A 64,839-nucleotide genomic window follows, 5' to 3' on the forward strand; every position below is an offset into this window, starting at 1 on the left:
TGCCTTACGCGTTCCTTATTGGTAACAGGAGATTTTATAGTAATTGAAGAGTCTGATTCAAATGTAATATTTTCAGACGAAAAGTGTTTTCCACAGTTGTCACATTGCCTTGGTGAATTCATCTATACTTCCATTACCATATATTCGTGTAGACTGCATTCTAAATTCGGTCTGGTTTTAAGTTTTTCCTGTTGCCGATGTTGAAATTTACTTCTATCTGCAACTGTGTTTCACTTTCTGTTACTTCTCAACTGACCTGGAATTTCAATTTGCAAAAAGCAAATTTTTATTGTCTGGCAAACTATAATACAAGTAACAATATAGTTAAAGGGAAAGAATATTAGGCAAACCAACATGTAACACGTTTAATACGCTATAAGTCAAAAGTTACTTATGCGTTTATTAAACATATGAAATTAATCTATGTATTCAAGTATCAGTTCAATACATGATTCAAGTATCATTAACCTTGTAAAACCTAAATGGTACTAACATACATATAAACGTAAGTGTCGAAGACTGTCAAAATGTAGGTACAATCCAAAATAATTACAATTATCTTGAAAATTAAATAAACAATAACAATGCTACATCAGTACGCATGTTTAAAACGATATTCTAAACACGATCCAATTCATTTTCCTATTAAACAAAGAAGGCAGCAAACGTGAATTATTATACAACAAATCACTGTTCTGACGTCACAATCATTACGTCATGGCGTCAAACGTCATAGAGGCGCGTGGAAAAGAACCAGATTGAAAACGGGCAAATATTTAATGAATGTCGTCAAGGATGTACTAAAAAAATCCTTGGTAACGTGTTAGAATCGAAATAATATATCTCATTTAGTGATTTGTTCTTGAATAAATCATTGTTTATCGTTCAGATGCGTATTATCATATCACTCGGGCTGCGCCCTCGTGATATAATTCCTTCGCATCTGAACTCCAAACAATGATTTATTCAACGACAAATCACTGGATGAGATATATTATTTCTTAAATAAGACTAAGGAATGAACGACGAGAACATGTGTACTGACAACAATGATTTGACAGTTTGTACATTATTCGTATTTTGATACTTTAGCAACCATCTGTTTGGTAAAGGACGATCACTTGTAGACAGTTGTATACGATGTTCCATCTTTATTAATTAGGTTAAAAAGATAATACATACAAATATCGTCCTCGCGAGCTTCACATTGTACTTCCATTTCCGATATTTTCCCAGTATCCTCGTTTGGGGTTTGGTCGTTTAGAACTTCACACCTTTGTTGTTTAATAGACTGAAAGTCATTAAATACAAGTAGTTTTCATAATAGCCCGAGTTTCTAACATACAAACATAATCTTCATTCATTAACTGAATATTAAAGTCCATACTCCAAGTAATTGTTATCCAAAGAAAGGTTCTTTTCACCCCTTCCTATACGACGGCGGGTGTGTTAATGCTAGGGATAAAATTATAGATTTAATTAGTCAGAATTGACACCGTTCAGCTTGTAAATGGCTTACATTCTTGCTTTCTTTAACGTCCCTTACCCTTAACGCTGAAGTTTATGATTGAATCCATACACAGCACTTAAATAACAGGACAATATATATATTTGTATATGAATATGAAATAGATACTATTTAAACCAATTATCCCATTTATACCATATTCTTTCCTTCAAACATAACCACTGACCTGACAATTTTGTTCTTGCCATGAAACTCCTGCCGCATCACTGTTTCCTGTAATCTCAGCTGTACACTGCGCAGTGAAACTTTCTGACTGCAAAGCTGGCCCACGTGATTGATCATGTATGCTATAGTTACCATGATGTTGCGTCCAGAGAAGCTTTTTACTCTTGTCCGCAGTGTTCATTCCTCAGCCTTTAATGTAAATCAAGATCTTTGAATAAAGAAACTTCGTTTACAGTAACAGGAATCAATTCAAAAACGTGAAAACATCAATTCAATGCAAAACTTTTTCTTTTATTTTTTCTGTGTAACTAGAATATCAGTACTCGGTAGAACTACCTTAAACAAAGCATCAATGGCATTCATACTTCAGATCGTTATGTAAAATATAGCCTTACGGTTTGGTTTTTCGGCGAACGCCGTCTAAATTGGTTTTCGTTACCTTTGCCACGTGACTTCAGTTTGCAAATCAAACTACTTGATAACGCATTATAGATAATTTATCAAAATGGAAGATTTATGTAACACTCTGCCTGATTGGACGAGAGTGTCAATTTCTTTCACTCTGTTGATTGTGCTACGCCGAGTGAAATGTAGACAAAGCGTTTATCCTAAACGACGCTGTTCACAGTTTTAAAGCTAACTTTGGCTCAGTATATTTAGCAACAATATTGATATATCTCAAAATGATAAGTAAGTTTAATAAATATGATAAAAACCTGTTCAAATACAATCATATATCAAATTAAAGAAAGAGCTGAATACGGTCTGCGTATCACATGAATAAGGGTGTGATAAGAGTCTTTTATGTAGAGAAGTGCTTTTTAAAAGATTTTCCTTGTTACAATTGTCGTCTGTATATGAAAAGGTTTCTTGCTTTTGTGACTTATTCAGATTGCATATTAAAATGAGTACTTGTTTGCTTTGATATATTTGTTATAAATTATTTAACTGATTTATTATATATGAATATTTTTCTTTAGTATGGTATGCAAATATTGAACTCAGTTGAAATCTTTTTTATTATATATATGCTATATAATGACTGAATCTCATTACACTGAAATGAAGGTACGCTGCATACAGTTTATACGCTGCATACAGTTTATCTATGTGATATGACTACGGTCGAACTTTGCTTATGAAACAAAAATATTGAAATAATTACAATTGTATGTTTTGCTTGACCTTCACTTTTTTTTTTATAGGAGTGACGTTATTGTCCAAAGATTCATGAATAGCGAATATGCATTTGTTAAAGCGGGATCAGTTGGCCTATTTTAGAAATAAATAAAAATAAATAAATAAAAAAATCCTTTAATTGATTTTTTCTCATGTATTCTAATCAAACTTGATTTGTAGCATCTTTATTAGGCCCGCAAGCAACTTTGTTTAGCTGGGACATTTGACCCCTTTTAGGGGCTGCTAGAGCTAAAACTAGAAATGCCTTTATACAGCGTCTCATGAACAGCTTGGTGGATCTTTGTCATACTTGGTCTGGAGCATCATTATAAGGTCCTCTTCCAAATTTATTTATATAGGAACTTGGGCCCTATTAGGGACCACTATAGCTAAAAGTAGATATGCCTTTCTTCGCATTAACCACTAAAATGTAATGGATTTTTATCAAACTCGATGTGTAACAATATCGTAAGGTCTCCTGCTATTTTGTTACAAATGGGGATAGGGACCAAATTAGCTAAAAATATAAACACGTTTAATGACCTCTTCTCATGAACCGCTTCATGAATCTTCATCAAACTACTGCTGTCATTATTCGTCTAAGGATAAACGAAACAAAATTGCAACCCTACGAAACCTTTGCGAAAAATTAAAAGAGAACCATTTAAATTGTTAAAGTGCAGTGTTTAGTTTTGCAATTTGAAAAATGTTAGATGAAAGATGAATGTTAGATGAAAAATTCATAAACTTCTTTCCTTATTACAATTCGCCGACCATCATTTTTAAAGATATTTCTTGTTATTTATATATTTATACACGAGCATTTTTGTGTTTTACATGCCATGCCTTTTTGTTTCCATTACGTGTGTTAGAGATTCACCTGGAGGGGATTACTGTTATTTACACTGTCCCGTGTCTTTGGAGAATTGTGGGGGTTAGAGTGACGTTGGGTGCGCACCATAAACCGGTTTAACCATAAACACCCCAGTGGTGTTTTTGTCACTGACATTTAACGGGCGGGGCCAAAATGATTTGTCGAATTTCTGACTTAAGTATGATTTCAGGAATTATTTTTCATAATTACATGCCGAAATAAAAAAAATGGATGGAAGAAGACCGAAAATGCGTTTGCTTAGCAAATAAGCCCATCCAGCTTAATTGTTTGTCGTTTGTCCGAACAATACTGTATAATTCGTATTTGTAAAGGTAATGAAATACCTCACCATATGCTTTGCATATTTGCATTGGGCTGTTACTAAAACGCTATGCCGGCTCGGTAAAAATCATATCAAACACAGAAATGATGCACTGAGTCCCTATGCAACACACGTAATAAATTCGATAACTATTTATTTGAAGAAATACAACTCTTGAAACAATTCACTAAAAAAATAATATGATATGAAAATCTCGTAGAAACACAACCAATGAAGGAATAAATATTATGCGTTTATTGACACTTGAGGCTTGTTTGTTTGTTTGTTTTTGGTTTAACGCCGTTTTTCAACAGTATCTCAGTCATGTAACGGCGGGCAGTTAACCTAACCAGTGTTCCTGGATTCTGTACCAGTACAAACCTGTTCTCAGCAAGTAACTGCCAACTTCCCCACATGAATCAGAGGTGGAGGACTAGTGATTTCAGACACAATGTCGTTTATCAAATAGTCCCGGAGAACATACGTTGCGCCCGAGGATCGAACTCACGACCCCGTGATCCGTAGACCAACGCTCTACCTACTGAGCTAAGCGGGCAGGCTATTTGAGGCTTCGGATAAATGATGTAATATTAATCAAAAGAAGGAAATATCGAGGCGACAGCATCTATTATATAAACAAGAGGACCATGATGGTCCTGAATCGCTCACCTGTTCCCACATGACCCAGTTTTGAGTATGACGTCTTTTTTTCTATTATTTGATATAATGACCTAGTTTTTGAGCTCATGTGACCCAGTTTTGAATTTGATCTAGATATCATCAAGATAAAAATTCTGACCAATTTTCATGAAGATCCATTGAAAAATATGGCCTCTACAGAGGTCACAAGGTTTTTCTATTATTTGACCTATTGACCTAGTTTTCAAAGGTGCGTGACCCTGTTTTGAACTTGACCTAGATATCATCAAGGTGAACATTCTCACTAATTTTCATGAAGATCTCATGAAAAATATGGCCTCTAGAGAGGTCACAAGGTTTTTCTATTTTTATACCTACTGGCCTAGTTTTTGACCGCATGTGACCCAGTTTCAAAACTGACCTAGATACCATCAAGGTGAACATTCAGACCAATTTTCATGAAGATCTATTGAAAAATATGACCTCTAGAGAGGTCAAAAGGTTTTTCTAATTTTAGACCTACTGACCTAGTTTTTGACCGCAGCTGACCAAGTTTCAAAATTAACCTATATATCATCAAGATGAACAGTCAGACCAACTTTCATACATATCCCATGAAAAATATGGCCTCAAGAGAGGTCACAAGGTTTTTTCATTATTTGACCTACTGACCTACTTTTTAAAGTCACGTGACCCAGTTTCGAATTTGACCTAGATATCATCAGGATGAACATTCTGACCAATTTTTATGAAGATCCATTCAAAAGTATGGCCTCTAAAGAGGTCACAAGGTTTTTCTATTTTTAAACCTACTGACCTAGTTTTTGATCGCACGTGACCCAGTTTCAAACTTGACCTAGATATCATCAAGGTGAACATTCAGACCAACTTTCATACAGATCCCATGAAAAAATTGGCCTTTAGAGAGGTCACAAGGTTTTTCTATTATTTGACCTACTGACCTAGTTTTTGATGGCACGTGACCTAGATTCGAACCTGACCTAGATATCATCAAGGTGAACATTCTGACCAATTTTCATGAAGATCTTGTAAAATATATAGCCTCTAGAGAGGTCACAAGGTTTTTCTATTTTTAGACCTACTGACCTAGTTTTTGACCGCACGTAACCCATTTTCGAACCTGACCTAGATATCATCAAGGTGAACATTCTGACCAATTTTCATAAAGACCCCATGAAAAATTTGACCTCTAGAGTGGTCACAAGGTTTTTCTATTATTTGACCTACTGACCTAGTTTTTAACGGCACGTAACCCAGTTTCAAAATTGACCTAGATATCATCAAGGTGAACATTCTGACCAATTTTCATGAAGATCTTGAGGAATATATGGCCTCTAGAGAGGTCACAAGGTTTTTGTATTTTTAGACCTACTGACCTAGTTTTTGACCGCACGTAACCCAGTTTCGAACTTGACCTAGATATCATCAAGGTAAACATTCTGACCAATTTTCATAAAGATCCGATGAAAAATGTGACCTCTAGAGTGGTCACAAGCAAAAGTTTACGCACGGACGCACGGACGACGGACGCTGCGCGATCACAAAAGCTCACCTTGTCACTTTGTGACAGGTGAGCTAAAAAAACATTGCAGTATCCAACATTTATGTATTTATTAGTACGCAAAAATATGAATAGTTCGCAAAAATGTAACTCATGTTTATGACTCCATTTCATTTGATGTTTTGCAACGGATGAGAGAAAAACTTAAAAGGAGCTGCTCGTTAATCAGACATGCTGTCGATGATGGCCCTGTCGTAGGCAAATTGGAATGTATTATGTATGCTGTGGCCAAGAACTACTGATATAAAATTGACAGACAATGCTTTTTTGAATAGAGTGGAAACAGCTTTCATTCTGGAGTTTACTGTTACCTTGACTAGTCTATTTACTGACCGCAGGCAATTATCAATCAAGTGTATGCCAAAGAGATCTTTAGTTGTTGAGCGTCTTAATCTCGAGGTCACTATCAACTTGACCTTTGACCTACCGAACCTCAAAAGAATAGAGTACAAGTACTGTTCACAGGCAATCATCCTATGATGTCTGACCAATATGAGACTAATCATTCTATAATAGTTATTGGTTGGAAACCAAATACAGGCTTTTCAGCCAGCAATTACAAACAAGAGGACCATGATGGTCCTGAATCGCTCACCTCTTCCCACATGACCCAGTTTTGAGTATGATGTCGTTTTTTCTATTATTTGACATAGTGACCTAGTTTTTGAGCTCATGTGACCCAGTTTTGAACTTGACCTAGATATTATCAAGATAAAAATTCTGACCAATTTTCATGAAGATCCATTGAAAAATATGGTCTCTAGAGAGGTCACAAGGTTTTTCTTTTATTTGACCTATTGACCTAGTTTTCGAAGGTACATGACCCTGTTTTGAATTTTACCTAGATATCATCAAGGTGAACATTCTCACTAATTTTCATGTAGATCTCATGAAAAATATGGCCTCTAGAGAGGTCCCAAGGTTTTGATATTTTTATAACTACTGGCCTAGTTTTTGACCGAACGTGACCCACTTTCGAAACTGACCTAGATATCATCAAGATGAACATTCAGATCAATTTTCATGAAGATCCATTGAAAAATATGGCCTCTAGAGAGGTCAAAAGATTTTTCTAATTTTAGACCTACTGACCTAGTTTTTGACCGCAGTTGACCCAGTTTCAAACTTGATCTAGATATCATCAAGATGAACATTCAAACCAATTTTCATACAGATCCCATGAAAAGTATGGCCTCTAGAGAGGTCACAAGGTTTTTTTATTATTTGACCTACTGACCTAGTGTTTTAAGGCACGTAACCCAGTTTCGGACTTGACCTAGATATCATCAAGGTGAACATTCTGACCAATTTTCATGAAGATCCATTCAAGGGTATGTCCTCTAGAGAGGTCACAAGGTTTTTCTATTTCAAGACCTAGTTTTTGATCGCAGTTGACCCAGTTTCAAACTTGACCTAGATATCATCAACATTTAGACCAACTTTCATACAGATCCCATGAAAAATATGGCCTCTAGAGAGGTCACAACGTTTTTTCATTAATTGACCTACTGACCTACTTTTTGACGGCACGTGACCAACTTTCGAATCTGACCTAGATATCATCATGATGAACATTCTGACCAATTTTTATGGAGATCCATTCACAAGTATGGCCTTTAGAGAGGTCACAAGGTTTTTCTATTTTTAGACCTACTGACCTAGTTTTTGACCGCACATGACCCTGTTTCGAACCTTACCTAGATATCATCAAGATGAACATTCTGATCAACTTTCATACAGATCCCATGAAAAATATGGCCTTTAGAGAGGTCACAAGGTTTTTCTATTATTTGACCTACTGACCTTGGTTTTTGATGGCATATGACCCAGTTTCGAACTTGACCTAGATATCATCAAGATGAACATTCAGACTAACTTTCATACAGATCCCGTGAAAAATATGGCCTCTAGAGAGGTCACAATGTTTTTCTATTATTTGACCTACTGACCTAGTTTTTAATGGCACGTGACCCACTTTCGAACTTTACCTAGATATCATCAAGGTGAACATTCTGACCAATTTTCATGAAGATCCATTGAAATATATGGCCTCTAGAGAGGTCACAAGGTTTTTCTATTTTTAGACCTACTGACCTAGTTTTTGACCGCACGTGACCCAGTTTCGAACTTGACCTAGATATCATCAAGATGAATATTCAGACCAACTTTCCTACAGATCCCATGAAAAAATGGCCTTTAGAGAGGTCACAATGTTTTTCTATTATTTGACCTACTGACCTAGTTTTTGAAGGCACGTAACCCAGTTTCGGACTTGACCTAGATATCATCAAGGTGAACGTTCTGACCAATTTTCATGAAGATCTTGTGAAATATATGGCCTCTAGAGAGGTCACAAGGTTTTTCTATTTTTAGACCTACTGACCTAGTTTTTGATGGCACGTGACCCAGTTTCGAACTTGTCCTAGATATCATCAAGATGAACATTCTGACCAACTTTCATAAAGATCCCATGAAAAATGTGACCTCTAAAGTGGTCACAAGCAAAAGTTTACGGACGCACGGACGACGGACGACGGACGACGGACGCCGCACGATCACAAAAGCTCACCTTGTCACTTTGTGACAGGTGAGCTAAAAAGTAGGAGAAAAGTAGGAAAAAAATCGGAAATTTGACGAAAAATAGGTGTTTATGTAAGCAACAAAAATGAGCTTTTGGGATAAAAAAGGGCTTCTACACTGGAATCCAATGACATTTTACTGTTCACAATTGAATGCACTAAAGACGCACCTACTGAATCAAAACTACTTTCATAAACCACAGATATGACAGTATATACTTTTTTGAACATCGACAAAAACACTCCAAGGTGTTAGTTTACATTCATTTGGGGAAGGAAGAAAATTTTATTTCTGGGGGTTCAAAAAATGCGATTTACAACGTCTGATATGAAAAAAGTAGGAGTAATTGGAGGTTTTATAGAAAAGTAGGAAAATATAAGAGCACTTTCAAAAAAGTAGGAAGAAGTAGAAACGCTGGAAAGCCTGCAAATAGTGTACAGACCAACGAACAAACAGACCGACAATGAGCAAAACAATATGATTACCTTGTAGGGTCATAGTAAGAATTAAGTAGAAATGCGTTCTGAAATGAGTTTGTCTTCTGTCTCGGATTGAATTGGGAATCAGCCAGTATTTCAAACATAAGGATAGCGTTTTATGAAGGAAACTTACAGATCTTTTCATTAAATTTTAAGTCGAAACCATGAAAATTGGGTTCGAAATTATCTTACTATTAAAAAAAATGAGTGCTCACACTTACATGTTTCGTTCTAAATTAAGAATGTTATAATATCTAAGTTTTTTTAAATTTTTTAAATTTTACTGTTGTCCGAAGCAACTCGTATGAGTTTGGAAATGAAAATAAGGGTTCATCAAAGTATGAATCAATCAGATTGTCTTAAGCAATGTTTTTACATATAACCCGTATTAAATTCGCCCAAATTTTATAACGCTGTACTACTATGTTTTCATCGAGTGTGAAAAATCTAAGAACTCACAATGCATTAACATAAAAGATTCATTATTATTTGTCATGTACCTTCCGGCTGGAAATACAGCCGCCGTTTTGACTAGCCGCCGTGATTTGACTTGAAATTCTTTACAATACACTTTCGATTTAAATGCCTTTTTAAAATATCCAGAATTTTCCAGTGATATTAAAAATGAGTCTTTTAATATCTGACATCGGCAAATTCCTAATATTTTAAAGAAGCATTAAATTCGAAAGCTGTGAGTAATTTGGCGATAATTTCAAATAGGAGAAATAATGGTCTGTGGGCCAAGGCCAAAAAAAAATGAAAGTCGTAACCCAGAAATAACGGTCATATGCTACACGGAAGTTAATGCTTTCAAACATTAAATTTAGATATAAAAGGAAGATATTTGCTTTCAAACAATACTACGACATTTAAGTACCAGCTTTAATGATGGACGAAACTCCCCTGAGCGTCCCCGCCATTGGTACCGAGATGGAATGAAGCGAAACTTTATCATATAAAATGAATAAATGGACTCGTGTGCCAGTTGCACAATAAAAATTTAGGTGAAAAGAAAACCCCCGGAATCAAATTCCACTAACATTCTATGAATGGAACCCTAGTATCAAGTTAAAAAGTCATCAGAGAAAACGAATTAAAAAGTAATCATTTTGTGAGACATGTGCAACCTTTACCTGCTTGGAAAGTTATATACTTCCTTGTATCTGTTTCGAAAACGAAAGTAAAATTTTTTAAAAACACTTATTTGTCAGTTATCGTGTTCCCTGTTTATCTCGACATTTCTTTTTAAATGCAGTTAAAAAATTAACTTTATCTCATGTCAAAAACATTATTATTGGCCATAGTTCGAAGATATCAATTACCACTTCCGTGTAGAAAATCTGAGACGAAAGCGTACGTAGTTTAAAAATTAAGAGACATTACTATCAATAACTTACCGGAATGATATCATCGCGTCAAATGTAGCCTTTAAATTGAACCCAACTGTTGTTTAAATATACCGAGTGGCTTAAAGTAGTATTAATAGTATAGTGCATATCTGCAGTATTTCAAACCGAAAGTAGCTTTGTTTTGTTCTGGTTTTGATAAAACCCGTTTATGTTTACCGGAATACACGGTTCACATATTTGCGTAATTTTATCGAAAATATGTGTTGTATCTTGACCATAAGTTAACAAGTTAAAGCATAACAAAAGTTCCTTCTAGGGCACATCTATATAAATATATAATGATCATCTTGTAAAATTTTGGTTGTAATGTCTGTTTTAAATATGTGGAACCCTAGGATAGGACGCAATGACAAGACCATTATTGACATTCCGTATCACCCTTTTAAGCGCTCCGGGGGAGGGGTGATACATTTTGCACCAAGGGGGCGTTTATTTCTGCACCAAAATACAAAAAGAAAACACTAAAATTTTGAAAAAGGTCTATGTTGTTTTCTATTTCCTGAAAAATGTCAAGTCCGCTATTTCGACAGTATGTAAGTTGTTAAATCCAACAACAAAGTAAATCTGTTACCACTTTCAGTTGAGTTAATACGGCAAATAAGAAACACTGGCTGTACACATTGACCCGATTTAGACTCAGTCCAAAAATGTCAATGTGTTACTGGTAAAGTGTTTTGAGAAGTTTATAGAGATGATAGCAGACTATGACAGTAGGGGACATTAAAAGTGAATAGTGGACATTTTCCGGAACTTGTTTTTTAACTAATATGTAAAATAGATATTTCACGGAAGTGTTTGATTTTAATCAGTTCCTTTTTGCCTGACTTCTTCACCCCTTCAAAGCTGTTAATTCATTTTTGTGCTAGATATATGGTGGGATCCTAATGTACTAGTGATTTGATGCGCTGACAGGTTACGACCTCGCAAACAACAAACTTACTGGTCATTGATCAAGTAATGCACGGCTGTAATTTAGTAGTATCTGTCCTAAATCTCGTGAATGTGACATCCGGGCATTCGATTCGTGAATTTGTTGCACTTAGGTAGCAGATGGCGGTTTTTTCTAGTACTTCGGACTTCCGAGCGATGTGGCCAAGTCAGATGGCTTCCGATATCTTACGAGATGCAGACCTGAAAAAAAAAAGATACCGGTTTACATCTTACTTGAAGAAGAAATAAAATACATAGTAAACTTCATACAAAGCATAGATTTTTAAATCCACAACCCGCCTGAAAGATAATTTCAGCCCGCGAAAATACATGACATTTCAGCCCAAATTAGCCATATCTCCAACTGGCCTTAAAATGTTAGGGGAAATGATAGAGCCAAATGGCCACTTGCATTCTGTACTCAGTTTCAAGTATTACTTGCAGAGCTGGACAAAAATACCTGTCTACCGATAATTTTTTCACTATTTTCAACTGTGTGAGGCCTATATGACATTTGACAGTTCACGAGACGCTCAATGCTGATAGTGGTATATATGCATTTCAAGCAGTTATATGATAATGATGCCATCAAGCTTACATTCGCATCTGCCAGAATTTCTGCAACATACCATTCTTAAACTTGTTAATCACAAACTCACATCAACAAATATTTCAAACATCAAAACAGCCTTCACTTCAAGGTTTTATCTCTAATGACAGATTTTGACCCTGGCCAATTCGAATCTGCGGCTGGAAACTACCAACTGCTACCTTAAGGACCAAGACATGCATCTCCATGGACTGTCTGGCACCTGATTCTAAGAAAATGATCTATGACAAATAAAATCTTACCAATATTTAAACAATGCTTTGTTCTTCTTGCAAACTGCACATGTCCAAACAATGTCTACAATATTGTGGATTTGGCCCCATTTTACACACACATTTCTTACTGCATCTATCTTTCTGACATTAAAAAAAGACTTACCTACTATTACATGATGGCCATAAATGTACTGTATTAGCATTGTGCACAGCCCTGCATACTTGAGGAACAGAATTAAAAGCAGCACAGCTTACTTACCCAAGACTAACTGTACTTCAAGTCCGCAAGCTCAGGAAAAGCCGCCCCTGTTTACAAGTACTTTTTCATATTACCTTACATACAGTAAGTATAAAATAGCTTTAAATAAATATTTTACAATGCACTTTTGTTGTTGTTGTTGTTGTTGCCAAACTTACCTATTTTAACGAATTCGAGCAATCTCCCAGTACATCTCCGAGAAACCATATCTTCTCTTAATTAAAAACAAATATCTGCAAATGTTACCTCACTCCAGGACCTTAAATGCACCCAAGATGTATCCACTCTCTACACTTTTCTTCTGTGGTCATGTCCTGACACCGATAAAGCCACAATAGAAATTTGTAAGAACTAAAATCATACCTGCCACTCGAGAAATATCTTCGAAAGAAATATCACCACAAAATCCAGTTCCTAGCCTTGTGAAACAGCCATGTATTTACAAAATGCCAAAAAGTTGCACATATACTTCCTTTAAATAGTCCTTCTTCCTTTAAATTTGATATAAACTACAAAAGAAACGTGTTTCCCGCTAGAAATTTTAAGAAAACCCTACACTACAAACAAAAATAAGATTTACTTACCCGGTAAAATCAGAGTTACCTCCCCTTAACTTCTACCATATCAAACAACATCTGTCTATGTTATGAATCCATTCAGCTCGGATTTTTAAATAACACATACTGGAGAGCTTGAACAACACAAAAGAAAGCACGAAATAGTACTTACAAAAATTGACAAATGTCTTAAGGTAGCAGATGGCGGTTTTTTCTAGTACTTCGGACTTCCGAGCGATGTGGCCAAGTCAGACGGCTTCCGATATCTTACGAGATGCAGACCTGAAAATAAAAAGATACCGGTTTACATCTTACTTGAAGAAGAAATAAAATACATAGTAAACTTCATACAAAGCATAGATTTTTAAATCCACAAGCCACCTGAAAGATAATTTCAGCCCGCGAAAATACATGACATTTCAGCCCAAATTAGCCATATCTCCAACTGGCCTTAAAATGTTAGGGGAAATGATAGAGCCAAATGGCCACTTGCATTCTGTACTCAGTTTCAAGTATTACTTGCAGAGCTGGACAAAAATACCTGTCTACCGATTACTTTTTTCACTATTTTCAACTGTGTGAGGCCTATATGACATTTGACAGATCACGAGACGCTCAATGCTGATAGTGGTATATATGCATTTCAAGCAGTTATATGATAATGATGCCATCAAGCTTACATTCGCATCTGCCAGAATTTCTGCAACATACCATTCTTAAACTTGTTAATCACAAACTCACATCAACAAATATTTCAAACATCAAAACAGCCTTCACTTCAAGGTTTTATCTCTAATGACAGATTTTGACCCTGGCCAATTCGAATCTGTGGCTGGAAACTACCAACTGCTACCTTATAGGAATAAATTCAGTAATTCGGTCGAAAATGTTCTTCCGTGGTGTAGTCGAAAGAAGTCCATAATAAATAAATCCTAATTTTCCCATTTTTTGCGCAAATTCGTGTAGAACGAGTGCTTTAATCACCGTTTTTCACTACTAGAAGACATTCTACATGAAATGAGACGGTTTTCATGTTCATACACCCCACATGGCAAGTTTTGTAGATCGAAACCGGAAGCAGGTGTTTATTGCGCGGACGAGAGTAAATATGCGCCATTTTTAGGGTAGCAGACCACAACTGACTGGCATTTCACTAGGAACTACATAACCCCCTATTTTCTTTTCATTTTTTCGTTAATTTGTGATAGAACTTTCATGAAAAATAGGTGTAGGAAAAAGTGATGTTCTCTAAAGATAAGTAAAGACGACCTGAAGTTGTCGTTATTTATATGAAACAAAGAAGGATTTGAATTACTGACCTTTAACCTATAAGAGCTTAAATAAGACTTTCTCGAAACACATCGCAATTAGTGTTTATAGTCATAGATCGGTTGTTTATGATATAAAAGGGTGTTTTCAATGCAAAATAATAGTGAAATTTGAAAAATTTTGAATTTTGACCATATTTTGAGTAGATGCGCCTATTCAGCAGCGATTTCTGGGATTAAAAAGCCAATATTTTGTCTCCAGAATGTCAGAAAATGCACAAAATGCATCCTTTTGGGTCTTATTCATGACGGAATGAATGATATTTCAGAATCCAAGTGAAAAATAATGCAAACGAGTGAAACTTTTACCAAAATATACAATAAAAGGGTCATAGGGCCAAAATTTAGCCCAGTAAATTGGTAGGGGTGGCTTCTATTAAATGTCTATATTTCTGTAAAAACTCGAAATTTCACAATGAAACTTGGCAATATGTTTGGTATTACATCTTTCTTGAAAATAGAAATGAAAATTGTGTGATATTTGAAAAGAAACATTTCTTATAAGAGCTTAAATAAGACTTTCTCGAAACACATCGCAATTAGTGTTTATAGTCATAGATCGGTTGTTTATGATATAAAAGGGTGTTTTCAATGCAAAATAATAGTGAAATTTGAAAAATTTTGAATTTTGACCATATTTTGAGTAGATGCGCCTATTCAGCAGCGATTTCTGGGATTAAAAAGCCAATATTTTGTCTCCAGAATGTCAGAAAATGCACAAAATGCATCCTTTTGGGTCTTATTCATGACGGAATGAATGATATTTCAGAATCCAAGAGAAAAATAATGCAAACGAGTGAAACTTTTACCAAAATATACAATAAAAGGGCCATAGGGCCAAAATTTAGCCCAGTAAATTGGTAGGGGTGGCTTCTATTAAATGTCTATATTTCTGTAAAAACTCGAAATTTCACAATGAAACTTGGCAATATGTTTGGTATTACATCTTTCTTGAAAATAGAAATGAAAATTGTGTGATATTTGAAAAGAAACATTTCTTATAATGAGAGGGTCGCAATGGGGTTTATTATCACATATTAAACATGCATTCGAAGGTAACGACATATTTTAACCTTTGTGACAAATGAGATGTTTACCTGTTTCAACAACACCACTTTTCTATCCTCGGGTTTAGTAATGTGTAATCCGCAGAGCGTGTTCAACCAGAGAGTCGCCTCAGTTAGGGAAGAATAATTCTAATGTCAGAGGTTATTGCTACGGTCACGGAGTTTGATTGGCCAGCTTGTAATGACAACAGCTTTCGAGATCAGTCAAGTGTGACTTACCGAATCTAAGTGTCCCTTCTCAACAGAAGGAACAATAATGTGTTTGCTTGTATATATTTTACAGTAAAGTCAAAACAATGAAATGATCTTCTTTAAATATCATCAAGGTCTCAGTAGCACAATATGTTAAGTTCCAGAAAAGTATTTCATCCAATTATCAGATAACAACATAGCCATAACTTTTTGACATTTTCTTTCTCATACGTAAAATATTCCAAAATTGTTTTAAGATATTTAGATGACGTCTACATGTGACTGTTCATTAACCGTTCACCGGCGAAATGTAGAAGAGTTAATATTTTTCGCGCCGAGTACCTTTGAAGAGACTAAAATAAAATAAAATAAATAATACATCAAAACTGCACACAGTATTTTTTCCGCGGGAGCTAATGAGGTGCGCACCCACCTGCATTTTCCTAACAAGACCAAGGTTTTCTTGCTTTGACATTTTAATTGTTTCAGTGATAAATAGTATCTGTCGAAAATGTCTTTTTTCACAAGTTTAACACTTTTTCTTTTACCTAACTACCTTGCTAGTCATCCTTCAAATATCGTTACAACATAACTGGGTATCAATGTCATCAGTAAACTTATTTGTTATGCTACATGTATCTTACTTTTGTAAGAACATATTAGTGTTTACAGAGTCAGATTCATCTCTTGGTTAACTAGTTAAAAAACTTAAATTTTTCGTAAAGATCATTTTGTATATTATGTTGTATTAAGTCTTGTGCCCTCAATGTATCCTACCTGTTTCTTGTTGCAATGCACGTATTTTGCTGCTACTAGTATTTTTCAATTGGCAAGACAAGAGATATAGCATGGCCCTTATGGTACTCCTAATAAAATAGCGCCCCAGTGCTTTTTCTTGAAAGATTGGCAAATTCTGACAAAACAAGATGTGGGCAGATACATCAGTATCAATGGGACACATTCGAAGCCTCAATCGTAACTAAATAGTGGCACAGTTTTCCGTTGATTCACCGCTGATTCTTAAAGGTAAAACTGCACTTACAAATGGCCCAGCAGTGCACTGTCAGTTTTCTTACAGCGGCGCTAAACTTCGCTGGATGAACAGCAGATGACCATTTTTATTCATGTTAAGTTTGCTGTTATTATGTGATGCTTCAAAGGACGATATCCTGATGGCAAACTATTGTGCGTGTTATTGGAAGGTGTGTATGTCACTGTAAGGGGGTAGGGGTATTATGTCATGGTCTTAGCGTTGTTTTCATTTTGTTTACTACTAAAGTGTTATTCAATACCTCTCATGTAATAAGAACACGTTTAAAAATTACCTCATTATCAAGACCCTGCTATTGATTTCGTAATGAGATACAATGTACGAAACGACTCCCTAACTATTATTCAAAACATTTGTTGACCAATACGGTGTAATTTTTCACTTAAATAGCCTTTTAGACATTAACAGACATAACAAAACCAATCATTTACAAATTTTCTTACAACATACCTACCAACTCTAAATGCTTTTTAGAGAGCATATGCCCACAAATTCTTATTATTCTAAAGCGACAATTTAAAATCATGCATTCACTGAAGCAAATAGGATTGTATTGCTTAGCTTTGACACACTTTCATGATTGTAACTAATGTCTCATTAAATCGCACGGGTTACTCTACACATTTTTCAACCAGTTCAATTTCGCTATTCAATAACAAGTGGTCTCCAGTCGTTTGCAGGCCCGAGGACTCCTGACTTTCGACGCCTGGACATCCAACATTATACGTGTCTTCGTGCGACTATAAGCAATCAATATTTAATCCGACCCGTCTCGACGGGTTAGTAGTAAGCTAGGCTGTTTGCTTGAAAACAATGAATAACACTGAAGCTTTCAAATACCATGGAGTTTTTTTATCTAGCTTTCTGTGCAGTTAGCAGTTGGCAAGTAAACCTATATCTGAATTAGTCCGAAGAGGCTCCTGTTGCAATCAATAGTGTACCAGGATATATGCACTATACAACAAAACTCATTGAGTACATTCGACAGTCACATCTACACCTTTACTCAGGAATGATTCTTTTTGTGTTCATAAAGATGGATGAAAGTGCATGTATATATCAACCTAAATTAAGATTCTGGACTGTATAATGTTTCAAATGTAACAAATATATTATTTGAAATCAATACTTCTATGTTTGGGTATGACACAATATGGAGTATGCTATGATCATACTTGTATCGCTGGGATTTGGGACCTGTGAACTTGAATTTTTCTCAGTCAAGAAGCATACAGCCCACTAGTACAACATAGACTAGTAATTTTCCTAGCAATTTGACAAGTCAAAAACAACAAATGCTTTGAGGAGAAAAACAATTAATTTATTGACAATTATGTTCTATGAACAAAAACATTCCTTAATATACATGCCACGCACGATTAACAATAGATTAGTGAATACTAATGCACGAGACATTCCTTACTTAAACCATTATGTCTATTTTAACTTTAATAAAACAACAACAACAAAAAACCACCAACAAAAATTATTCTAAACACTGAACCATATAAACCCATTCATTTCATTAACACTATCTGTCGAATATCATCTCGGTATCAGCTGCTTTATAACATGAAATGATCGGTTGATCTCAACTCACACTGTATACTTAAGATACAGAGAAGACCAAATCGGTGTATAATACTTTTATTATTTAGTAACAAGCACTCTGTGATCTGTGTGGATAGAGTCATGTACATTAACCATACACCACAAAACCCACCATCAATACAAATAACATACCCGTCGTACAAACTTTATACATTATGTATTCAATACCATAATGATTAAATGCATCAAGATTAGCGCAAATGCTTGATAGAAAATCAAACCTACAGTTCGTCACATTAAATAAAACGTTTAAAGGCATTGACCTCCAGATTTTGGCTAAAGTGATCTTTCTTTATAAGTTTGTTCATATTTTAAACATAAGAACGTGATATTTTGTTTCTAAACTATCTTAAAATGCCAAATCAGGCCAAAATACACGCCCGAGTGTCGGAAATCGAACGGGGTCCGCGGCGGCAATAAAAAACTTTCCAGCACACCAAATTTTATACGTACTTGCCGGTCATTAAATATAAAGATTTATATAAATTAAGGCAGTTTACCTCCTGAACCCCGTAACAAAGACTTTATAATTTTGAATAGAAAACTTTGTGAAACAACTAATTCCTTTGTTTCCATAACATATAAAATGCCAGTCACTAAATTTCAAAGTCTTATAAAATATGGTAATAATTTCCTGATATCAATAGATTCTCTTTTTTTTTGTTGTCGTCGTACGATCTGGAGGTCAGTTCCTTCAAAAATTGGAATTATTTGAAACAATGTATCATAAATACTTAAAGCTGCCATTTGACTTTAATATTATACTAACAAAGTACGTCGATTGCCCAAAGATGAATGGCCACTTAACTACCTGTCGGATACACTATACAACCAACAGTTCCACCGAAGTGATGTTACGTGTATATTATATAAAGTTTGATACTGAAATAAATTGACTGTGATCAGACCATTTGCGCAGTTGGGAGGGAGGTTATCCCATACTTTAGTCTACAACAAGCTTATATAGGTTCGAACTGTAATTGCGGCGTATTTTACCGATTTATACAAAACATTTTCCTATATATTTTACTTATTTTATATTCTTCAGTTGTGACACATTTTACTATGGTTACTAAAAGATATGCCTTAGACAAAAATACTAATATATATTATTTACAAATGATTGCATTATGTATGTCGCTGCTAATTTACAACACAACAACTTCATAGAAAATATAATGAAGAGAATATGAAACAGAAATAATAATTCTAAAAGAAAGAAAAATAATCAGAAATGTAATTAATGCTAAAATAGGGAATAAAAATCCATTTAAAAGTAAGTCTACACGCGCGTTTCAACAAACTTTGTTATAATTAGCATTACGAGACGGTGACAATTAGTAAAAATAAATCTTTTATTGTCTTAATCTTATCTATTTCTGTCTTTCATCTCAAACAAAGAACAAATGAAAGCCGCATTTTAGCTAGTCAAAAACATAAGAATTCTGATATTAGAATGCCTTCAAAATATAAAGCCAATATGGCAAAAACAGTAAAGGGATGAAACGGAATTTGAGCGTTGTTTATCTAAAATATTTGAACTAGATGTTGCTTATGTGGTGTAAAAACATGAAACGAAAAATCACACGAGGGACAGTTTCAAAACACTTTACATGAACCTTACCTTTGTCAAATTTCATCTCAACGTAGATTTAATTTTATTCACCGTTAGCTGTCAAGACAAATGAAAATAATGAAAAACTGAAACTCTTTGATGTAATGATTTTAATTAAGCCGTAATACCTTTTCTTAAGTACAAAGCTGATGTAATTTGCCGAACACGATTTTCCAAAAAAAAAAAAAATATATATATATATAAATAAAAAATAAAAAAGATAAACGTAAAATCTGTCAAACCTAATTTTGAGCTACGAGTCTTAATTCTGCAACAGACACGTAGCCTTGTCACAGCAACTGTTTATGCCAAATTAGAAGATAAACTGCAATTTGGGTGTAAAGATGCGATAATAGCCTGACGAGAACCCTACACAAAGATCTTTTGAAAGCATAGGTTTATAAGAAATGATGAAACGCGTAACGTCCCTCATAGATTGTGTGGAATTCTAGCATGAAATTGCTGTTCTTATCGCTTTTCAGGGGTGTTTAACGAGTTTTGACAGACAGATTCCCGCGCTCACATTCTGTTAAAACACCTTTTTATATATGCACATTCCGTGGCAAAGCAAAAACGTATTACGGCCCCAAAACGTATAATTCGATAGGAAATAACGTCATTGGAAAAAAACGCAGACATTCCCGTGTCGTGGAAATTTAATGACACTGAGGGACAATATGTTCATTTATTAGTCATTACGCGTTTTATGCTAGAATAGCGTTTGCGCATGTTCATTTCATGTTAAAATATCTTCAGAATTCATAGGGAATCGTTGGAACACTCGCTCTACCCCGCTCGGGCACCAACCAATCCTTCGGGATTCTGAGGATGTTAAAACAGGAAAAAAACATGCGTTATCTCTATACTCTATTTCATATAAAAATAACAATGAGTCTAAGTCTACCTTATGTATAACTTTCATAACCTGTCAAGTCGAGGACTTGAAACAGAGGCTAGCACATCATATTACTATTGCATAGTATTAAAGACATACGGCACATATTCTTTTTTTTTTTGACATTTCGCTCAAACATTGGAGTAGAACTATGCTTTTGTATACCGCATAAGGATATTGACATAAGATCGTTTCATAAAAGTGCATGAGTTTCACTCTCTTCTGTTTTCTCTCCGAAGTAAGGAATTTTAACACACGTAATTTTTATAGATTATGACTTGTATCTTTATAAAAAGGTGTCATAAAATCAACTTTAAGACAGATTTATCTTAATTTTCTTTGGCTGATATATTAACAAAAGCCAAATGCAATGTAGTTAACATTTAACTTCTTTATATGATGTTCGTAAGTCCTAAGTTTTACTTTGTCCTAAGTAAGCTTCATGAAACGGGTCCCAGGTAATGCAGGGAAATGCAGGGAAATACCCTTGAAGATAAAACAGAACTTGGCCTCGCTTCTGTATTTTACATATACCCCTAAAACATATTTCCAGTTGAATATTCATAAACAGTTATAATTTCGTGTTTGTCGTAAAGGTTTTCTTGAAATAATCATCTTTTAATTCTTCGATTAATTCCGTCTCGACATCTTGCCGAGTAACACCTTTGGCTTCTAGTTCCTCACGTACTCTCTGTAGGTATGTCTCGTCAGGATAACCGAACCTGAAAATTAATTTTAAAAGGTACTCGGGACTCATTTTGACAAGTAAAATAAACTATGTTGAAACCCAAAGGGCAACAATGTCTAGCCTATTATTTGCTGACTCATCGCCTGAATGTCTCAAACATTTCAGCCAATTAAAACAAGTTTCATTTCAATATCTTGTCCCTAACTAAAGTTATTTAACAGAAACGATCATCCACACAAAAATGATTCTAAGTCCACAAAAATCTAAATCTTTACCAGGTAGAGATAGGTCAAAATACACCTAATAATTGATGTATCATCCTTGTTGTACCACAGAAAATTGGTGTTGGTTTTTCCGTATGGCCAATAATAAAAAGTTACAAGCTATTTACAAGAACAACAATAAAAGAGGGAAATAACTCTAAAAAATGTAAGTCCACAATTTTTTTTTCTCAGTCCACAAAAAATCCTTACCATGCACAGATATGTCAAAATACACCTAAAATTGAGGTACCATCAATGTTTTACCACAGAAACTGGTGTCGGTTTTTCCATACACCCAGTAATAGAAATGTTACCAAATAAGCTATTTATAGTTATGACAAATGGAAGTAATTCTATAAAAAATTTGTAAAACTACAAAAAAGGAATCTGCAAAATAAAAAAAAAAAACGATTGATAAATGGTAATGTTAACACTGACTTTAAATAAAACTTGTATCTTGTATCTTGTAATGCATGTCAAAGCTATGGCCTCAGATTTTATATGACACTTGACCCATTAGTGTGACATTGACCTTTGAGATAGGAGCCTGGGGTTTTGCGCGTGACACTCCGTCTCATTGAGGCAAATATTCATGCCAAATTAAGTAAGATTGTTCAATGCATGGCAAAGTTACAGCCCGGACAAGCTCTAAATGACATATGACCCCTAAGTTTGACCTAGCTTGACTTTCGAGATAGGGACTTGGGGTTTGCGCGCGACACTCCGTCTCATGGAGGTGAACATTTATGCCAAATAAAAAAGATTTCTTCAAATTTATCAAATCAAAGGCACGGACAAGCTCTAAAATGCCCTTTGACAACTAATTGTGACCTTGACTTTTAAGACAGGAACCTGGGATTTGCGTTCAGCACTCCGTCTCATGGAGGTAAACATTCATTCCAAATATAAACAAGATTCCTTTATACATGTCAAAGTTATTGTCCGGACAAAAAAATGCGGACGGACATACGCACTAACGCACATAAACCGAACAGCCATTTGGACGACTATGTCTTCGCCACGACAAAAAAGCTGTTTACAAGGGCGGATTCCTAAATCCGGCAAGCATAGGTATACAGTTTCGATAGCCTAAAATTGTGACACCAGTCAATTTTGTCAACATGTCGACTCGCTATCTTTGGGTTGAACTGCGTTTTTTAAAAAAAGCAAACCTTTGCCAAACATTTTCAGAGGAATCATACCCCCTGACTGCCACCCCGTTATTACGTTGACCTCTTCCATCTCTCCCAACCACCAAATCTGCGCCAAGTTATGAAATAAAGATTTACAGGCTGCACAAATTACAAAAATAAAATCTAAGAATTCCGTTAAATACTTTGAGCTAACGTTTTTTTATGAATAACCACGTGTTTAAATAAAAACATTACTGTGTATTTGGTCTCATGTCTGTTTTGTGGTGTATATCATTCCAAGTTATCACACATTCCTTGCCGGTGGTCCTTGAAGTTCCAATCGTGAAGACCAATCGCCGCGTAAAAGCTATCTTCAACATTGCACATATCCTCCTGCCTTCTTTGTTATCAGGTAAATATGCACTACGTCTTATACCTTTGTAAGGCTCTCCTGGCCGAGGGTGGACACTCTGGAAAGAACATTTGTCAATTTCAAAACGTGTGCTTACCCATCTTTAACCGCAAATTTTAATAGCCTCCTTTCAAAAATAGTTCTATATTCCAAATTTGCAATGAAATGACAAAAAGATATGATATACTTCGATGAAAATCTGAAAAGCTCACCCCCTGCAGTAGAAATGCTCCAAATTCCTAGTTTCTCTACAGTTTGATAAAAGAATGTAAAAGCCAAGATTAATTAGTAACTACCTTATATAATATCAAAACTGTATAGTAATCATGCAACTTATTATCGTAGTTACCCATTGTTTTCCGTCACTGAAGCAGTAAGTGATGGCGATGCTTTTGTATTTTTCGAATCCTGCAACACTCGATAGCTGTTTACCAATTATCATTATTCCGTCTGGCTGGTCCCCTGTAATTGTGCCGCAAACTTTCCCACATGTCAGGCATACATTCTTTACCTAAAATTAAAGTCAAATTGTGTTTTATTACGAATGTTTAAAATTATTACCGAGGTATTAAATCAAATGTCCCATCTAAACTTGTTGAAATACCGAATCCGTAATGGAAAAAAAGAATAATATGTGCTTTATTTTGGAGTTATTAACAAGCTGTGGAACAGATGTCGTGTTAGAATCGAAATAACAAGTTCCCAAGTGTGACTTATCGTAGAATAACCCGTGTTTTGAGTTCTTATGCGTAATAATATATCACGAAGGCCGTATTCTACTATAAATCACACTTGGGAACTTGTTATTTCGATTCTAACACGAGATACTAGTATCAACAGTGTCAGAAAAAAATGGTAACTACGTTTTACGACATGACGTCACTACTTTGCACGCGCATGGGTTATCGCAAAACAGTTGATTGATTTTCTTCTATGTGAATAGCGCGCAATGGCACCTTATTTCGACATGTGCGTAACTCCGATATACTTACAAGTATTAACAAATCTAGCTAATTGCTTTGTTTCATTTAACACTTTGACTGACAACCAGATGATGTCAATAATGCATTGACGCCATGAGGAAATCTTTGTCCAAAAAACGCATTTCTTGTTGAAACTTTACTGTTCAAAAGTTTTACAGAAAGTTCCAAAAAACGCAAAAATCCCTTTTTACGGAAGCCGATAAGAAGCATACATACAAATTGGTAAAAGGGCGGTTTTAGTTTTACTAAATTTTGTATTGTATATATTTTAAACACCTTATCCTATGTTGTTTCTGGTAATTGAAAATCCGGGGCATGCCTCTAGTCTGATTTGACCTTGATGCCGGGGATGTCGAAATTAGGAATCTAAATATCGTCAAGCTCGTAACTTCGACATGTTTTGGTACGATTTATGTTGACCCCAAAAATTTCTGGATTACATGTAGTCCCATTGGGCGAGTGGTCTAGAGCACCGCTATATATTTATTTTCCGTTTTGTCTTTTGACGCGGAGGTCATTGGTTCGAACCCCACTGTTCACAATACTTTTTATTGGTTCATTAAAGTATATATTGTTTCTGGTAATCCATTGGTTGGTTGAAATCCTACTGTTTGCGATATTTTTATATATACATGTGTATTTATTTTCTGGAACTAAACAAGAGATCTATATTTTATCAATACATATAGAGTCTAGACTTATGTTATTTGCTGACTATTGAACTAGTTTCGGCACGTCATTAAAAGTAAAACTTATGCGGTAAATTTTTCGTGACTAGTACTATGCTGCGTTAAATATCTTGACGCAACTAATCACGAGTTATATGAGCAAATAATGGCAGATATTCATATATTTTATTATATACCTATAAATTCTGTAAAAAACTGTCTTGTATTTCACAATTAAATATGAACAGGCTGAAAAAATCCGTATGTCTTTAAATTTCGTATTGTACCCGGACTACTTTCATTAATATGCATGACCTAACGCAATTCTATAAATAACGCACATAAAAAACTTCGTTTAGTTCCATTTTAATATCGATAAATATTGAAACTTTCGTTCAATAACAGAACAAAACAAAAAGGTAAAGGTATCATTATAACAGTAGCTAGATTTGGGATTTTGTATACGGTTCTCGTGTCATGGATTTTGCAAGGTCGGATCACACTCGGCACTTGCGCGCTCTTGAGATTCAATCTAGCAAAATTCCACTCGAGCCGAGTACAGCATCACAGATCGAGGTACTGTTATTAAATAACCCTATTACATCTATATTTTGCATATGGAGAGGTTTATGCAAAGAAGTACAAAGAAGTATAAAATACACAGAATGGCAACTGGCTGTAATCTTGTGTGATCTCGTGTCAGAGCGTGAATCGGCGTTATCCTAGTAAAAACAAACATCGGTGAGCATGGAGTTACAATTTGTACCTTTAAAACTACATTTAAAATACATGATAGCTTCTAAAACAACATTAGTTTAATGTGAAATAGTCTTCAGACAACAAAGTACACGTTTCTTGCCATCAAAAGAAGCGTGGTCATACGGTGATAATTATTTTACCGATGAATAATTGCTTTCGCATACAAAATGGCGCGTGGAGAAAGCGCCACTTCCGGTAAACGAGATCTCATTCCGTTATCACGGGATGTTGGCGAGATTTGCTCTATATGCCATTCAAGTTGCCGATCTATTTATTTTTATAGCTCTTTGGTTTATGCAAGAGTCATGTGTGTGTTTTAAATTAAACACAAAATGATATACATCTTATGTAAATTATGCAAGGCGGAATCAGAAATCCAAGGACTGTTGACTTTGTCTAAATAACTACGAAACGCGTTGTGAAATATATTTAACAGGTATCTTTTTCGGCATACACTTATTGTTCATTTCTATGCTTAAACAAACAAAATGTTGTTAAAAGTGTTAAAATTCCTTGTGTTCTTTTATGTTTTTAAAACTCCCTTAGGATGTCGAATTTACGGCCCCCCTGTCGAAATAGTGAACCCAACGTGGACGTAAGTCAGTCATGTATTGCATTATGAAATTGAACTTGTATAACAGCTACACTAGATGAATTGCGCGGGAAATAATTATTTTCTCTAATGCCATGTCGAAGTTAGGACACATAGAGATTGTAATAATTATTACCAATATTTTATCTTAACCTGTCGAAATATGGGTCCTTTGCTCTATAGGTTATTTACTGGTCGTGTTAGAATAACAATTTACAATACGTATTTAGCCGGCAACATATGCTAAACAAACGAATGTTGTAAACTGCAGAATATCTTATATTCGCGAGTAAGCATTGAATTATAGTACACAGAGCATGTTTAAGGTGTGCAGCATTTGGTAAATGTGATATACATGAACGTCCAACTTTCTAGCTTTATGCTCTAGCAGTATGTGTTTTGGATATTATTTTGAAGTTCTTGAATATTAAGCAAAATCTAAGTAAATGCATTACAGTTTTCAATACTTAGCCTAAATATGTATACTTTAAAGATGCATGTAAAATTGTAGTAAAATATGTTATCAGTCTTAAATAAGCTCTAAATCTAGTAGCAATACCTTTTCCAGTTTGTTAAACTTTGTATACATGCGTAATATGAAAGTAGGTGCTACCTAAAAGGCAGAGCTCCCATGAAAAATCACCAGTGCCCGTTAAAAATTAAAGGAGTGGTGCTGGAATTATCTGGAATTATGGATTCGTTTAGGAAGTTTATGTTCTTTAGATCTATTAAAATTATTAATGATAATTCATGATTTCTGAATGCATGTTTTAGACTGCATCAAGATTAATTCTCGACATGTGAAAACTCTACAAATATTCTGTATATAATCAAAAGAAAGTTTGGTATAAATTAACATCTGCACCAAGATAAAGAAAGAAAAAAACGTATTTGAATAATTTCTGTTATTCTTATTAAAACGCACTGCATCAACAATTTTACATAACTTATTATCATACTGGAAACCAGTCACAAAATGATAACTGCTTCAAATTGAAAAGCTTGAACTTTGAAAATTTCAAACCTAACAGAATCTCATTAGGCCAATAGCCAAAGGAATTCTGTGTCTTTGCGTGTGAATGTTGGGCAATGAGGACTTAATGTAAAAAGTTAATGTTCCAATTCCAAATTTAATTACAATAGACTTTAGTTATACAATATTTTCAAAACTCATAATAATACAAAAAAAAAAATGAAATAAAAATAAAAATTAAAAAAAAAAATCTGGTCCAGGTGAGGTTCGAACTCACGACCTCTGGATAACAACGCGAACTCGCTAACCACTACACCATTGTGGAGTTATGACGTCATGAGACAAACATAAGTATAAATAATAAAGTTCAGTAATGGCAGCGTGACAAAAGTCGTTTCAAACTGAAAATATTGTGTTTTATTTCTTTTTTTCTTCGTAGAAAATGTATTTAGCATTAATTTCTTATTATCAAACGCTCATTTGCATTTTTATTCAATATTCAAAGCAGTAAGCGAGACGCTTTTGTCAACCGTAAACAGTAAGCGTCTACTGACGTCTTTACTGATTAATTACTATGTGTATAGTGTACTTGAAAAAATCCGAACAACACCGATTCCAAAAAGTACCACGAATTTTCAACTCGATAGTATACACAGTTAGATCTCTCTATTCATTTCATTTTTCATACGTTTAACCGTAATGCGACGCTGTCGGCACCGCTTCGCGGCGCCGGTAGCTCTGCTATTATTGCATTTTTCTTATTTTTAATGAGTCCCTGTTGAAGATTTTAAAACGTTATAAAACTTGCGTACTTCACCAAATATTACCTTTAAAAAATAAGCTATAGTGTATAGACTGGTATAAATTGTGTTTATATTCAATAGAATGTGTGTACAAACATATCTTTTATAAGCTTATAAATCTGCACTTAAGTTCCGGACGAACGGACGACGGACACAGGGCGATCACAAAAGCTCACCTTGAGCACTTTCCTTTTACTGGCTATTGTATAAAAAGTAAGATTCTGAACTGGGCATGTTTTTCTCTGACAAAAAAGAATCAGAACTCACACGAAAATAGCCTTCTATACATTCTGTGCAAAATGTATGTCCACATTTCAGTTTCTTTGCATCGGTGACTTTGTCCATACAGATGACACAGTTTTCGTCTGCAGCTGCCTGCAAAACCAAACAAAGAAGTTGCTATGTACAGAGTGTTACCAAAGCCCGTGCAGAAAATTGCAACATAAACAACCAGTTAAATTGTAGCTGGATTAATCTTCATCTCATAACATCACGTGAGTATATGAATATCATATTAATAGAAAACAACAAACTTAATATTTTGGTCAATTAAAGTGCTATTAATGTGTGCATTATTGAGAATACATGTATAAATTTATGACAATCAGAAATGCATATTAAATGAAACACAGATTCTAGTTAACAGTATTAAGCACATTTTCTTAATATGTTTAATATAATGAGCTCATTTCAAATTGTGTCGTTAATTGTACAAAATGTAGTTTTTACACTGAATTAATGCTTACATAAAGAATTCATGCGGCAGACTTTTTAAAGTTATTTTTACGGCCACTCCGTTGTTTTAAAACAAGCATATCTGAATGGTTTAGGGTAGAATTTATGAAAAATAACTCCATATAACTTATAGTATTGATAGTGTTTCAATTTTCAATTATCATAAATATACTATTTTAAGTACAAAAATAGCACAGTTTCGTGCTTTTAATTTGATTGCTTATGGTACACCAAGAAATATACACCACGTCGATTGTATTTAGAATTACATTTTCTTCCAATTTAGGTAAAATACATGTCTGTCCCTAGAGGCAATGTTTGTCGTTGAGTATAATCAAATACTAGAAACTAGTTATTTTGATTAAAAAACAAGTTGCTTATCACATTTTCTGACGACCTTAAAGCCTGAAAGACATTTGAAGTTTTAAAACCAATATCTAAATAATCCAACCGTAATATGACAAAAAATTCGAATATTGGCTTATAGCTTATGTAACATATTTAAGAACATCTTTAGTTGACATTTCACTTTAATGTAGATACAGTTTAGGAATATTGTTTATAATGCTTGCTAAAAGTATAAAATTGCATTTAACGTAATATTCTTTATTGGCAAAAGCAGAAGCATTGGCATCTTTATGTATTATCAGATATGCTTAAAATAATTAATTTAGTCTTTACTGTTTTTGAACAGTTACAAAATCGAAGTGAATGGAACAACTTATGAAGCCTGTGAGGGCCAATTATCAAAACTGAAGTGGTATAACTTTTCAAGATATTGCTATAAATGTCAAGAGAACGAACCTTTGCAACACCCTGTAAATAATGAGTATCAGTGTCAATTAATTTTTGCATTTAATTATGCACATGCCTGGAAATAACCGTTATCATTTTGTATATGTGTATTCGCTGTGAATTATGAGTAATGACATTTGTGTTTTATCTATAACTTACTGTTTATTGCCAACATCTTTCTTTATTGAATAATAATCACAGAAGACAACGGTAAAGTCATGAAATACAATATTTAATCTTTCGATGCATGTCTAATTCAACTTCGTACAAATGTCGTTTAAAAGAAGCACTGTATATGTCCAGCAGATTTCTATGTCTGTTACACAATCTAATTTTGTGATTTTTTTCGCAGCAACGGTTTTTCTCTGACAGTGTCTTGCGGGACTAAAGGATTGTTGTCTATAAGAAAATGAGACTAACTTTTCTTTGCTTTTTGGGTAAATGTAACGTTTTCTTCTTTTTCAGAAATACTTTCTACTTAAAACCTATTTGACACTTTAAGTACCTTCTGAGATTTTTTGAAAGTGAAGTTTTGCTGTATCGGAATTAAATGATTGTATGAGGACCTTTGTTTATTTTTGTACTGACAAGCATTGAAAGATTTAAATCTGTAAGTCATTTATTTTTACAATTAAATTATTGATATTTTACAATCATCGTTATCCTCAAAGTTCCTTTTAATATGGGATTTTATAAAATAATATTTTTTTATACAAAATTGGATTCAGTCAGGTTCTTCGAAATATCAGATTCAAACTTGATGTTAGATACTGCGAGTGTATTTGTTCCCGTTGTAAATCTTTACATTAAAACATGGTTATTTTGCCGAGCGCACCAAGACACTGCAATATCAACTACAGACCTTACATGTTAGTATTTTTCCCCGAGTTACAATGAAGGAATTACTACCTGACCATACCAAGTTCTTGCTGGTTTAAAGATGGAGAAAAGAAATTCCAAATTCCACTCTTTAATGAGATATATAATCTATAAAAAGTTTATTGTTACTTGTCACAAATGTTTCATCGTCTTCTAAAAATAACAAATAGTGTATCGTTGTACCAGGTTCATTAAATTTTAATATCCACTCATATATAAACAAATATACACCTGAAAAAGACGTAAAATCTTGACATGATGACTTGTACTAGAGAAAGATAATACTAAGTTATATGAATATCTACCCGTACATTCAATCAGTGCTGATATATTTCGGTTTTTTAAGATCATTCAGCACGACTTTTATGTCGTTTAGTTTCTAAGCTTGAACATTTCGGCCTGGGTGGTTCCAATATTCCCGCTTTCATAGCTTTGGGTATTGTATAATCATCCCTAGAATATGGTGCCTGCATTTTAGTTTTGTCTTTTGGCAGTTTCTTTGATATCCTCTTTCTAAATTCCAGTTTGTTTAGTTCTGCCCATTGTTTTCTCGTTTATGACAAACCCATTATTTCAACTGGCGGATGTCTCTAATTATTATTTGTACTTGTAGCGCATGTGTAAATGTTGAGTTCTGCTCAACCCAGGGCTAGAGGGTGTGGACGGTAGCATCCATTTCCTGTACCGTCCACGAACAGGCTCAATCAAACCGAGCCTGCAACATTTTCGTTTTTGTCGTGTTGAGCCACCAGTTGAGTTTTCTTTTTTTTCTATTTTACTTAGCAGTGCGAGACCGAAATAAAATATTTAACCTAGGAATTGTAATCTCGATTACGAGTTAAGGGTCTGAGTCTTATATGTGTGCTTGTTACGATGACTGTCTTGATCACTGTGTGTTTGTTAGGTTGAGAGTCACACCGGCACGATCATATGGCGACTTTTGCATCTTTTGATGGTGGAGGAAGATCCCAGATGCTCCTCCTTGCATTGTGTCAGACATGGGAAGGCACCCGGTTAAAACCGCGTATTTTCCGTAAGCCACCTAGATGGCTTAATTACATGAAAATATCCTTACCTCGAAGAAACTTAGGTGAGGGGAAGTGATTCGAAATCAGCGACATTCGGACTCGATCAAACCGCGTCCACTAGTATTTTTCTTAGTTTCATTCTTTGCATCACAATAGCTATCTTTATGTGCCGAGTCTCTTCTTCCTTCTGGGATCATTCAGTACATTGAATGTCACTGTAACTGAATTCCACACAAGCCAGTGCTTGAATGTGTGTGGGGGGGGGGGGGGGGGGGCGTGACGGGTGTTACACATTTCTTAACCGCTCGCGAGCTGACTCAGTCAAAACTGCTATTTTTTGCTTGGTTGCATTCTATGCTTCAAGAGGATCTTATCATGGGTTTTATCAACAAAAGAGACACACATTTCAAAACTTGATCAAAAAATCGTTTCCATGGCAACTTAAAACAAAATTTCAAAAGAAATGTGATATTGTTATCTAAAATTGTCTAGGTTCTGTTACCAACATCATGGGACTTGATGCTATCAACTAGTTATATAACCCCGAAGACACATGTGAAGTTTCAATTCAATATCTGCATTAGTTTTGGACATAGTAACTTGCATGTAAAATTTTAATCAGGATTTGTTCAAAAAACATGTCAGAGTTATGGGACTTGACCGAGTGAGGCTGGTAATTGACCTAGAAAAAGAAAGTTTCTAAGTTATATGCCTTTAAATGATAGCCATATGTACTTGAATGCAAAACACCGACGCCGAAGCCAGGGTGAGTACAATAGCCGTACTATCCTTCGAATAATCGAGCTAAACATATGAAAAAAAGATACACAATTACTTTTTTAGAAATGTAAACCCTGAATTAAACGGTAAAGCACTTACTAGATTCTCATTTACAACTTCACTGCTTGGCTTTGTACTCTGCTCTTTAGGCAAATGAACCCTGTCGGTGTCGTTGATTTTCTGTTTCATTTCATCAATGCATCGTTTGAAAACATCTTTCACTATATTAGCAATGACCTCTTCATTTATCACCAAATGTAATGTGAGCCCGAACTTCGTGTTCTTTTGACAAAACTGGATCCATTCATTAAACAACGTCTGTGTACTACCCACTGGACCTATAATTTCACCTGTTGACCGACATTCAACGTAGTTATGTATAGATGCTAATGTAAGATTAACCATTTGCAATGTATTATTTCGGTTTTTATATGTCGTACTAGGTTTTGTATGTGTAAAACAATAGCTCAATTATGATAACACAATTTCTTGATCGCTACAAATAGGTGACGAGCCATCAACATAGCTGAACATTATTAAAAGATATTTCAACATCTTTGGTTTAAAGTTTGAAATTGATGAGTCGTCTACAAAACAATTAATCCTAGAAGTATGTTGTGCATTTCTCAAAGACTTGAGTACATATATACAATATTGTCATCTTGCACTGGTCATTTTAAAAAACGAGCCATGAATGTGATCGAATAAGAATTTCAGATAAGCAGACTCTGTGATTGACACAGTATAACTATGTTTAGTCCCAACTGATAGGGAACTAAGGACTGCTAACGATAGGCTTTAGAATTGACCACTGAACACATCAGTATTCCAGGATAAACATTTGTATTTCATAGAATTTATTGATGAATTACAGAGTTATTATATGGTCTGGTCTCAGGGACATATAACCTTACATAAGTTGTGGTGTGATTATTATCGGTCTAATTACCAGCATGCTTTAACACTTTTTTGAACAACAAACCCAACAAGCAGGGCTACACCCCCTGGTAAATCATATAAACAAACGTGTTTTACCTGCAGTTCCAAGCAATGGTAAAGCAATGGCATGAAGTTCTCTTGTCTTCGCCTCTTCGAATACCCGTCTGTATAAACAGGCGAGTATATTCAGATCTTCTTTGGAGGCAAGCGCATGTATTATCCAATTGTATTTGTTTCTTCCGCCTTTTGTGGTAATTACTTCGCCAATGTTTCGATGACTTCCAAATTGCGTTTCTTTATTACGTCTATACTCCGAACCCCCGTTTTCCAACAAAAATTTTGATATATTTCCTTTGGCATCTCCCTTACTTGTTTCGCTGCACACTATAGCAGGGATACCATCAAGGTGCAATATATTTCCAGCATACACTTGAACTTCGTAAGACGAAGCAAATGAACATACCAATTTATCCCCAAAAGATTTGTACAACAATTCTTTCCTAATAAAATCTGTGGTAGAGTTTGGTCTGTCCCTTCCCGTACACTTGAAGTTTCTTCTATTATCAGTATTCTTGTTCCCTTCATCTGTCAAAGTGGCTTGTCCCGCTGACTGTTCCACATAAACACTTAGTGTGAATGGTGTGGGTTTTCTTTCATTGATCATGGTGGAAAATGTTTTGTGGACAATGTCAATCATTTCGTGATTATTGTCGACGATGTGAATTTCACGTAATGATTTATTTTTGCCGCCGAATTCAAGTATTGCCCTTGCATACTGCTCTGCGCAAATCTCTCTTGGGACTCCAAACGCACCTAAAATGGTAAAATATTATCACGATTTAATAAATTCAGTAAGTATTAAAATTGTTACAATGGTCCAATGTCCAACACTAATAGCACATGACATATGACCTAAATAGCGCAATTCTTTGATTTCTTACGGAAAACAATTACTTCTGGATAGCAGAGCCTTGATATTGTAGCAGCGAGCCTAAGTGGCACATCGTTTCGTTTTATAATTTTAAAACATATTATCCGTTATTGACAAGACATGAAAAATGTAGCGTTTTTGATCCCAATCTGGACCTTGACATTGGAACTACAGGTCTAGTTCTTGCGCTTGACATGTCTACATGTTATTGGAAATATTTGTGCCAAGTAATATCAAAATTAATTGACATTGGAACTTAGAGTTACGGGCATTGATCTTGTGCTTGACGTGTCAGTAGTATAGTAATTGTTTGTGCGAGCGTTATTTAACCCCATCTGACCCCTTGCCCCTCTTTTAAAAAATCCAACACCGGCCAATTCAAATTTAAACAAGAGCCATGTTACACATGGCTAATCCCCCCGCCGGGCATATTATAATTGAAGGCTAAAGTTCCTGGCAAGTAATTTGGGGAAAGCTTTGAAGAACCGTTTAGTTGTGGTCCGCATCAGGGGTTTTAAAGTTAATCTTAAAAAAAAAAAAAAAAAAAAAAAAATATGCAAGTCCACACAAAAATCTCTATCAGGTAGAAATTGGTCAAAATACACCTCAAAATTGGATATAGCATGCATGTTGTACTACAGAAAAGTGGTCTCGATTTTTCCCTACGACTAGTAATGAAAAAGTTACAATAAAAGCTATTTATAGTAACAACAAAGGGAAGTAATTCTAAAGAAGGGAACTGCGCATGACACTTTGTCTCATGATGGTGTATAATTAATTGTGCCAAGTTACATCAAAATCCCTCCATGCATGAAGAAGAAATGCTTCGGACAAAGTCATTCTTGTATCTGACCTTTGGCCTCTAAGTGTGTCCTTGACCTTAGACCTAGTGACCAGGATCTTGCGCATGACACTCCGTCTCGTGGTGGTGAACATTTGTGCCAAGTTATATCAAAATCCCTCTATGCATGAAGAAGAAATGCTCTGGACAAGGTTTTCATTCTTGTATCCTTTGACCTTTAAGTGTGACCTTGACCTTAGACCTAGGGACCTGGTTCTTGCGCATGACACTCCGTCTCGTGGTGGTAAACATTTGTGCCAAGATACATGTATATCAAAATCCCTCCATGCATGAAGAAGATATGCTCCGGACAAATTGTTTTAAGAAAATATGATAAAGGGGAATAACTAAAAAAATAGGCAAGTTAGAGTTATTGTTCTTGCACACTGCACTTCCTCCCAATGTGTTCTATAAGTGTATGAAGTTTGAAGAAAATCCCTCCAGTACTTTTGGAGTTATGCTCCGGACAAAATGTTTTAAGAAAATAGGATAAAGGGGAATAACTCAAAAAATAGGCAAGGTAGAGTTATTGTTCTTGCACACTGCATTTTCTCCCAATGTGTTCTATCAGTGTATGAAGTTTGAAGAAAATCCCTCCAGTACTTTTGGAGTTATGCTCCGGAGAAATTTTTTAAAGAAAATATGATAAAGGGGAATAACTCAAAAAATAGGCAAGGTAGAGTTATTGTTCTTGCACACTGCACTTCCTCCCAATGTGTTCTATCAGTGTATAAAGTTTGAAGAAAATCCCTCCAGTACTTTTAGAGTTATGCTCCGGACAAAAATCGTTGCGGACGCACGCACGCACGCACGCACGCACGGACGGAGAGCATTTCTAATATCCCCTTCGCCTTTGGCGGGGGGATAAAAATCCAAAACCAGCCAGAGTGGGGTTAAATAACGCTCGCACAAACAATTACTATACTAGCCAGTCTTTAAGAGAAACAGAGTTTCTATCTTAAAATACTACCGCGGCGTATTTGTACCCTGAAAACCTTTAAGAGAAACACAGTTTCTATCTTTGATGGACGTAAGGTTGAAGGACCAATCTGACCTCACCATCTTCTAAAAATCCAATACCAAGCAATTCAAAAAACATCTGCCACACAATTAAAAACCCCCACAAGTTTAAATCCATTTCATTTAAAACACTAAGAAACAATTTTCAATAGAAGTGCCCTTATTGATAAAACACAACGCATTAGATTTTTACTACGTTTATTCATTCATAAAGCGTAGTAAATATCGGTCAGGTTGTGGTGACGTTGAACAAATTTATCCGAGAGAGTTTACCGCACGAAGTGACAATCGATATGCTAGATTATTCTTTACAAATGTGGACGTAAATAAACAAATAAGCTTGTATTGTTGGATATACAACGGAAATAAGTGGAATTAAACTATGGGTGTAAAAAAACTCGGAAGAAAAATTCACACACTGAAAAACATATTACTTCCGCATTCTTCATTCATATACTAACAATCATTATATTGAGAACATTTGGCGGACCTTCCACAGTCTCGAAATGCACGGAAGGTTCACCTGAAGTTTACTTCAACTGAAGACAAATGTGTTGAAAGCATTAAAAATTTGGGCAAGCAAATATACCTGGGAATATCTCTTTTAGTACGAAAAATTTCACTAGTGAGAAATGTTCCACGCTGGCAATAATGATATTGATTTCTCTCTAGTGAGAAATGATTGACAGCTAGTATCGATTGTCACTCCGCATGATAAACTCTCTCTTTGTAACATGATCAAAGCTATCAGCCACACAGATTCGTACTTCAGTCGGACAACTTTCACAACTTCATAAGATTAATTTATCTTTAATATTCCAAGTATTTGATTAATTATACTTGAAACGCTTCGCTATAGGTAAACCGTTTAATTATAATAAATATCGATATTTACACATGTTTATACACAAGCGTTCATAGCTCAATCGGTTAGATGGAACGAAATAGTTTTTATTACCACCACGGTCAGGGGTTCGATTCCAAGACCAGGAGGTTTTTTTTTCTTTTGTTTTTTAGTAAAAGTGTGGGTTTTTTAATAATTTTAAATACATATAATATAAATGAATCAAAAACAAATATATTGTGTAAAAGAAAGGAAATTTGGGGAAAAGATTGCAAAACATTTAGTTGTGAAACCTATAATTAAAACGAAATACAAACTTTGGCTGGGACAGGAACAACAGTTCCCTATAGGCTTAACACCCAGACAAAAGTCAAAAAAACGGGAAAAGGGGGTAGAGTATACCCCCGGAATCAATGCACCAAGCTACCACTGGAGTGATGAATTAGCAGAAGAATTACACAAACCAATTAAAAGAAAATTTAGGAAACGAAAAGTGATTGTCAATGATATTGATGATACTTGGTCTGTCGATTTAGTTGATATGCAAGCTTTTTCAAAATATAATAAAGGAGTAAAGTACTTATTAACCGTTATTGATATATTCAGTAAATATGCTTGGGTTATTCCATTAAAGAATAAAACTGGAGAATCTGTTACTGAAGCATTTGAAAAAATAATTTTAAAAGGTAGAATTCAGGGACGAAAGTCCCCGAAGACTGCAAGGATTCCACAAAATTTATGGGTAGATGAAGGAAAAGAATTTTATAATAAAAAGTTTGAATCATTTTTGAATAAATATAAAATTAACATGTACCATACATTTAATGAAGGCAAGGCTGTAGTAATCGAAAGATTTAATAGAAGTTTAAAAAGAATAATGTGGAAATATTTTACAGCAAATAATACTTATACTTATTTAGATAATTTGCAGGAAATGGTTGATAAATATAACAAAACAAAACATTCTAGTATAAAAATGACACCGACTGAAGCCAGTAAAAACTTAAATAAAGGTACTGTTTACTTTAACTTATATAGTAATTTAAAGGTACCAAAGAGTAAAGCAAAATTTAAAATTGGTGATCGTGTCCGCTTAAGCAAACTTAAAAGACATTTTGAAAAAGGATATACACCAAACTGGACAGAGGAAATATTTATAATTTATAAAATTAATAACACAAATCCAAGAACATACTCTATTAAAGATTTAAATAATGAAATAGTTCAAGGTTCATTTTACGAACAAGAACTTTTACCTACTACACAAGAAGTTTTTAGAATAGAAAAAGTTATTAGACGAGACTATAAGAAAAAACAAGAGCGCCGCCAAGCGGGGCAATATACGCCCGAAGGCTTACATCATAGGATAGGAGCAAAATTTTTAGAACTTGACTGTTGAAGCCCCAAAGGACTGGAACAGCAAAAGGAAAACTTCAAAAAACTAATCTAAGTCCACAAAAAAAAAATTCAAAGTCTACAAAAAAATCTTTATCAGGTACAGGTATGTAAAAATACACCTTAAAATTGGAGGTACCATCCATGTTGTACCACAGAAAAGTGGTCTCGGTTGTTTTTTCCCTACGGCCAATAATAAAAAAGTTTCAAAATAAGCTATTTATAGTAACATAAAAGGGAAGTAATTCAAAAAAAAAGTATTGTAAGTACAAAAAAAGAGATCTGCCAAATAAAAACAAGAGCACTGCAATGCAGAGCAATATACACAAAGCAAAGTCATATATGACCTTTGACCCTTAAGTGTGACCTTGACCTTGTAGCGAGTCATCCGGAACATGCGCTCTACACATCGTTGCAATGTGGTGAACATTTCTGCCAAGTTTCTTTGAAATCCTTCAAGGGGTTCAAGAGTTACAGAGCGGACACGAAACAAACTGATATGACCTTTGACTCCTAAGTGTGACCTTGACCTTGAAGCGAGACATCCGGAACATGCGCTCTGCACGTCGTCTGGGTGTGGTGAACATTTGTGTCAAGTCAGCAGTTCAAGAGTTACAGAGCGGACATGAAACAAACTGATATGACTTTTGACCCCTAAGTGTGACCTTGACCTTGAAGCAAGTCATCCGGAACATGTGCTCTGCATGTCGTCTTGGTGTGGTGAACATTTGTGTCAAGTTTCTTTGAAATCCTTCAAGGGGTTCAAGAGTTACAGAGCGGACACGAAACAAACTGATATGACCTTTGACTCCTAAGTGTGACCTTGACCTTGAAGCGAGACATCCGGAACATGCGCTCTGCACGTCGTCTGGGTGTGGTGAACATTTGTGTCAAGTTTCCTTGAAATCCTTCAAGGGGTTCAAGAGTTACAGAGCGGACATGAAACAAACTAATATGACTTTTGACCCCTAAGTGTGACCTTGACCTTGAAGCAAGTCATCCGGAACATGCGCTCTGCACGTCGTCTTGGTGTGGTGAACATTTGTGTCAAGTTTCTTTGAAATCCTTCAAGGGGTTCAAGAGTTACAGAGCGGACACGAAACAAACTGATATGACCTTTGACTCCTAAGTGTGACCTTGACCTTGAAGCGAGACATCCGGAACATGCGCTCTGCACGTCGTCTGGGTGTGGTGAACATTTGTGTCAAGTTTCCTTGAAATCCTGCAAGGGGTTCACGAGTTACAGAGCGGACACGAAATTGCTAACGGACAGACGGACAGACGGACGGACAGACGGACAGACGGACACCAGCGTCATAACATAATACGTCCCTTCGGGCGTATAACAAGCTTTAGTAAAATGGAAAGGTTACAATGAAAAATAAAATAGTTGGGTACCATTTAATGAATTGGAAGAAATTTAAATTGAAAATGTATTATATAAATGAGTAATAAAAATCTAATTTCTGATAATGGAATAGAAACAATAGATCAATTAATTATTCACTTAACTAAACTAGCTGCTGCTTACAGAAAAAGCTATAAATTTTGTGGAAGAGTAAGTACTGGGTTATATATTACAACAAATATCTTTGGTTGTTCAGCTGCATTAGCACTTGTTCCAGCTATTCCTATATTTGTAGCAGTTGTTGGTGTTGTTCCATCAGTAATTACCATATTTATTAATAGACTAAAACTTAACGACAAGAAAGCTATTTTAAAATTGCATCACCACAAAATAAAACAACTTATAACAAAAGCACGGATTGCAGCTTTAGCTGTTCATAACCCCAATGATCCTGGGAAAGAAGAAGAGAAAAACGTTTTTCAAGATATTTTTCCAATACTGTTAGAAATGCAGAAAGAAAAAAATATTTAATGCCCTTTGAAACATATATGAAGGAATTTAAACTTAACGGATATAAAAGTAAAAAAGAAGAAGAGTTATATTAACTTTAACTTTAATTAAATATTTTTTCTATAAGTATTTTATATAAATGAGAAAAATTATATCAGTTGAAGGTAATATTGCATCAGGAAAAAGTACGTTTTTAGATATTATTAAAGAATATAATCCTAATTTTAATATAATTCCAGAACCAATTCATGAATGGCAAAATGTTATGGACCCCAGCGGAAATTCATATAACCTTTTTGAACTTGCTTCTCAAGAACCTCTAAAATATTCATTTCCTTTTCAATTAGCAACTTTAAACAGTCACATAAAAATGTTAAATTCTGCTAAAAAATTTGATGGTGTTTCTTTTCTTGAACGATGTTATTTAACTAACAACAACGTTTTTACAAAACAATATCACGACAACGATGTTATAAATGACCCCGAGTGGGCAGTATACAATCTTTTGTTAATTGATCATGTTATTAAAATACATGGAAAAAACCCAATTGATGCTTTTATTTATGTTAAAACCGATCCTAAAATATGTTTTCAAAGACTTCAAAAAAGAAACAGAACTGAAGAAAACAGAGTTGGTTTAGATTATTTAGAAAAACTACATAAATTACACGAAGAATGGTTAAACAGAATGTCTCAAAAAGGTATTTAAAATTTTAACAGTTGATAACAATCTAGAAAAAATAACTTTAAAATCTTATTCAAAAGATATAGATAATATTACCTATTTTTTAAATGTTCTTTAGATGTGTTTTTAGAGATTTGTTTCTATAAGTATATTATATAGATGGTTAATAGAAAGATAGATAGAATGATTATACCAAAATTATCTAGCACTTTAGGAGAAATAATGAATCCAGACAATAATTCATATAAAAAAGTTCTTAAAAGAAGAAATGCTATTAAATCAAAACTTTATCAAATAGTTAGCGATGAATATAAAAATCATGTCATTGATAAATTACAAAATGTTATAGATCCTTATCTATTAGAAAGGAATTTATTTGAATGGGAATGTGGTTGTCTATTAACTGAAGAAGAAAATACTGAAAGGTTATGTGATTGTCCCAGACCAAATAATATTCGAAACAATCCTAAAAATGTTGTTGCAACCAATTGTGATACTGATGAAGAAAAAACATATAAAAGTACTTATGCAACATCCAAAGACCTCGATATTAATTCTGGGTTAATAACAATGTGCTGCAAAGGAAAAAACCAAGTTAAAAGTGGAATATCAAAAACCAGCGGAAAAAGATATAAATTTAAATATTTTATTTCTTCTTAAACTTTATTTATTTTATTATTTTTTTAATCCTTTTTTCCTTAGTGATCTTTTTTTCTAAATATAATATATAGATGGAAATCGAGAGATCTACAAAACAATATTATAAGAAATTTGAAATTAAGATTGAATATAGACAAGATCCAAAGAATCAATTATATTTAACTATAAACGACTCATTTGGTATTCTTAAATCCGAGCTTAAAGCTTTAAAAGGTATAAAAATAAACGTTGTTTTAAAAATAACTTTTGTAAAAATAAGTGCAACAGATACAATATATAAATCAGCTTATTTTCAATCAAAGGCTTTAGAAATTATTAACACAAACGAAATAAAAAACACTTTACGTCAAGCCTTTGATGAAATAATAAATAGAATTGGTAACTGGATTTCAGAAGGAAGTGGTTGGAGAATAGAGTCAGTTGATGCTCATTATATAAATAGATATAAATATACACCACTGGCTGCTTCAAGTTATTTAGAATTACCAAAACCATTACAAAATTCAATGAAAGGATTTATAAATATAAAGAATGATGATAATGAATGTTTTAGATGGTGTCATTTGGCTTATTTGGTTATGAAGAAACTACGGGAATTTATCCATTGTACATATCAAAATATCAATACGAAGAACACTGTGACATGTTACTAATTAATAATAACGAAATAACACAGCGACAACATTATGTTTGGATAAAAGACTTTAATAGATTAATGAATAACAAAACAAAAAATACAAACAAGAAACATTTTTGTAGATCTTGCCTGCAACACTTTACCCAAGAAAGAATATTAAAAGAACATGTTGAAAATTGTTTAACTATCAATGGTGTTCAGGGTGTTAAAATGCCACCAGAAGGTAGTAAAGTAGAATTTAAAAATTACCATAAAGGTTTAGAAGCACCTTTTGTAATTTATATTGATTTTGAAGCAATAACTAAAAAAGTTTCAAGTGCACAACCAAATCCAGAATCTTCATTTACCGAAGCATATCAAAAACATATAGATTGTGGTTATGGTTATAAAGTTGTTTGTTGTTATGACGACAAATATACTAAACCAACTCAGATTTACAGAGGACCCAATGCTGTTTATAAATTTATAGAAAAAATGCTCCAGGAAGAGGAATATTGTAAAGAAATATTTAAAGAGCACTTTAACAAAGAATTAAGAATGTATAAAAAAGACGAAACCGAATATAAGAAACAGAAATCTTGTCATATCTGTGAAAAAGAATATACAGAAGATTCAATAAAAGTAAGAGACCATTGTCATATAACAGGAAAATTTAGAGGAAGCGCTCACTCAGAGTGTAATATTAATTTTAGACTAACGCATAAAATTCCTGTTGTTTTTCATAATTTAAGAGGTTATGACAGCCATTTTATTATGCAGCAAATAGGAAAATTCAAAAAAGAAATTAACGTCATTCCAAACAATATGGAAAAATACATGGCGTTTATGATTTCTGATTTAATTTTTATTGACAGTTTCCAATTTATGTCGCAGTCATTGGATAACTTAGTAAAAAACATCCCAGATTTTAAATATTTATCCCAAGAATTTCCTAAAAATAAACTTAATTTATTAAAAACAAAAGGTGTTTATCCATATGATTACATGGATTCATTCAAAAAATTCAAAGAAACTAAATTACCATCAAAAGAAGAATTTTATTCAGTGTTAAATGAAACTAATATTTCTGATAATGAATATGAACATGCTAAAAATATCTGGAAAAATTTTAAAATAAAAACAGTGGGAGATTACCATGATCTCTACCTAAAAAGTGACGTTTTACTTTTAACTGATGTTTTTGAAAACTTTAGAAAAGTATGCCTTGAATATTATAAATTAGATCCTTGTCATTACTTTAGTAGTCCTGGTTTAGCTTGGGATGCAATGCTTAAAATGACCGGAATTCAGTTAGATTTAATAACTGACATTGATAAATACCTTTTTATTGAAAAGGGTTTAAGAGGAGGAATCAGCTATATTTCAAACAGATATAGCAAAGCAAATAATAAATATATGAAAGATTATAATTCAAAAGAAGAAAGTAAATACATTATGTACCTTGACGCCAACAACCTTTACGGTTGGGCCATGTCGCGACCTTTACCCTCTGGAAATTTTAAATGGGTCACCGAAAAACAATTTAAGAAATTAATTGCAAAGGGTAAAACCAATTTTATAGTTGAATGTGATTTAGAATATCTAAAAGAATTACATTCTGATCACAACGATTATCCTTTAGCTCCTGAAAAAATCAAAATACCAGATGAATGGCTTTCTGATTATAGTAAAAATGTTAAAAAAGAATTTGAAATAGGAAAAAGTAATGTAAAAAAGTTGGTTCCAACTTTAATGAAAAAACAAAATTATGTAGTTCATTATAAAAATCTTGAACTATATACACAATTAGGGTTAAAAGTAACAAAAATTCATAGGGTATTAACTTTTAACGAAAGTCCTTGGTTAAAAGAATATATTGATTTTAATACCCAAAAAAGATCTGAAGCAAAACATTCATTTGAAAAAGACTTTTTTAAGTTAATGAACAACTCTGTATTCGGTAAGACTATGGAAAATCTACGCAAGAGGGTTAATATTAAGCTGACCCATGATGAAAATATTTTATTGAAGTATATAGCAAAACCTTCAATTGTTAGTTCAACGATGTTTAACAAGAATTTATTTGGTATTCATAGAATAAAAGAAAGTTTATTATTAAATAGACCTTGTTACGTCGGAATGTGCATTCTAGACTTATCAAAATATTTAATGTATGATTTCCATTATAATTACATTAAAGAAAAGTATGGAGATTCAGCAAAGTTATTATTTACTGACACATGACTCATTGGTGTTATGAAATTAAAACTAAGGATGCGTATAAAGACTTTTATAAAGATAAAGAATTATTTGATAATAGTGATTACGAAAGTAATTCAAATTTTACTTCGGTAATAATATAAAAAAGTAATAGGAAAATTTAAAGATGAGCTGCTGGCATTCCAATGTTGGTTTGTTGGATTACGGAGTAAAATGTATTCATATTTATTAGAGAATGAAGTGAATATTAAAAAAAGTAAGGAATTAAAAGAGTGTTGTTAAGAAGACAATAGTTCATAAGAATTACAAGATACTTTGTTTAACTCAACACAAAGTATGCATAAATTTAAAGTTATAAGATCGAAAAAAACATAATGTTTCTAGTTATGTTATATAAATAAAACATCATTATCATGTTATGACGGTAAAAGATATATCCTCGAGGACGGGGTTACTACCCTGGCTTATACATAAAAAAATAAAGATTAATACATCTTTCGCACTTTAGAAAGAACATAGTTTCTTATTTTTAGGATATCTTTTACGATGTAATATTTCACACTTTAGAAAGAACATAGTTTCTTATTTTAGGACATCTTTTACGATGTATTTTTTCACACTTTAGAAAGAACATAGTTTCTTATTTTTAGGACATCTTTTACGATGTAATTTTTCTTTGGGACATCACTTCCCAATTTTTAGCTCCGGTTTAGAGAAACATAAGTTTCTGTTTTTATGATTGTTTTAGGAGAAACATAAGTTTCTACTTAAATAATACAACCATAAATTGTTAACTGAATATTTTCAACATTTAAACCAGTAATAGAAATAACATCATTCATGTTAAATTTATTAGCATAATTAATAGAAATAGATTCATTTTTTCTGTTATTTTTTACATCGTAACTTTGAAGAATTATATTTTCTTTGTTTTTTAGTTGTAATTTAGCTTCTCCTTTATCTAATTTAATTGCATCAACAAGAATAATTAAAATACAATTAAAATTAATTCTTACATTATTACCATTTTGAACTAAACCAGGACTAGCATTTACAGTTTTCCATTGAAATAATCCACTATCAGTATCTTCGGTATAACATGTTAAGAACAATGGAGGTTTTCTTATTATTTGTCTTTCTATTTTACTTACTTTTTCGTTTATATTATTGAATATTCCCATTATATAAAATGGAAATAAATGGAAATAAATCAATTGACTAGATATATTTTGAGATAACTTCCTGGTTCTATAGTATATGTATCACCACCTTTAGGTAATTTCGATATGTCTTCATTTGGTAAAATTGCAAACCATGTTTTTTTGCTTAAATTAATTTTTTTCTTAAAAACAAGTGTTGTATTTTTAACCTCAGGTTTTATATACTCTATTCCATTTGTGTGGCCATCCAACCCCAACCAGCTAAAAATAAAATCAAAACTTTTATTAAAGGAGTCTACGATACCTACGATAATGTTAACTTCAATTATATAATCCTCATCTTGTTCGAGTAGAATTTATTTGTTCCTTTTTTAATAAAACTTTTATAATCTTGTAATTTATTAGCTCGTATTCCAAATAATGCAAAAATATCTTCGTTATCACTGTTTGTTGTAACAGTTTATCTTCAATTATATATGATAAATTACCAAAAACCGTTATATGTAGTTGTCTGTTGTTGTAATGTTCAAAAAGAAACACTTCACGTCTTACTGTTTCTATTTCATCTTCTATTGCTTTATAATTTTCATTTAGTTCAAGAATTACTTCAGCTAAATCATCAAGTCGTTTTGTTGTAGCAACTTCAGAAGCAGACAAATTGCCAACAACACCTTTTGTTCTAGCTAATTGTGTTTCTTGTTTTAAGAAAACATTTTTTACTTTTATAATTTCTTCAGCATTAGTAGAAATTACTTGGGTATTAGCAGTAATTGATTCTCCTTGTTTAGCTGATATTTCAACTACAGAGTCCAGATCATTTATTATTTTTTTAATTTTATCATTAAATTCGCTGATATCTTTTTGTAATATTTTTGTAAGTGTACTTAATTCCGCGTACTTTAAATTATGACGTGTGTCAACAGTACTAATCAAGATCCAGAGTTGTTTCTTCAAATTTTCTAGCCGATCATTAATTGTGTTAATTGCTTCTCCTTGTTTAACTGATTTTTCAACTACAAGGTCCAGTTCATTTTTATGTTCTTCAACTTTAGCATTAAGCTGCGTTATATCTTCTTGTAATATTTTTGTAAGTTTACTTAAGTCTACATACTTTAAATTATGACGGTTATCAACAGTACTAATCCAAATTCGAATTTGTTTTTTAAAGTCATCTATTTTAGAATTAAACTCTTTTTTAAGGTTATCTAATGCTGTGTCATGGTCATCACCTCTTTGCGAAGCTGCCTTTCCCAATTCAGATTTATATTCTGCAAATTTATTTGAAAATGTATCGAGTAAATCTTGGTGTTTTTTTTCAGCTTCAGTATTTAGTTTATTTATTTCTGTTCTGATTTCTAACTGATACATATTTTGTAACTTTTTCTCGGCTTCAATAATCTTGTCTTTTAGTTCTTCATGTTTAATCATACTATCTTTTAATTCTTGAATTTGAGTGAATAAAATGTTTAAATTGACTCGAAATACTTCTTTTATGTTTTCGTCTGTCAAATCAGATTTCTCTTCAAGTTCTTTAATAGAATCAACCATAGCTTTCATTTTTTTTTCAATTTTATCTTGTAATTGAACTATTTAATAATGAATTCTTTTTAAATCTTTTGTTAATTCTTCAATATTCTTTACTTCTGTTTCTAATGTCTGTTTTATACTTTTGATATCTTCAAGGTTATAGTCATCTATTACACCTTGAACTTTTTTAAACATAAACCGTCTTGAAACTGCATCGTTGGGTTTATCTGGATTTCCTAGGTTTATAAGGTTATTACCTCCCATATCCAATGCTCTGTTCATTGTGTTATCAAGTTCCTTATTTCTGTGAAGATATGATTCCGATTCCTTTTTAAGTTTTTTGAATTGTTTTTTAGTAGCATAATCACTTAAATCAATATCAAATTTAACTTTACTTATACTGTCGGGTTCGCTTATTTGTTTTACATCATTAAGAACTCCCATCTATATATTTCCAGTAAAGGTTTTTCTTAAAAACTTCCTTGGTTTGTCAATATATAAGAAATCATATTTTTGATTTGTTGCATTAGCAAAAGAGTTAGGGTTAATATTTTGTTCATTACAAATCATATCATTTTCTCGTTTACTTGGACTTTCAAATAAAATATAATGTGAACAGTTAATCCGAATATCTTTTGGTGCTTTATAGTAAGACTGACTTAAATAAATAACACAACAGTTTTTGTGACGTCCTTGAATGAAGTATTTTGTTATTTCATTCTGAACCTTTTTATCTTCACATACAAAATCATCAAATATTACTACTTTTTGTTTTTCTGATTCAAGATACTCACAGGGTTCAATTTGGTTGGGATCAGCTGAATATTCAAGTATTTCATTTGGATTTATTTTATTTTTTTCTGCAATTCCATTTAAAAGTTTAATTAAATCCTGATATTTAGATTGTTCTAGGTTTTTAGCATACAAGTATAATTTATCATAAAATATAAGAGGTTTTCGAAGTATATGCATTAGTGTATTTGTTTTTCCAGATCCAGAAGATCCACATATTAACATTCTAAAACATGAATCCGGCATAAAAGGATACTGTTGTTTAAAGTTATTGTGCTTGGCATTACTTTTTGTATCATAATTTGGAATTTCCATTATATAATAATATTACATTATCTTACAATATCTTACATTATCTTACATTATTATATAAATGCAATCAAAACTTAATGAAATATGAAAAAGAAAAAACTTAGTCGGGCAAAAGATGAGAGCTAAACGTAATGAAATAATGAAAGAAAAAATTAGAAAAGCTACAAATCGGGATATGTACACTGAAATTTATAAACCAATTACTGAAGGAATAGAAAGTAAAAAAAGAAAAATTATCAAGTCAGTTAAAAGCATTACCTGGAATAAAGGAACAATTAGCGTTACTTCCAAAAAGTATATCAGAAGATCTGGCACAAGGTATTGCTGAATTAACTAAAGGAATGCAAGAAGAATCTAAAAAACAACAAGCTTTAAAATCGACTCCTTATACACCGATAGATTGGGGAGATGAACCTGTTGGATGGGTTCCTCAAGATGAACTTAAGAGAAGAGAAGATGAATTTAAGAGATTAGAAGATTATGGAAGAGAAAAGATGGGAATAACTGAAACAACTGACGATACATCCAAAGAATCAGAAAAAGAATTGGGAGCAAGACCAAAAGAATTTACAGTTAATCTTAATAAAGACACTGATTTAGAACTTTTAGATAAAGAAAAATATAACACACCACAAGAAGTGTTTGACTTTTTTTTCGCCGAATCTGAAAATCCTGCTGAAAAAATGACTAAGAAAGAAGTAGAGAAGGTCATAAAAAGAGTATCAAAGGATATAAGAAAATTGGGTAATGACTCTGGTTCAATAACTAGAAAGAAAAAACCCCACAGATCTTGATTTAAAGCAACAGGAAGTAATTATAGCTAAGTCGAATAATTAAAAAAAATATAGAGAAACGATCTATGATATTCTTAACCAAGGAAAATATATGGGACAAGGAATAAGATATCATAATCCATATAAAGTTTCACCAAATGGACATTATGGTAATTTAATTATTAACTTAAATAAACTTTATGGTCAAAACAAATTAATTGCTAAAGATAGAATAACTGGAAAAGAAGTATTTAACACTAAAGTAGATGATGATTTAATTGATTTGATTAATAAAAGATGTAACAATAATAAAAAACATTCAATTCATTCTAGAAAAATATTTAAAGAATTTACAGAAAAATCAGGATTACCTGTCAATAAAAGATCTATGAAACTTAAAAAAGTAATTAGGGGACAGGGTTATGACGTTTGTCCATGTAATCCAGAAGAATTGGTTAATGACTTGGAGTTAATTTGTGGTTCAATTGATGCTGGAAATAATAATGAAGAACTAAAAAATGAAGGTATTAGGGTAGTAAATCAATTATTAAAAATGGATAAATTATTACCAAAACAACATGAAATGTTATATAAAAAATATTTTTCTTGAATATAAATGGAACAAAAAATAGTATTAAGTTCTGAAACAGTTAAAGATGATAATAAAAATACTCCAAGTGATTTTACAATCAGATTTGGTCGTTCTTTAATTTTAGATAAAAATAAAACTTATGTTGTCGGTTTGGATAGTATTAACACTATGACTTATTCTTGGCATAATATTAGTGATGAATACGATAATAAAAGAATTCGTTATAATAATGGTAAGGATTGGAAAGATATTATATTTACAAATGGTTCTTACAGTTACACTGATATTAATAATTACATAAGGGAAACATTAATAAGTAATGATGATTATGAATTTGATAAATCAGATATTGCTCCAATAAGTCTGGAATTTGATTTAAGTAGTTTTAAGATTTTGATTTCAATTAAAGATAATTTTATGTTGGATTTAAAAATGTCAAATTTTCATACATTGCTTGGATTTGAGAAAAAAGCATTGAGAAATACTGAATGGGGAACTACAACAACAAATATAACTAACTCTGTGGATACAATTTATATTCATTGTGATCTTATTGATAATTCACTTGTTGATGGTAATTTCAGTGATATTATCTATGCTTAATTTAAGTACTGCAGATTTAACAAGAGCTTATCCGTTTACAAAAGAACCACAAAGAGTTGGACATTCTGAAATTAATAAAAATATTATAAATTCAATAAGAATATATATTACAGACATATTTGGTAGAATAATTAATTTTAATGAGGTTGAAACAAGTTTTACATTAATATTAAAAGAAATTAATTAAAATTTAGTTTTATATAATGTACAAGAAAGTTTATGATAAAAATAAAGGAATATTTATTTATGTTGATGTTCACACGGGAGAAGAAAATATACGCGGAACAGGTATCTTTGACACTTTAACGAAATTGTTTTCAAGTGGAGTTGCATCTTCAATTAGCACAGCTGGAAAAAAAGCTCTGGAAACTGCAGGAAAAGCCGCGCTAGAAAGTGGAACAAAAAAGGTTGGAATGGAAGTTGGAAATTTAGCTGCTAATAAAATTGTTGAAACATTTAAAAAGAAACCTGCTCCGGCAGTTGGTAATTTAATTGCCAAGGAATTACAAGAAAAGAATAACAGTAAAAATAATAAGAAGGAGGATATTAATATGAGAATAAATAGAAGATTGTCAGGATCGGGGACGCGTAAACGTATTAACAGATTAATTTATAAAAAATAAAATAATATATAATATATACATGTTTAGAAATGTTTAGAACAAAACAATATTGTGAAAGATACGAACTAACTCCTATTCAATTAGATACAGCTTTAATATCTGTCTTGGGAAATAATGTTAAGGATAACATGGTGTAACAGGCCTCAATTTCACAAAAAGCGTACACACAACTTGATAATTTAAGCTTTAAAAATGTCAAACGATAGAAATAAGGTCCATATTGACAAGTTATATAGTGACAGTTCTCAAAAATTTCCTTTAGATTACCTCCCCTGATAATTTTGGTTTTTCATGAGTTATGTCCCCTGAAAAATAGAAAAAAATGATTTTCTCCTTTTCCCTACGGGGAATTTTAGATTTCTTTTTGATTTTTGTATCAGTATCATATAATGCAGCTTTCTACCGCAAAATTTTCTCGAAACTAAAGTTCAGATTCTCATAATCCAAGAAATTATATATTTCCCATAGGCATCAATGTTAACTTCAATACCGATTATCTCCCAAAACAATGATAAAATTTGAAAAATCTCTCGGTGAAAAGTTTTTAATTTTGAATGTCTTTAAAGTGACAAAATTTCATTTAAATATTACCATCCAGTTACAAGATATGAAATATGGCTATTACACCATGTTATCCTTAAGCAACAAAAAAACGGATATCACTTTACAATTAATGATAGAAGCTCATATTTTGATTGGTTTAATGGCTATTTTGAAGTAAGTTTTAAAGTTAATAAGCTTGCTGATGGTGCTAATTATGCTGACGGAAATCAAATTGCTTTAATTAATAATGCAGCTTCATTAATTGATCAGTTAGTGGTTAAACAAAATGGGAAAATTGTATATGATTGTAATAATTTATACAAAGTAATAAATGTAAAAAATTTAGTTGAATTATCTAATGATTATGCAGAATCAACTGGAACAAATGAATTTATCTATTTAGATACTACTGCTGTTGCCGAAAGTAGGGATGACCAAGCTGGATATAATAAAGGTTTTGCTTCTAGAAAGTTATCAATCCAGGGTGGTAATGAGGTAAATGCTAAAATTCCACTAAATAATTATTCATTTTTCAGGGTTTAGAAACTAATATTTTACCTCCAAGTCAAATTCAAATAACACTGCAGCTGACAGATGATGATGAATTAATTTTTAGAGCTAATGCTGCTTATGCTGGTAGAGTAATTGTAACAAAATTAATTCTATGGGTTCCACGTTTAATTTTCAATGAATTTGGACTTAATTTAATTTCTGAAAGATTTACAAAAGCAAGATGGTCATACCTTCGGGAAATGGTGACGCAATCAACTGATACACGACAGACGGACATATCTTTTAGAATAACAGCTGGTATAACAAAACCACAACATGTATTTGTTTATCTACAACGACCTGTTAAAAGTAACTCACAAAGACATAATCCGCATTTATTAGATACATTTAAAGTTAATTCAGCAGATGATGATTGCACTTTAAGCTCCTGCCGTCTTGAAGTTGGTAATGGTGTTTTTTATCCAGAAACAGAATACACAAGTATATCAAGAATATATGATGATGTAATTAATTATTATTATAAGCAAAATAATAAGACTACTGGAAGTCTGCTAAATAGATCAAATGTTTATGATTATTTTGGATTTGTTCATTTTAACTTGGAATATAAAAAGGAAGTAATAACAGAAGATCCTAAACACATTACATTAACAGCTAAATTAAATGTTCGGCCGACAGAACATGCTCGTGTTTATGCAATTGTATTGTATGAAGAAACAGTTGAAATAAATACTATTGGAAATGAACTTGTTATTGTTTAAATAAATAAAATTAAAATAAAATAAAGTTAAAATAAATATAAAGTATATAATGTCATCAAATTATATTGAATATAAGGTTAACCTAACAGATGGGCAAAAGAAAAATTTACACAAGCTTATAATAATAAAACTCCATATAATTTAAGATTAAAACATGAACAATTACGTGGAAACTTCCCTTTACTTTTAACAAAAACACAAATTAATCAAATTAAAAAAGCTGCCACAAACAGAAGGGGATTAGAAATTACAATTTCAAAAAAACAGATGTCCAGTCAAGGTCAAAATGGTGGATTTTTAGGAGCTTTGGCTGGTTTGTTAGGAAAAACAATTCTTCCAATGACAGCAAAAATAGCTCCAAAAATATTAGCTCCTCTAGGCATCGGAGCCCTCTCTGGGCTGGCCAGTACCGGTGTTAGTAAGTTACTTGGGAATGGTATGATTTCGGTAGCTAATGATAAGAGAAATATGATATCACCATATCTTACACCTAATCAAAGAAAGCAACTAGTAGGGTCTGGAGTGATTAAATTAACACAAAAACAGAGACAAAATGGCGGCTTTTTGGGTATGCTGGCTGCTAGTCTAGGAATACCTTTGATTACATCTTTGTTAAGTGGGAAAGGATTACAGATTGATTCCCAACGGAGGTCGTACAGACGAATTCCTATAGTAAAAAAAATAAAATTTATAAACAAACCAATTTCTAACTTTGAAATTGAACAATGGGTTAAAAAATTAAAAATTTTAGGGGTGTATTTACTAGAAATAATTTACCAAAATCAAAGTTGAATAATGAATGTGGAATTATAAATTTGGACGACTCTGTTGGACCTGGAACACACTGGTTTTGTTACTTAAATACTTTGTACTTTGATAAAACCAGAGGTTTTCTGAAAAGTACTTTGTACTTTGATCCATTTGGACTTCCTCCGCCGAAGGAGGTAATTGAATATATACCCGGAGTTAAGTATAACAATATACAATATCAAGACAAAACAAGTACACTTTGTGGTTATTATTGTTTATTTTTCATTAAAATGTTACAAGATGGTATAAATATTTATGATTTATTGTATAGAATACTAAAAATTAACAATCAAAGAGTAAATGAACAAACAATTATAAATTATTTTAATTAATAAGGACATTTTCTTCCGGTTTTTCTGTTTAATTAATGTGTTTTGATTTGAGTAGACCTTGGTTTTCATTTTATCCCTTCAACCTTACGTCCATCAAAGATAGAAACTGTGTTTCTCTTAAAGGTTTTCAGGGTACAAATACGCCGAGTTAGTATTTTAAGATAGAAACTCTGTTTCTCTTAAAGACTGGCTAGTATAGTAATTATTTGTGCGAGCGTTATTTAACCCCACTCTGGCTGGTTTTGGATTTTTTAAATTTGAATTGGCCGGTGTTGGATTTTTTAAAAGAGGGGCAAGGGGTCAGATGGGGTTAAATAACGCTCGCACAAACAATTACTATACTACTCGTGTCGTTATATTATGCGCAAACTTTGTGCAAATCGGACAAGAAACAGATCCTGTAAACCTTTGACTTCCGAGTCTGGCGTTGGCCTTTGTAACCAGAGTATTGTGCCTCACGCTTTTTAGCGTCATTTAGAGAAGTGGTACATTGTAATTCCAAAATCTACTGATGGATTGCAGAGTTATAAGCAGGAGACAAAGCGCAGCATGTAAAACCTTGACGATAACCTAATTGCAATCAAGCAAAACTGTCAAATTTCATCAAATAGTGGTTCATTTATGACATGAAGCCGTTGAATTATGATGTGTGTTGTTTTTTTCAGCTCCGGCGGTGCCTAAATGCAGTACAGCGGACCTATTCGCAAAATTTAGAAAGACCATTTCAAAATGCTAAATAACAAGTTTGGTGAAGATCTATCAGTGATTAATGAGGGAAAACGTTAAGCTTGGGTTGTCTCTACATGCAGAAGAACCATCTGACCAACTTTGAGAGGTACATGCAAAGATGCTGCAGACCAAGTTGAGTGAATTTTGTTTAGTAGTTAAAATGTTTCAAGACGATGTCCTACTTGGCTTATCTATCCTGCACCAAGGTAGAACTCGATCTGTAGATCCTCTTAGCATACAAAATTTCACAAAACAATAATACTACCCAAAGCTAGGGCTAAAATTGTCCAACTAAAACCTTAACCATATAACAGTCATTGGGTCACTGAAATTTGTGATACATACATCGGAAAAGAATCGTAATTAATATCCTTTCCATATAACTAGGCAACTAAACGTCGAGGGTGTATATTGAAGGCTTATAGCATATTTCCCTTATGTATAAGGTGAATGTGCTGGATTAAGTGTCATTGTTATTGCCTTGTGGATATTGTTTTAGAAACCCAGGTACTTTCCTTTTCAAATTTTGTTGAGAATATCGTTATCAGGTTTGCCTTGGCTGATTTGTCAATCAAATAATGTAAGTCTTCGACTGGCTGATAGATACAAACATTTTGTTTCTTCTGTTAAAGCACAGGGGTCCGGCACATTAGTGGACTGAGTTTAATGACTTATTTTTGAGACCTATAGCCATAATCATGAAAAACCCATAATAGATAAGAGTTTTAACATCCCATTTAAACATCGCCTTCAGTTATTCAAATGAATAAACTTTTAAAATTACCTGAACACATTTTCATATATTAATCTGTTTTCGACAATCCGACACCGTATAAAACAGTACACAGAGCAAATTTAATTTAAAGTGAAACACTGTATACTTTACAGCGCTAACAAAGCTTATATCCTTTACTATACTGATGTTTTTAAATATTCGCACAGAATAAGTACTAACCGGAACTAATAGTTGACATCACGATGGATTCAAGTTGTTTACTTTCTGCCATCATCAAACAACTTGTGATTGTATGTCTCAGATCGTCTGAACACTGCAGCAAGCTACCCTCTGTAATTGGTTTGTATTCTGACCAACGTGGACAGACTGCATGTAGAACAAACTTGAAGTGCAGATTTCCGGCAGTAGTGCACACTACAGTAGACACTTTTAGAGGACCTGATAAAATTATCAAACACAGTTAAAATAGTCCTGAAATTTGCCTGCATAAATGTAAAGAAGAGATATTATATTTCTTTATCAGTTGTTTCTTTTGGAATCAAAGGTGACTTTAAAAAGCCTACTCCACATATGACAATTATTTAAATCCTGCAACTTGTAGACAGACATTTTGATTTTCGCTTTTTGTTATTCAAGAAATCTGATTCAATGTGTGGTTTGGTTATTTTTGTGATACTTGGAGCGTGGCCGTTGTAACCTGTGCTCGTGTTATATTTCATGTCATACAAACTACAAAATATATTTTATATAATGCAAAAACATTTTCGAAAAAAAAGTCATGAAAATTCTTTTTCTTTCTATCCAGACTTCTTAACATAGTACACGTCTATCTTTTACAGAAGGGCCATGATGGCCCATCTGATTTGCAAAGCTTGCTTGAACAGTTTTGGTCACGGAAAGAATATATCTGTGAAATTATTTTGAAATAGGGCCAATGTTTTCTGACGATAACATTTTAAATAAAAGTTTCCATTTAACTAATACGACAGATAAATTGTGAGTGTGTAGGGAAAGGAAGGGGTTAAGAGATGAGAGAATGATGACCTCTGAGATTGAATTTTGGACAACAGCTTAGTAGAAGCTTTTACCCATATAGAGGAAATTAGTCCCATCCTAGGAGACTTTATGTTGTAACATTTAAGCATAGCTTGAAGGAATAAGATACTAGGTCATCTAAGGAACATTGCTGTAAAATAATTTTTAAATATACCCAGCGGTTTGAAAGAAGATCTACAACGTTTGACATATGGCCATATAAAGAAACATTGCCCCGCCCCCTAGTGGTCATGGATTCTTAATGCAGAATGATATGATGGAATTTTGTACGATCGATTCTGTAAAATTAGTTTCAATCGGATCAGCCGCTTATGGCAAAATAGGTAATCATTGCCCCAGCCCTAGTGGCATGGGAACAGAATGTTGGTACAGGGTCATCCAAGAATCGTTTCTGTGAAATTATTTTCAAATGAAGCCCGGAGCTTCAGAAGGGAATAGTTTTAGAGTTTTCCAAGCAGCCATAATGAGAAAATCAAGTCGCCTCCTGCTGGCTATGTTTCGTTTCAAATCAGTATGGTTTGAATGAATCCGGTACATGGTCACCCAAGGAACATTGCTGTCAAATGATTTTGAATTCAAAACAAAAATTGGTAACCAACGTCCCCCGCCTAAGGACAATTTTCACAAAACATACTGCAGGCCAATACAGCATCTTGGCATGAACAAAAAATAACAAGAGTGCCAGAATGTCACAATGTACACTCATCATGTAGATGTTACAGGAAACATATTCTGTATAAATTTGGTAGACAGTAAGCCAAAACAATGATATATCAAATTCTAACAACCGGGTTAAAATATGTCAAGAATAAGCTATTTACAGTAGCAACAAAGGGAAGTTAGTTTTAAGTTTCTTAGTCCACAAAAACTTCTTACCAGGTATTGATACCTTAAACTACAACTTAGATTTGAAAGTAATATCTATGTTGTAACACAGAAAAGTGGTCTTGATTTTTGCCAACGGTCAATTATAGAAACTTACAATTTAAGTTATTTATAGTAACCACAAGTGTGGTTTATCTTGAAAAAAAAATCTATCCGCGCCCACTGGAAGCCATGGTTTTTTCATGAAACAGAATAATTTGAAAGAATTAACTTGGGGATCATAAAGGACTACCTCCAGGATGCAATGTTTCTTAACACTAAATATGAGTCCATAGGACACAGGTGCCCCCACACCTGACATTGTACATGGTGTTATCATTCTATGTGAATCATGACTCTAGATCAAGTGCATTTTGATATACAAGGGACACAAGTCCAGGGCCGTAACTTTGGTCTTGCAAAACTGAAATAAAATATCAGTTGCACAAATTCACATGCTGGATATATTTAATAAATCTAGGTGAAATATTTTAAAGATATTTGCAACACAAACGTTTTAGCACTTAGTTTTTGGACAATAACTCTGATGTGGCTGGGTGAAATCCCAAACAAAACTGGCTAACTGACAAAACTCCGGAGCAAAATCATAGGCGCATAATTTCACATGCTGAATAATATTATGTTTCAAGATATGTGCGACACACACAAACGTTTATACTCCTTGATGCATACTTTGACTATATCAAGGGCCATAAGTCTGGACTTGCTGAGTGATATTTCTAGCTGAATAACACTCCTGTTTTCATAATACTGTTTGTAATACATGCAAAAGTGGCACTTTTTAAGTATATTTTTTACTACGACAAGGGCCATTACTCTGGTCTCGCTAGAGATATCTCTAATAAAGCCCAATGTGCACAGCTTCATATGCTGAATAATATTCCTGTAATGTTTTACTATCCTGGGTCAAATGATATTTTGAGATACATGCGACACAAACTTAGGCCGTTTTTATGCATATTTTGACTATTTCAAGGGCCGTGCTGAATAACACTTTTGTGAGGTTTGATGACTCTGGGTCAAATACTTCTTGAGATACTCACGACACAAATTCGGACGGACAGATGAACGGACAAGGACAACTCTAAGTGCCAAAAAAGAAAAATTGGGGGTGGGGGGAGGGGAGGCGCACAAAAATCATTTGAAAAAATTTGATGAGATGTCACTTAAGGTACACTTCTGTGCAATCTTTAAATCGGGCCGGCACTTTCAGAGAGAAGAGTTTCAAACTTTTATTGGAAGTACTTACTCAGACCTCTGGTGGTAATGTCTATTGTATTTTTTGAAAAAACAGAATGATCTGATGGAACTTAGTGTAATATCACACAAGAATTATTTCTGTGAAATATTTTCAAAAAGAAAATGCAACAGTTTCGGAGGAGAAAACAATCAAAGATTTCCATATAGCCATATAGGGAGAACTAGCCCCACATTCTTGTGGTTATGTTTTTAACAAAACAAACCCATACCCTTTGAAAGTATTTTGGTAGAGGGTCACTTAAGGTACACTGCTGTGAAATCATTTTGAAATTTGGCTAGAAGTTTCTTAGAAGAAGATTTTCAAACAGATTTTCAAAGTTTTCCATACAGCCATTTAGAGAAAACTAGCTCCGTTCCATTTTTTTACGAAACAGAATGATTTGAAGGATGACGGTCGACGATCACCAAAGGAACATTTCTGTGAAATAAATTTTATTTCAAAACCAGAGGTTTCTTAGAATAAGGTTTATAAAGTTTTTCATTTCGGAGTATCACGCCGTAGACAGGTGACATGATATTCAACCCAGTCACATTATAACTGAAACCGGACTGACCAGTCCTAGCACTACCCTATTAATGCTGAGCGTCAAGCGAGAAAGCTACTAGTACCATTATTTACGTCTTCGGTCTTAAAGCATGGCAGTGTTCTGACAATTGAACACCTCATTTTGACCTGAAAAGATGCCTGATCAACATTATAATACATTATTTGGACAAATAAACATCACACTTTGACATGATAACATAGCATATTTACATAATAGGACACCATTTTGGTAAGTTAACACAATACTCAGACAAAATAGCCTAGCTTTTTAACATATTAGCACGCTCGGTTGACAAGACCAAACGGTCCTTTGACATGATACCATATCTCTTTAACATAATAAGACTGTTAACATCACACTTGGACATGATAACTTGCCAATTTAAAATAATGAGACACTGTTTGGACATACATTTGTATTAATATCGCACTTTGACATGGCATCAATTGTGTTAACATAACAAAACACTTTGATGTGCTAACACACAAACTTAAACGAGAGGGCCAAGATGGCCCTAGGTCGCTCACCTGAGAGACACACCATAATACACCATAACAGTGTAAACATAGACCTAGTGATTGCATGGAAAAAATATTCTGAAATAGTATCATTAAAATTGGAGCAAACACAAGTATTTTTATTATTTGACCTAGTGACCTAGTTTTTGACCCCAGATGACCCATATTCGAACTTGACCTAGATTTTATCAAGACAATCATTCTGACCAAATTTCATGAAGATCAATTGAAAAATACAGCCTCTATCACATACACAAGGTTTTCCTTTGATTTGATCTAGTGACCTAGTTTTTGACCCCAGATGACCCATATTCAAACTTGACTTAGATTTCATCAAGGCAATCATTCTGACCAAATTTCATGAAGATCAATTGAAAAATACAGCCTCTATTGCATACACAAGGTTTTTCTTTGATTTGACCTAGTGACCTAGATTTTAAACACAGATGACCATTAACCAAACTTAACCTAGATTTTAGCAAGGCAATAATTCTGACCAAATTTCATAAAGATCAATTGAAAAATACAGCCTCTATCGCATACACAAGGTTTTTCTTTGATTTGACCTAGTGACCTAATTTTTGAACCAAGATGACCCATATTCAAACTTGACCAAGATTTTATCAAGGCAATCATTCTGACTGAATTTCATGAAGACCAATTGAAAAATATAGCCTCTATCCCACACACAACGTTTTTCTTTGATTTGACCTAATGACCTACTTTTTGATCTAAGATGACCCATATTCGAAGTTTACCTAGATTTCATCAAGGCAATCATTCTAACCAAAATTCATGAAGATTAATTGAAAAATACAGCCTCTATCGCATACACAAGGTTTTTCTTTAACTTGACCTAGTGACCTAGTTTTTAACCCCAGATGACCCATTTTCAAATTCAGCCTAGATTTCATCAAGGTTATTATTCTGACCAAAATTCATGAAGATTAATTGAAAAATACAGCCTCTATCGCATACACAAGGTTTTTCTTTGATTTAACCTAGTGACCTAGTTTTTGATCCCAGATGACCCATTTTCAAACTTAGCCTTGATTTCATCAAGGTAATCATTCTGACCAAATTTTATGAAGATTAATTGAAAAATACAGAATCTATCGCATACACAAGGTTTTCCTTTGATTTGACCTAGTGACCTAGTTTTTGACTCCAGATTATCCATTTTCAAACTCGGCCTAGATTTCATCAAGGTAATCATTCTGACCAAATTTCATGAAAATCAGTTGAAAAATACAGCCTCTATCGCATACACAAGGGTTTTCTTTGATTTGACCTAGTGACCTAGTTTTTATCCCCAGATGACCCATTTTCAAACTCGGCCTAGATTTGATCAAGGTTATTATTCTGACCAAAATTCATGAAGATCAGTTGAAAAATACAGCCTCTATCGCATACACAAGGTTTTTCTTTGATTTGACTTAGTGACCTAGTTTTTAATCCCAGATGACCCATTTTCGAACTCGGCCTAGATTTCATCAAGGTTATCATTCTGACTAAATTTCATGAAGATCAGTTGAAAAATACAGCCTCTATCGCATACACAAGCTAAATGTTGACGGACAGACGACAGACAGACGACAGACAGACAGACGCCGGACATCGAGTGATCAGAAAAACTCACCTGAGCATTGCTCAGGTGAGCTAACAAGATAGCATACATCACTGAAGCAGCACGACCGGTAGACAAGACCATATGGAACTTTAACAAGATAACATAGATTTTTAACGTAATAACATTTTCGGTTGACAAGATCGCACGAAATTCTAAAAAGATAATGTAGCTTTTTAACAGCAGACAAAATCACATTAGACATGATAACAAGGCTAGTTAACATTATAAGGCACTATTTGGGCAAGTTATCATCAAACTTTGACATAATGACATAGGTTTTAAACATAATAAAAACTTAATAAGACACTGTTTTAACAAGTTAAAATCACACTGAGACAAGACCACATGGCTAGTTAACAAAAGAAATGACTGTTTCAGCAATTTAACAACTAGAGTTGTCACAGGAGTGACGAATTATACCCCCACAATATGGCCTTGTCACAGAACTAAGCCAATGTCAAAGCCGAACTTGCTTGACCTTTGACCTACTGACCGAAAATCAATAGAGGTCATCTGCTAGTCATGATCAACCTCCCTATGAAGTTTCGTGATCCTCTGCCCAAGCGTTCTCAAGTTATTGTCCGTAAAAGGTTTAAATGACCTTTGACCTTTTGAACTCAAAATCAATACGGGTCAACTGCTTGACATGACCAACCTCCTGATTAAGTTTCCTGATCCTAGTCCGAAGCATTCTCAAGTTATGGTCTGAAAACTGTTTAAATGTTCCGGGTGACTGTGACCTTGACCTGTGACCTACTGACCTCAAAAGCATTAGGGGTCATCTGCTAGTCATAACCAACCTCCCTATCAATTTTCCTGATCCTAGGCCCAAGCATTCTCAAGTTATCATCCGGAAACCGTTTAACTGTTCCAAGTCACTGTGACCTTGACCTTTGACCTACTGACCTCAAAGTAAAACCTGACCTGTATTTCATGATGTTACACCTGTGTACCAAAATTTATGATCCTAGGCCTAAATGGTCTCAAGTTATCATCCAGAAACCGTTTAAATGTTCCGAGTCACTGTGACCTTGACCTTTGACCTACAGACCTCAAAGTCAAACTTTACCTGCATTTCATGATGTTACACCTGTGTACCAAAATTTATGATCCTAGGCCCAAGCGTTCTCAAGTTACCATCCGGAAACCGTTTAAATGTTCCGAGTCACTGTGACCTTGACCTTTGACCTACAGACCTCAAAGTCGAACTTGACCTGCATTTCATGATGTTACACCTGTGTACCAAAATTTATGATCCTAGGCCCAAGCGTTCTCAAGTTATCATCCGAAAACCGTTTAACTGTTCAGGGTCACTGTGACCTTGACCTTTGACCTACTGACCCCAAATCCGAACTTGACCTGTATTTTCTGATGTTACAACTGTGTACCAAAAATTATTTAAATCGGTCAAGCCTTTCATGAGTTATCATCCGGAAACCATGCAAAACCAACGGACCAACCGACCGACCGACCGACCAACCGCCAAGCTCACTCCTATATACCCCCACCCTCCCAAACTTCGTTTTGTGGGGGTATAATAACTTATCTTGCCTCCTACAAGTTTCTTGCATTTCTATTGGTCAATAGACGTCACGTGGAGACAGGATATATTCCATATCCTGCTAGTACATTTCAGATATGAATTTTGATTTAAAAAAATGGCTGCCGCTTTGTTAATTTACAAAATATTAGATTATAGCATGTAAGTAAAGGGTAGTCGGCAAGATAAAATCGTTACACTGCTTGTTGGTGACAGGATACGGGATATACGCTGTCTCGAAAATCCATATCAGGCTCGAGCTTCGCTCTCGCCTGATATGGATTTCCTCGACAGCGTATATCCCGTATCCTGTCACCAACCAGCAGTGTAACTAATAATACCCGTAGTCTTTAAACTTACTTAGGCTCTGTTGTGACAAGTTAATATCATGCTTTGACAGGATAACATGAAGTGTCCCGACATAAGACAGATGTGGCGTTCCATCGAGGACCACCAAAGAAACATTCCTGTGAAGATCGGTTGAAATTTGAACTGCAGTTTAGATAGGTGTAGAAGTTCATTAATGAAATTATGGACGGACGGACGACGGACATCCAACGATCCTTAAATATCAGCATGAACAATTCCAGCTCAGACAAGCTAAAAGATATTATCAACCATTATTCTTTCCAAAACAGTTAGGTTGGCATTTCCTAAAAATAGTGGACTGAAACGCTAAAACACCTTGTAATACTTATTTGTTTCGGTATTAGGACAGTCGTTCAAATATACTGAACAAGCTTAGATTCATGTGAACGGTTTACATTACGTCAACATCACATACGATGGAATTTTACAACAAACGTCAATTTAACCTTTTATCATTGGAAATGCAGAACATTTTATTTACCTTGTAACGGTGTAGCGACTAAAACGGATATTTTTTTTATCTTTTCCGACGACAAAATCTGAATATCCAATAAAACATACGTTTCATCTTCCTGTAGCATAGAAAATAACACCTGAATACCAAATCTATAATGATACAAATACGAAAATATTCTTGTTTTTTCCCCCAAATATTTAGATAACGTGTTTACTTTTTAGTGAATAGAGTTCTGCTGAAACCGTTGCTGAAGCATTGAAAATACCAATTTTATTCAGCTGATGAATTTCAGTATTTCACTGAAAAGCATAAAATAGAACGGTTATATTTTCTAGATTTTTCACATCTCTTATATTATTTCTTCAAAGTATGACAACTGTACATTGACCAAAAAAAAAAAAAAAAAATAGAACAAGCAACCCAAAGACCCAATTAAGAATTTCACGATAGACTGTTCAATGCTGTTTCTATTTAAGAAAAAATAAGTTTTAAAGTTTGATTTATCTTAGAATAAGAATATATCAGGCCTGAGTGTTATATTCTTTCGCATAAGAAAGAAAAACGGGTTATTCTACGATAAATCACATTTTGGTTCCAACTGGACATGCTTGAAACGACAGTGTTAGAAAAAAATGGTAACTACTTAATACGCTCTGAACTACACTTCGTGCTACGCACCTGGATTTGACTGTTGAAATTTCCTCCCACAAAACTGTAAAAGTTGCAGATTCATTCATATAAAACTTTGCAGGCAGTGTATAAATGCAACAGCTAAAACACGATGCGCGCGCAGCACAGTTCAATGGTGGTTTATTGCAGAATAACCCGAGGTAGATTTTGCTCTACACGTATGTAGGTTATTCGCTGGTCGTGTTAGAATATATTATTTTCTGCCTTACATATTTAGGAAAGAAATATGAATAAAAAACAAGAACATTGGACTTTGATATGTTACAAAATCTATTGGTTGCATTTCAAACGCATGGATTTTAGTTCTAAACAAAACTCAAGCCCACCTGCTTAACACAAATGGGAGAGCGCAGATCTAAGGATCATGCGAGTGAGTTTGAGCCCCGTGCAAAGGATATGTTCTCCGTGACGACTACAAAAGAAGATATTGTGTCTGATTCATATGGTATGCTGACAATTACTAGCGGAAAACTGGTTAGTATTTGTGCAGAAT

At 33.6% G+C, this 64,839-nt stretch overlaps 1 protein-coding gene and 2 long non-coding RNA genes across 5 annotated transcripts; all 3 read right to left on the bottom strand.

The window, feature by feature from the left end:
- Positions 1 to 1,180: 1,180 nt before the first annotated feature.
- Positions 1,181 to 10,881, bottom strand: LOC128553129 (uncharacterized). The gene is made up of 3 exons (XR_008369263.1): positions 10,746 to 10,881; positions 1,695 to 1,882; positions 1,181 to 1,291 (listed from the first exon to the last, which is right to left on the bottom strand). It is a non-coding gene; the product is annotated as an uncharacterized LOC128553129 (long non-coding RNA).
- Positions 10,882 to 11,767: 886 nt separating this feature from the next.
- Positions 11,768 to 13,967, bottom strand: LOC128553130 (uncharacterized). 2 transcript variants are annotated; one of them, XR_008369264.1, is made up of 3 exons: positions 13,870 to 13,967; positions 13,501 to 13,610; positions 11,768 to 11,888 (listed from the first exon to the last, which is right to left on the bottom strand). It is a non-coding gene; the product is annotated as an uncharacterized LOC128553130 (long non-coding RNA). The 2 variants fall into 2 exon arrangements; XR_008369265.1 differs by having other exon boundaries at positions 13,885 to 13,963.
- A 4,298-nt stretch (positions 13,968 to 18,265) lies between these two features.
- Positions 18,266 to 56,578, bottom strand: LOC128553131 (uncharacterized). 2 transcript variants are annotated; one of them, XM_053534248.1, is made up of 7 exons: positions 55,613 to 56,578; positions 33,614 to 34,330; positions 32,678 to 32,916; positions 28,629 to 28,736; positions 23,933 to 24,094; positions 23,427 to 23,641; positions 18,266 to 21,809 (listed from the first exon to the last, which is right to left on the bottom strand). In XM_053534248.1, the coding sequence occupies exons 1-7, from the start codon at positions 55,665 to 55,667 to the stop codon at positions 21,659 to 21,661; spliced, it is 1,647 nt and encodes a 548-aa protein (XP_053390223.1). In that variant the 5' UTR covers positions 55,668 to 56,578; the 3' UTR covers positions 18,266 to 21,658. The 2 variants fall into 2 exon arrangements, with proteins under 2 accessions (XP_053390223.1, XP_053390222.1); XM_053534247.1 differs by having other exon boundaries at positions 32,678 to 32,928; positions 55,613 to 56,568.
- Positions 56,579 to 64,839: the final 8,261 nt, after the last annotated feature.

Source organism: Mercenaria mercenaria, unplaced genomic scaffold, assembly GCF_021730395.1.
Source record: "Mercenaria mercenaria strain notata unplaced genomic scaffold, MADL_Memer_1 contig_3517, whole genome shotgun sequence".
NCBI lineage: Eukaryota > Metazoa > Mollusca > Bivalvia > Venerida > Veneridae > Mercenaria > Mercenaria mercenaria.

What these genes read in the sequence shown, in the direction of transcription:
- LOC128553131 (XM_053534247.1), bottom strand. Translation starts at nt 55,667, where the DNA reads ATGATGGCAGAAAGTAAACAACTTGAATCCATCGTGATGTCAACTATT. An exon ending in ACCATTGCTTGGAACTGCAG is followed by an intron (nt 32,929 to 33,613) that starts GTAAAACACGTT and finishes GTCGGTCAACAG; the next exon opens with GTGAAATTATAGGTCCAGTG. An exon ending in TCAGTGACGGAAAACAATGG is followed by an intron (nt 23,642 to 23,932) that starts GTAACTACGATA and finishes TGTTCTTTCCAG; the next exon opens with AGTGTCCACCCTCGGCCAGG.